The following is a 72,089-nucleotide window of genomic DNA, read 5'->3' on the forward strand; positions in this document are numbered from 1 at the left end:
ACAGGTGGACAGACACCAAGTCCTGGAAGGCCTTGCATTGTCAAGAGGTATGTTCCTGGTTAGAGACATGAACAGGATCCCACAGGCAGGGCCCCTTCAGGGAACACTCGAAGGATCATCTTTGCCAGTGTCCTTGCCGCCACGGTCTGGTTCAGGAGCAGGCACCAGTGTTTGTCTGTCCTGGGCAGAAGTCTATAGGCAGACCTGCTTCTCTGAGGGGACACGGCCTCCCTCTGTCCAGGTCCTGTCCTGCTTCCTTCCTCGCCTGCTAAAGGGGTGTGGGGAGGTCCTGGCTCTGTCACAGCCATGAGGAAGAAGCAATCCAACCAAAGCAAGAGAACTCCAGAGAGGCACGGAACCCCCAAATGAATAGTTTTTAATATCTTTATTCATTCCTTCGAAATTTTAATTTCTTCTTATGGCACCCAAGTTTTGTACTTGGCCTTAACACCTGTCTGGTGCTGCACCTGTATCCACATTAGCTATTTTGAACAAGAACAGAACTGGTTCAGACTGATTCAGGTTAAGAATAAATTTATCAGAAAAAAAGCTGAGAACTGGGCTCAGAAGATACACAAGAACAAACCGGGATGGACCAGCACCATCACAACCAAAATCAGGCCACAGAACCAACCAGGTCTAAGGGCTCCATTTCCACCACAGCCAAAAACGGCATAGTGTCTTCCTGGGTCGCAGCAAGGCTGCCCGCCTTGCCCACCCTAACCAAGGCTTCCCATTCCTGGGGGGAGCACCAGCGTATCATGGGACAAGACCTGACTGGCCAAGTCCAGGTCAGCCCAGGTCAGCTAAGGACAGGACATCTGTCTTTCAGATGGGCCTTTCCTCCAACCAAGACCCTTGTGGGGAAACTTCCTAATCGTGAATAAGTTTTTAATATCTACTATGCCTTCTTTTGGAAGGAAGCTGAAAACAAAAATAATAAAATTCGGTGATTGCCCGTCAGTAATTTAGATTATTATGCAACAGTGCCCCCTAGTGACATATTTTGGTAGGTTAAAGAAAAACAGGTAACTACAAGCCCCATTTAAAAATAATAATAATAATCTTAGTAAAATTCAATCCTACTTAATTTGGGTAGTTAATTAGACCACGTACAAAGCAAAAGAAGATTCCAAAATGAAACTGTAGTCCAGAGAGAGAGAGAGAGAGAGAGAGAACCGTGACTTATGATGGATAAAACGGCTCTGTGATTAGAGTGTCAGCAACATCATTTCTGCCGTGACCCCTGAGTGTATCTCTACCTGATCCTTTGAAGCCCTCACAACCCTGCACGCCCTCAGCTGAGCTGTGCCAAGGTTTCGCAGTGAGACTTGAAGTTCAGGACAGTGGAGCCTGAGCCACCCTGGGGTCTGGCTTGTGGAAGAGATGGCGAGGCCTGAGCCTTGAGAGCGCATTTCAGTAGAGCGCAGCAGCCCGAGCAATGGAGGAAAACACCAGCCAGGTGAGGTGGGGCAGGTTTGTAACTCCCAGTTTCAGTAAATAGCTTTTTTTAAAAAAAAAAAATTAAGTGAATAAAATATTTATTAATTTTCTTTACTTCCCTTAAAGTCAGTAATATGATGTCTCAACTGTTGTTAAAAATAAAAAGGCCTCAGGATGTGGCTTGGTGGTTAAGCACCCCTGGGTTCAATCCCAGGATGAAGGAGAAGCGGAATGCTACGTTTCCACCCCTTGCTGTGTATTCTTTGAACAAATTTTTCAAAGAAGCACTTCTCTGACCCCAGCACTGGGAACAGACATCTGCTGGACAATGCCGCAGTCTGGCTGGGCACAATTCAGGAGCCACTTGTCAAAAGAAACGAACTTTATTTTTAGAACCACACACGCCAAACAAAACAGCTCCTCAGGAAAAACCCTCAGAGCCCAACTGCCACCACTGGCTTCCCACAAGCCTCTCTCTCCACAACAAGCCTCTCCACCTCCCACAATCCTCCTGCTCTTGAGGCCGATTGGCTGGGTCGCATGGGCGGAGCCAAAGAAGTCCCCCAATGAGCATCACCACACAGGAGCCAATCAGCTAGATGTTGCTGGGGCCTCTGTGAGCCAATCATCAGCCGGCAGCTGGAAGTTTGCTGGCAGCTGGAAGTTTGCTGGCAGCTGGAAGTTTGCTGGGGCCCCTTCAGCTGTGGCTCTCAACAGGACAAGCCCCTGAGGAGGGATTTTAGCCTGGAGCTAAATGACAAGAAGGAGCCCTGTGCTTAAAGCAGCAGAGCCAGTTTTTCAGGCAGGGGGGTCAAGCAGTGTGGACACCCTGCTGATATGAGAAGCCTCTTCTGACACCCTTCCAGGGGCTGGAAGGGGGAGTGGCTGGAGGCACAGGCTGCAGCCTGACAGCCTCTTCTCATCTCCTGTGCAGCTCTGAATCGGGCTCTCGACCTCTCTGCACCTTCATTTCTTCATATGCACGATGGGGACAACCACAGCCCTCCTCACAGGACTGTCATGAACATCAACATGCTCAGGAGACTCCCTTGCAAAGGGACGTGTCCCACAGGCCAGCCTCACTGTAAGCTGGGATTTAGTATTATCCCTGTTTAGAATTATTGTTCTTAAAAGAAATACCCCAGAAACGTCTGTGTCAGAGGTGGGGATTTGGAAACTGAACTTTCCTCCTCCTGCTAAGCAGAGACCTTGTTGTGTCTTCAACAGCCAAGGCAGATTCTCTGGAATAATAACACTTTTTAGATATTTAGAAATAAAATATAAATCGACTCTTTAATAACAAAAACCCTAATAATGTGCCCTGAGAGCCATGTGCAGCTATTCTTATCTCCAATCGTGAGAAGAAAACATCTCAAGCCTCAGAGAAAGTTTTGATGGGGGTGAAAGGAGAGCACTGTAGGAGGGGAGGTTGGTTTGCTCCCACCAGACGTGGGGCACTGAGCAGAAGGATGAACTGGAACAGGGAGTTTCCTCAAAGCATGCCTTCTCTTCCCGTTCCCTCAGCGCTCAGTCAAGGAGGCCTTTAGAAGTTGCAACCACATGTCATCCGTTTGAAGGAATCCAGGAGACCCAGCAAAGAGAGTGTGTTTTAAAACAAGAGTGAAGAATGGAACACCAAATTCACACACAAAAAGAAAGAAGGAAGAGAGGGAGGGTGGGAGGGAAAGAAAGGAAAAGTGGAGAAGACTGTGGAAAGTCAGACGGTACTTCTGAAGATGTTGGATCCCATGATATAAAATGTATGCGGTTTTAGTCAACAGAAAATAGGGTGTGTGCTTGTGGCTCCATTCTCTTGCATCTCCCTTCCCCATTCTCTGGGAGGGAAGAAAGGGGCCTCCCACCAGCTCCTCCTTCAGGCACAGGTGCACCAGCCCAGAGGGTCATTGAGGTGTGGTAGAAAGACCAGAGCTTTACAGAGCTGCCATGGGAGACTGCAGATGGCCGCCAACGCTGCTGACACAGCCCCATCTCTATGCATGAATCAAGGTGTGACCATCCTTTGAGTCTTATCTCCTCCCACCCTGAATTCTACATTCCTTCCTCTACTTCTCCCAACCTACCAATATGTTTGCAAATTTCCAAATGTTATTATTTCTATTCATGTCTAGTAATGTCCGGAAGATACTTGCAAAAAACTGTGAAATACTTTTAATAAGGTTAAAAGTAGCAAGAAAACTGCTGCCACTGTTTGTTAATTTACCTGAAAAGAAAAATAAAATATTCGGATTAGGTAACTCTCTCATTTTAAAAATGATACATTTTACATTTTAGGGAAGAAGCATAATTACAATCAGGTCTGACTAATTTGTTAAATTGAATTAAATTAGTCCACGGCCTAATCTTATTGCATACCATCCCTACTGAACTCTAGGATATAGTTGATTATTTGCTATACATAATTCTCCTATAGGAGACAGGATTAAAAAATAAATCACGCATGTAGTAAAAACTTTAGAAAGGTAAATTTCCTTTTTATTGACTCATTGATTTTACTAAAAACTGCTTGATTTTAAAAAAATTGTTTTTATGAGATTTTTAAACTATGGGTATAAAGGACCAATCGATTGTATTAATAATATCATATACAATATAATATAAAATATAATATAATAACAAAAAACACATTTATAGGGGCTACTGACATCTTAATGCTTTCATATACATCATCTCAATTCTCCAAACAGCTTTTGTTACAATAGATAAAGCACTAAAAGATCAATGAACCTGACATGTTCAAGGTCACATAAATAGGAAGTTTAAAATCTGCCCATCTGCAACCTGATCTACTGGTATTTCCACCCCCATCTTTCCATAAATTAGATCCTACACTGAGCAGAATAGAGTAGATGTTATCTTAAGAATTTATTATTTTACAAGCCAATTTTGTTAGGTACCCATTCAAATATCTAAATATTCTTTATCATTTCCATGTATTTATATTCTTACCCATGTATTATATTAAAGAAATTTAAATAATTTCAGGGGGGAAAAAAGTGGGAAGGAAGTTTTAAAACTTCTCCCTGCTATGTTTCTCATGGTAGCTCAATAGCTCAACTAGTATAAGACTTTCAAAAGAAAACAAAACTCATGATACATCAATACCAAAATGAAGTTCTTCATTCTATTTTCTAAGATAAAATTTTAATCTAGAGAAGAGAGATCAAGAGAATGAGGAGGTACACTGATGCCTTAAAGACAGAAAACGTCCATTTAAAAGTCTTGTTTTTGTCCATTATCAACTGACCTGGCTTCTATTGTTTTTGGAGGTTAGGCCTGAGCTCATCTTTCTCTCAAGTTGGGTGTACTGAGTTTCCAGGACTTTAAAAGATCCAGCTCAGGCCTGGGGATGGAGCTCAGTGATAGAGTGCTTGCCTTGCATGGGCAAGGACCTGGGTTTGATATCCTGCACTGAAAAAAAAAATCAATATTTATACTCTTATGTAATATCCATCCTGGAAAATGAAGTTCATAGAGCCAAGTAACCCTGTAAATTAACTAAAATACAAAATCCCAGATTTTTTTTAGACATGTGCACAAACCTTAACACAAATAACCCAGCACATAAGCAATGGAGAGCTTTTCCCTTGGAATTTATAATTGCAATTCACAATATACCCAGTCTCCATCCGAAAGTTGTGAATACTTACTACAAGTTTGTGTGGCAAGTGTGTGCCTCGATTGTGAGAGAAGCTCTTGGAGGAGCAGGTTTGGATATCAACATCTTTCTAACAGCTGATAGAATGGGTTTATCATCATTGCAAAATCATAACCACTTTGGGGGCTTGATGGTCACAGAATGTGTATGTACCAGATATATGACATCTTATTCAAACACAGTGTTCAATGAATATTTGTGGAGTGAACATATAAATGAATGATGTGTATCATAAAGGACTTTGAGGATTAAAAAATGGCCAGAAACAACAAAGTTCTGCTCCAGTGACCCAGCCAATCCAATCTTCCCACCTTGCTCCATGGAGATCTCAAATTATCCAATAATCCTATGTCTTCCTTGGTTTGTTTAAAAAAAAACAAGCAGCTGGCCTCTTCAGAGTAGGGCAAAAACAAATGATACTCCAAAGACCAGGAAAACTTTAGCATCTAGCATTAATTTTTAACCTGATTTTTCTAACTTCCAGGGTTTCTGCTCATTAAAGAGGGGGGGGTGGGGAATGTTGCTTGTATTTTTCAAAATACTTTGCATATTCACTCATTCCAGATGCAAATAACTTTAAAGGCAAAATCACAAGAGGGTATGTGGTGAACAAGGGCCTAGTTACCAAAGGAGGTCACATAAAAATTAAAAAGCACTAAAGAATAAATAGTCCATGCTGTCCAGGGAGATGAGCTATGTAACCCAAGAAAAAAATTAAAACCAAATTACATACACTAATCAGCTTTGCATAACATTTCCGATTCATTTGCCTACAATGCAGTTATCCTGATAAATGCTGAACTCAACACAGGCAGCTGGGTCAGTGAGCCTCCAGGGATCATGAGCATCCAGCTATCTCCCTGTCCTTGTCTGTGTTCCTTTATGACTGGGACAGCAAACCAACAATCACTCCTGAAACCTGCAGAAGCTGAACATTTGAAATGAAAGCAATACAGATCTGTATGTGGATAGCATGCAGGTGCCCTCAGATGAACAAGAAACAAGACGATTCTGGGTCAGTGATCCATTTCTAGAACGTTCTATCTGATTTTGTATTTTTAAACAACACATTCGTTTTATGCTATATAAAGAATTCTTCTTCTTTTTCTCCTCCTTGGACTGGCAGATGAAGGGAACATCTTGAGATTATCTTCTTTGTACCAGAGTCCCCTTGGCTAGCAAGTGACAAGGGATGGATTCTTTCCCTAAGAATGCCCTTGTTTTTAGAGGTAGCCCCCTCTAAAGAAGAGTCTGGCAAGCAGGATGATGGCTGGGTAATCCACAAATCCCTTGGAAATCTGCTCAGAAAAGATGGCCTCGGCTCAGCATTGATGATGGTGAAGCCCGTGTCAACATTGGTCTCGGCCTCCAGCTTCTGAAGGCTGTTTTCCCGGGGGACCTTCATTCTGACCCTGGGCTCAAGTGGAGGATGCAGCTGGGTGCTTGGGACAGAGCTGCCGGCTGGGGATGACCAACCAGGGCTTTTCCATGAAGTGGCGCTAGAGCTGTCTGATGCCCCAGTGGGCTCAGGGAACTCCAGAGAACGCACCTTGAACCTCCTGCCCCGGATCCTCCGGCTCCTTGGTTCTAGGGTTCTCTGTGCAGGGACAGGGGTCAGCCTGGAGCTCTGATGGAGCAAGCCAGAACCCAAGGTGCCATTCAGAAAAGAAAGTTCTCGGTTCCTAACACCAGGTTCTGGATTCAACTGGACCTGTGGGACAAGGCAAGAAGGAACAAATGAAACAAGTTTTCCACTGCCTAAGTGCCAAGAGCGCCCCGCCTTATTTACCCATTGCCACGCCATGACTACAGCAGACTTTCGGTAAAGGTGATGGAGCAGAAGTCGTAGGTAAACATCATCATGAGGTGCAGGATCAGCATCAGCCAGAAACATGACTTTTCTCTTGCTCTTCTTTTTTCCTTTCTCCCCAGCCCCCACGCTAACTTTTTGACAAGGACCACATTATGAAACAAAAGGCCACTTGATGAAAACACACACTTCTGGTAGATTCAGTTGTTTAAACTACATAAAAATATTCAAAGATGTTGTTCAGCTTGGATGACACAAATGATGTATTTCCAACCATGCAAAAAAGAAAAAAGCTCCCAAAACATGAGGTGACAGCCCAGATAGGGACTAGGATAAGAATACATATATGAACACATGAACTGGTGTGAACATACTTTATATGCAAACAGAGATATGAAAAATTGTGCTCTATATGTGTAACAAGAATTGTAGTGCAATCCACTGTCATGTATTTAAAAATCAAAATTAATTAAATATTTTTTTAAATTCCATTTTCCAAGGTTGTGGTCCTTGTTTTAAACAGGGCTAATAATTATGTATCTCTTGGGCTATTCCAAGACATGTGGATACTCCAGGGAGGGTAATAATAATTTGGCACCTTTTATAAACAAATATTCCTTACATTCTTCAGGTACTAGAGCAATGGCTACTATTATGTGGGAAAACAGAAAGGGGGAGCTGCTATGCAGACACTGTGCTTTCTTCCGTGGCAATTCCACTCTAGTTCCAATCCTACTGGCAGAACCCCTGCCCTGCAGGGAGCTGAGTGCTCCAAGTGGAGTTCATGAGCATCTTCTATCCTTGGACTCTCGGGGGCCTCACATCCTACCCCTGACACAGTGCTCTCCCCAAGAGGATTTCTGGACAAGACCGTTTTCTCCATCTTGTTAGCAGCCCTTAGAAATGGATATTCAGGACCTATCCCTGCCTAGCCCAGTCCTTAATCAGACGCCAAAAAGGATGATAGGGGAGAACTCTGAATGCCTACTGCCAATTGAAAGAAGCCAATCTTTAAAGGCTACATACTGTAACTATATAGAATTTTTGAAAGAGGTGAAATTATGGAGAGAGTAAAAAGATCAAGAAGTGACAGGTATTAGAGGAAAGTAGGATAAACAGGCAGACACAGAAGACGTTGGGGGCAGGGCACCTCTTCCGGATGATATCATAATGGAATGCACATCATTGTGTATTGGCCCAAACCTATGGGATGTACAACTTAATGCGAACTCTCCACTTTGGGTGACAATGACTTGCCAATGAAGGCTCCTTCCTGTAACACAGGTGCCATCTGGTGGGAGGTGTTGTCAGTGGGGAACACTGTGTGTCTGTGGGATCAGGGGAGATGTGGAATCTCTGTACTTTCTGCTTAAATTTGCTAATTTAATGCTGCTCTAAAAAATAGTCTATTTAAAGGGGGGAAAGAGAATGGTACACATTCACCTCCCAAGTCAATAAGGAGAAAGTCAGGATAGTGAAAAAGCAGATCTAAAATGAGTAGACACACACACACACACACACACACACACACACACACACACACACACAGGGGAACTTCCATTGCTTCTTTTACAAGTGGAAAACATTTTCCATGAAGGGCCACATAGTAAATATCTAAGGTTTTGCTGGCCGTATAGACCTTAACCCAGCTGCTCAGCTCAGCTGCAAAGCAGCCATTGACAAGGCGTAAATAAATGGTGTGGCTGTGCTTCAATAAAACTCTATTTATGGATGCTGAAATTTGAATCTCATATAATTTTCATCTCATAATTTTTTTCCCAATCATTTAAAAGTAAAAAAAAAAAAAAAATTATTCTAAGTGCCAGGGCCATAATTGGCCAATCCTGCTCTCTCCACATCAGTGCTTCTCATTCCCTCAGTATCTGCCTCTCTCTCTATCCCCACACACACCACCCTTGCCTTACTGGAAGCCCAATATCTGAAGCAGTCTAACTAGAGCAGTTTGGGACAGGGTAGACCCAGCTCATTGGGACTCCCTTAGTTCTGCCCACGTCCCCTCCCGTTGTGACTGCTGACCCCCTCACCAGGTCAATTGGCTTCTCAGGACCAAGTTTGAAAACGATTATTCTAGAATCATTAAATTCTACCCCTTGACCAAACCAGTTCCCCCAGAGAGCCGTGTTTGCCTGAATCCCGCCTCACCCATCAGATTTTCAGAGCCCATGCGATTTAGCCCAGAGTCCAAATTGCACTGAAGAGAGCTCCTGCCAGCATCAGAAACACTCTCGAGAGGAATAAGGCAATAAGGAGAAAGTCGGGACAGTGAAAAAGCAGGTCTAAAATGAGTACACACACACACACACACACACACACACACACACACCGGGGAACTTTGCTTGTTAAAGAGATGTCCCCTGTACCTTCATATGTGCCCTTTGATAAACCCACAAGAGAAATTTCTGTCCCCAGAAAATGTGTGTGTGTGTGTGTGTGTGTGTGTGTGTGTGTGTGTGTGTGTACTCATTTTAGATCTGCTTTTTCACAATGGAACCACCTAGGGATCACCAAACACCACTGCTGCTTGCGCCTGCCCCAAGCACTCTGATTTCACCAGACCAGGGTGCAATCCAGGCATCAGGAAGTGTCCCATCTCCCTAGGTGCTTCTAATGCACAGCCAAGGTTGGGAAACACTGCACACATCCAGGACCTGTGCCTGGGGTCATTCTCCTGGGGCCGGCTGAGTCTTCCTAACTGCCCGCAGCTCACCCCCTGCTCTCACGGCTCTCATTCCTCCACCTCATTTCCTGTTGCTCTCTCGCCCTGCACTTCCCTTTGCTCTGGTTTTCCCCGCCTTTCCTTCCCCCCACCCCCTCGCCCCGCCCTCCCTTCCTGTCTTTTCTTTTCATCTATTAGTTTTTAATAAAAATATCTTATTACAGGTCAAGAATTTCTTATACAAATTGCTTGGGACAAGAAGAGTTTCAGATTTTTTTCATGTTTCAGAATATCTGCACTTATGCAAAGAGATATCATGAAGGATGGAGCCAAAGTCTAAACACAAATTTTATTTGTTTCACATACACCTTATACATATAGCCCCAAAATAATTTCATACAATATTTTTAAAGCACCTGAATTTTAACTGTGACCTATTACTCAACTAGTATAAAAGTGGTCATTGTTAACTATAAAAATAATTTAATTGAGTCTGGGGCTGTGGCTCAGTGGTAGAGTGCTTGCCCAGCAAGTGTGAGGCACAGGGTTCGATTCTCAGCACCACATATAAGTAAATAAATAAAATAAATGTCCATTGACAACTAAAATATAAATAAATAAATGATTTTATTGTACAAATGTATAAAGTAAAAAGTAAAGACTTGCCCACCCCCCACTTCAAAGAACTCCAAGTTCTCACTCTTTAAAAAATATCTTGCTTATTAACCCTGGTCTAATTAGAGGGGGAAAAAATACTATCAGCCATCTATAAACAGGGATCTCCCTTTCACTGGAAAACAAGCTCCCTCCATTTTTCAAAGGGCTCAACTGCCATCTTTGTCTCTTGTGAAATCACTGGACATTGTATTGTATCTTCTTATTTGACCCAGTGAAGTTTTTTCCTTCTAAGAATGGAAACTGGCATGGGTTTGTTTGTCGTTGTTGTTTTTCATATTCAGAAAATCATTCAAGGTTAATATTAGACTACCCAGAATAGAGAAAGAAAGCCTTAAGTTTGACTCTGGGGCTCCTATTTCATTTTCTAACAACTATAATCAGAAGAGAAGCCTGAGGAAGTTCTCTTACTCCCAAGTCAATCTCAGATCAGAATGAAGGTTTTCCTGAAGCCACGTCCAGGGCAAGACAGGTGCAGCCAGGAAGAACTCTCCTGGACCTCCAAAGTCCGTGGACCCCTCTGAGCCAGCCTAGTGCACCCTCCCCTCAGCTCTGGTCCCCGGTCCCGGGGCACCTCACTGGATCTTGTCTCCCTTAAGGTGCTCCGTCTCTGAAAGCCAGCAGGCCACCAGCTCCAAAACTCAGTTCTCCCATTACATCTGCTGTTCAAACCAGCACCATCTCCTACTTGCTCCTTCTCAATCGTCCCCGTCCCCGTCCCCCACCGTCTTCACTTCTTTCCGTGGCTCATTGGAGTTCCAAGACTATCACTTCACCCGTTTCCTTGCCGAGACCTCCAACTCTCCTGCACTGGTCCTTTTCTGCCACAATATCCTTCAAAATCTCCCCTCCCTGGATGGGAGTGAGGGTTGGAGTTACTCACCCAAGTTCTCTGAGCTTGCACCCAGGATCCTGTGGGAACACACACACAGCCATGAAGGTTGGCGTCACAAGGAAGACGTGGTGTCCAGCTTCACGCAGGCTGCCCTCCAGCCCTCCTGTTCCCACAGTTGCTCTCTCTACTCATCACAGCAGTGGTTTCAAACCCTCTGAACTGTCACACTCTCCCTCACTCTCCCACCAGCTGGATCACCATTTACATGACAGAGAAAGCAAAAGCCACCATTACTTAGCAACCTTCTCCTTTCCTAGCACCAGGCTCACCTGTGACTTCACTCCTCCTCTGCACAAGGAAAGGGACCATGCAACCTGTGCTGTGAGTTCCATCACCTCCTGCCCTTCCCATGACCGCAGCCTAATAATTACTCATTTCTCCCACTTTAGTATCTTGTATGTTCAATCTCAATTTCTCTCTCCATCTTTCTCCTTCCCCTTTCCAACAGCAATTAAACTTTCTCAAGTAGCCTTCTACTCTCTGTCCCCTAAAGTTTTCTTCTACTTCCCATTCACATTCAAAATGTTTTATAGAATCTGTCTATATTTTTTCCTACTAACCTCCCCCCCCATGTACTTTGCCCACAGCGTTGGATTGCCCTCCAACCCCTTATGAAATTGCTCTTACCAAGGTCATCTACATTGATTTACTTTTACACTCAATTTCCTGGTCATGAATTTTCTTGAGCACTTAGTGGAATCCTACTTTGAAGTTTTTACCTTTACCTTTGTAGTTGTCTTCTCCTTAGCTTTTATGCTCATCTATTGTTTTGGATTTTCTCCTTCCTTCCTCTTACCTCTTTTCAGTTTTGATTAAAGGTGCCTCTTTTCATATTGGTTCATCTAATGTAGTAATTACCTAGAGCTGACCTGGGTCCTCTTCTCCACACATACTCCCTTAAGCACTCTGAGACACCAAATACCTTCAATTACCATCAAAATGATAAAGGCTCCCCAAAGTACAACTACAGCTCAGATCTGTCTTCTAAACTTCACCTTTACCTGTCCAGCTGCCTTATATGCACCAGCATCTCAACATACCCAGAATCATCTGGATTGAATTCACCTCCCTCTTCACAACAGAACCATTCTGCTTCCTCATTTCTATCTCAGAAGTTAGCACATTGTTTGTGCCCAGGTTTCTCAAAAAAGAGTCCTTCTGTATATCCAATGTGTACCCTGGCACCCATTCCCTAAAGATTCTGCCTCCTAAAGAGCAGCAGTTCCTCCTCTTTCTCCAGTCTCACCACCATTAACCCCAAAGTGACTGCACCAGCCATTTACCTCCCTGTGGACCCTTATTTCCCACTGTTCCAGTCTCCACTCCAAGAGGAAATTTGAAAGCAGATGTGATGGTGTCAGCATCCTGCTTCCCGGGCTTCCTACTCTTCTTAAAATGAAATCCAAGCAACCTTCTCCTTTCCTACCACCAAACTCACCTGTGACTCACTTTACCCCTCACAGTTGGCCCCCATTACTCCAATCTGATAATTCTCTCTCGATCCCCACATGCTGAAATTTAACTTTTTTCAGTTCCTTAAAGATGATTTGTTCTTTCTTAATGCCAGTGTATGTGTAGGTTATTTCTTCTATCTGGGATGGACCTCCTCTAATCCTTCTGCCTGAAAACTCTACTCATGTCAATTCCCAGTTTATGATCATTTCACTTTGGGTGAAATTCGAGTTAGAAGCTGCTGAATATTGACTCACATGTACCAGCTATGGGACTTTGAATTGTTACTAAGTATTTCTATGCCTCAGTTTCCTTATCTGTAAAAGAAAATAATAACAAGTGCCAACATCACAGGATTGTGGTGGGAGGTAAATAATAACAATGCCTGGGACACAGCAAAGCTCTACATGGATTGGTTCAATCATCATCATTAATGTTATCAGCAGCTCTCACAGCAGCTAATTCCCATGTCTCAGTACTTACCAAATTGTTTGTCCTTGGCTATTTATCCCTCTGTATTTTCCCCCTAGATTTTGCCATCCAGAACAGCAGGGATTGTGTACAATCTCTTCATCATTATATCTCTGGTACCTAGCACAGTGCCTAATTAATAATAAATAATAACTAAATATCTGTAAAGTAAGGCTTAACATTTTGAAGAGATGAAAAAGTATAAATTTTTGCACAAAGAAATGAATGAAAAGGGAGCACCCTATAAATTTGGCTCCTGGTTATTATTAAGTAGCTATAAAGTCTTCTTAAGAAAATTGAGGGATATAGCTCAGCGTGGAACATGTGCTGGACATGTGCAAAGGCTGGTTTAATCCTCAGCTAAAAAAAGGAAATAAGAAAAAATTCAAAGTGACTTGATATTATAGACGGACGTTTAAGAGAGGAAAATGTCAACTTTTTTTTTAAAAAAAAAAAAGAAGTCTAAGATTCATAGACCATATGGCAAAATTGAGTGCAACAGTATTAACATAGAAATGCAGTTGCATGCAGATGGAATGGATTTCCAGGAGAAACATAATGCTAAGTGATTGAGACGAATCTCTTGAGAAATAAAGCTCCTCTTGCCAAAAAAAAAAAAAAAAACAAATTGAAGTGCCCTTGTAGGAATTCTAGCTATTTAGAGCTCTTCTTTCTAAGAAATGTTTGTGAAATGTTATAAATTGAGGGTAGGGTTTTCCAAGTTCAGGGAACATTTTCAACTATCATGAGGAACAGGGAAATAATTTTCACCCATTTATGACTCTTACCTCCTCAAAAAACAAGATAAAATGCATCAGAAAAAATGATTAAACATGAAAATGATTTCAAGAGAACAGCCAAAGAGGATTCTTCCAACACTGGGGGAAATGATTGCATGGAAAAGAATTATGTAGATGATAAGAAACCCCCAAATACTGCCAGATTTATTTCAGAGTTGAAATGAGTCTTTTCCAATTAACTGATGTTTTAGAAAGTACTAGATCAACTAGCCAAAACCACTGATATCAACCTGCTATTATGATTTAGATCTGAGGTGTCCCCCACAAGCTCAATTTTGAAACAATTCAATGTTCCGAGGTGAAATGATTGGATTATGAGAGCTGTGACATTATTAGTGAATGAACCCGCTTGAATGAATTAACTGAGTGGTAAAGGTGGGCAGGAAGAAGTAGGTCAGTGGGAATGTGATTTTCGGGTTTATATTTTGTCCGTGGCTCTAGCTCATTTCTCTCTCCCTCTTGTGAGTGCTTCCTCTCTTTTTCTCCTTCTCTCTCCTTCTCTCACCCCTTCTTGGTTGCCATGTCCTGAGCTGCTTCCCTTGGCCACACCCTTCCATCATGATGTTCTGCCTCACCTTTGACCCAGAAATATGGAGTCAGCTGACCATGGACTGAACCTCGGAAACTATGAGCCCCAATAAACTTTTCCTCCTCTAAGTTGTTCTTATCAGGTTTTTGGTCACAGTGAGGAAAAGGTGACAAAAGCAGAAATTGGTACCAAGAACTGGGATTACTGATATGCCTAACATGACCATGTGGTTTCGAAGCATTTGGTTTGTAGGAGTTGTTTGAAAAAAGTTAGGGGATGAAAACTGGAGAAGACTTACAATGTAAGCAGAGCTTCATGAGTGATTCTGGTGGGAGATCAGAAGACCAAAATGCTAACAGAATTGTGGACAGTAAAAACTGGGCTCATGAGGATTCAGAGAAGGAGGACTCTATTGGAAACTGGATTCGAGGCTACTCATGTTACATTCTGGAAAAGAAGTTGTCAACATTTACCCATGTCCTTAGACTTTCTATGAGGCTAAATTGAAAGGTGGTGGACTAATTTCTGGTGGAGGAAATTTCAAGGCAGCACAGCATTCAGGTGATAGAATGATGGTGGTGGCTTTTAACCACAATCACTGTAATAATCAGAAGTGAAATACAGAGCAGAAAGATTCAAAAAACTTGCAATTTGGCCACAAAAAAATATGTGTCTAAAACTGGGGCCAAGAAAGTAATGGTTGTTGAAGAGATTGCAGCCACTAAAGAGATTCTAAGTATTTTACACAGAGGCAACAGGAAAGATGGCTCAAGAGCATTGCAGGCATTAACAAGGCCACATCTATCTCAGGCTCAAAGTTGTAAAAGTTAAAATTCCTTTGAGAAGGGACTTTGGGGCATCCTGCTTGCACAGGCGGGAGGGCAGAGGATAGAAAGTTGTTTCACCATCCTCTGGCACTCAGAGGTCACTGCAGCCATGTTTCCAAGAAGCCTGGCTACTGCTTGAGAACGCAGCAGACCTTGGCATTGTCCACGTGGCACTTGTTCTTCAGGAATTCGGATGGTAAAGTTAAGGGGTCATGGAGGCTTCCACCAAGATTTCAAAGGAAAGCCTAGGGAACCAGGCAGTGTCCTACAGGGTGAGACTCCCTAAAAACAGCAGCAGGGAGGAGAATGCATGAAGAAGTGAGAAAGGAGCTGAAACCACAGTGGAGATTCCCAAGATTAAGAGGTGTCAGCGATGTGGGAATTTTCCCAAAGAAAGCTGCAGGATTCAAGTTGAGACAAGCCAAGAGAGAGTTATTTATGCTGCAACCAACAAGGACATGTGGGCAGAACTACACGGCCCTTTAGAGAGAACATCACAATGCCATGTTCCCCAGATGCTGGACATGGCACTACTGGACTTGTTTGTCCAGCTGGATTTCAGTCTTGCTTTGGTTCCATCCCTTCCTTTTATGCCCCTATTTCTCCATCTGGAATGGAATTTTTGCTCTGTGCATAAGCATGCATGCATTTCACATCATCTCATCAACAGATGCTTAACTATGTTCACCTTTATGTACTTGATTAGTTGTTTGAAATAAAAGAATATAAACATTTCATAAAATACTGAAAAAAGAGAGAGTCATAAAGTTCTACATTATAAGTATATGACGTAAAAATGGGAAAATACATAATCAGTTATGTACTACAAAGATTTAGTGTGAAACATTCTAGTTAGGAACAGGAATTAATAGCCCTTGAGCTTCACAGAAGGTTTCAGTGAGGAGCATAATTTGGTCAGAGCCTTAATGGTAGATAATTGAAGAGGAAATGCAAGACTTCCTTGGATACCATATAGATCAGGCAATACACAGATACAGGTATACATACAATGGAATATTAGTCATAAAAAGGGATGGGCTTATGATAATGGCTACAACACTTTGAAAAATTATGGTAAATGAAATAAACCAGACATAAAAACATGTAAGCTGCAGACATAACCACATGATTCTGCTTTATATGAATCATCTAGTGTAGACAAATTCACAGAGGCAAAACAGAATTTTTGAGGCTCCCAGAAACTAGAAGGAGAAGGGAGTGGTGAGTTTGGTTTCATGGATATAGAGTATGTGTTTGAGATAATGAAAAATTCTGGAAATGGATAATGGTGATGGTGTTATAATATTGCAAATGTACTTAACAATATTGAATTGTATATTTTAAAAATTGGTGTTTGTTTTTTGTTTTGTTGTGTTTGTTTTGGGTATTGGGGATTGACACAGGGGTACTTTACCACTGAGCTACATGCCCAGTCCTTTTTATTTTTTGAGACAAGATCTCATCAAGTTACTTAGGGCCTTGCTAAAGGTTGCTGAGGCTAGCCTCGAACTCATGATCCTCCTGCCTCAGCTTCCTGAATTGCTTGGATTACAAGCATGTGTTACCTTGCCCAGTTAAGTTTTGTTTTTGTTCCTGTTTTGCAGTAACAGCGATTGAACCCAGGGGTACTTTACCACTGAGCTACATCTCCAGCCCTTTTCTATTTTATTTTACTGTGTATTTTGAGACAGGGTCCAAGTTGCCATGGCTGACCTCAAACTTACAGTTCTGCTTCAGCCTTTCCCGTGGCCAGTTGCTGAGATTCCAGGTGTGTGCTGCTGCATCCCACTTCTAACAAGGTAAATTTAATGTTACATGTATTTCACCAAAATTTTTTATAAGAATTTTTTAAAAGAAAAGAGGTTTTGTAAAAATTTTTAAAGATCAAAAATAGTGAAGTTTTCTTATATATATATATATATATATATATATATATATATATATATATATATATTGCCATAATTAAAAAAATAATTAAAAACAAACACATGTGTTCAGTGAGTCTAGAATTCTGGAAAGAGGGGAAAGAAAGACAGTGGTGGACCAAGAAAGAGGCTGCAAAGGGAGACGTCAGGTGGCCCTGAATATGAAGGCTGTTGGAAGCTGAGCCAGGGGTCTTTGATATTATTTGTTTACCTTCTTTTTACTGAACTGAGAAGGAGCTTAACGCAGACAGTAATTTACAAAGGTTTTGTGACAATAGCGTGCAGGATAACACAGCAGCCTGGAGCCAGAGCAGAGAGTTAAAATGCCATGATCATAGTGCACATTGGAAGCCATGGGGGCCTAAAGCAGGAAGGTGGGAAGAAGAAAGGACTTCAGAAGAAAATCAGAATGGTGGGTGACTGACTAGATGTGGGGTTTCTGCAAAAAAAACAAAGAAAGAAAGAAAAAGAAAGAAAGAAAGAAAGAAAGAAAGAAAGAAAGAAAGAAAGAAAGGCTTTATAAATAACTAGTGTTTCAAAACCTAGGAAATCTGACTTTCAGAGTTAGAATAAAACAGCCATCCTCGGCACTAGAGAGGTATATATCTTGTGCTCTTAAAAAAATAATACTACATATTGCTTAACCCACCTACCATTTTCAGTAAAATTGATGTTAAATCTCTCAATTATTTTTCAAAAATGGAATTTCACACTCAAGAGATGAAACTATATCCTTGCAGAAGCTTCAGGTTTCAAGAGACCTTACAAATAACCCAGAACAGTGCTGTCTAACTCAAGAGTCACAGACCACCTGAGGCTCTTTAAATTTAAAGTGTTAAAATTAAATAAAAGTAATAATTCTGCTCTTTAACCTGACTGATCACATTTCTAGTACCTAGGAGCTGCATGGGGCCAGCAGCCACCATATTGAACAGTGCAAACATAGAATATTTTCATCATCACAGAGAATTTTGCAAGGCAGCCTAAGCCTAGGAACGAGTCTCAATTGCAGAGGGAAAAGAGGAATGCATGTGTGAAATGGGATCTTCTTCAAAGACACATGACATCTCCGCTCCCTGACTGTGTCCTGGAAGCTCCTGTGGACTCTGACTCAGGCTGACGGCAGGGGACCCAGAGGTGAGGTGAAGGGCTGCTAAAGGATGCAGAGTCTTGAGCTCATCTGGAAGAATGAGTCTGGCAAATCCACTGGAATGGACGGCTGACCACCACCACCACTTGTCGAGACTGGAAACCCCAGACTGTAATGATGCAGGGCTCACAGGCTGAGGGAATGGATCTCTCCCACCCAGGGTCCCAGGCACAAGAAACCAACCCTGGGCATGGGAGGTGAGGGAGATGCGAACTTTCCCATTTCAACCAACTTAGCAAGGACATACCCTAGCAAAAAAAAAAAAAAAAAAAAGGCCTGGAAGGTGAATATCAAGGGTGGGAGTGGGGGGGACGCATCCTCCTTCCTACTCTATGAGTTTGGCCTGAACCTGCTTTAGTGGAGGAAACATGGGGAACATCTGTAAAGGACCTAACAGTCACATCTTGGCCTGGGAGGAGACTCTGAGAATGTGGACATCTACTGGTCTTTGCCAGTTATTCTTCTTGTACAGAATTTGTCTTTTTCTGCTTTATCCTCAAATCTTCAGAAAGATCTTATTAAAATGATACCCCGGTCCCAGGAGGATGGTAGAAACCTTCCCATAGTCCCAGGGGGTGGGGGTGGCAGTTACCATTGGAGGCAGGGCCTGCCGCAGGTGGTGATCTCTCGAGGGTGAGGTCAACACAACAAGAGACGGGTGGCCTGGTGAGGCAGCCAGATGGAAGAACCTGAGAGACGTGGCTCAGCATACCTAAGAGGCCACATCTGTGGACTGCAGGACACCTGCTGACAGGCTGGCTTCTGTGGCGTCATGATTTTATTCCCCTGATGGCTCCTTCTCAGTTTCTCTCCCTGGTTCTTTCTCCTCGCCCCATCTTGAAGTAGAAGGCATTTTCTAAGTCCTGTTTCATCTCTTTCCACTTTATAATCTCTTTATTGATAATGTCACTCCTTCCCAAGGCTTCGGTCACCACTTGCGATCCTCAGTGGCCACTGAGTGTGGAATGTCCTCACCTGAATCACCTGCAAACACCTCAGACCCAATGTGGCAGGACTCGTCATCACTTCTCTCTTCTTCACCCTCTTTGTCTAATTCCCTCCTATCCACGCAGCTGCTATTTAGCCCCACTATGAATTTCCTATTTCAAAACTTTGCTGACTCTTCAATGGTCAATTAAAGTTACCTCAAACGTTCAGTCTGTTCTCCACCCAATCTTATTTGATGGTACCGGAGTTACTGTCCTAAGTTACATATTACAGACATGATCGGGTCTGCCTCCTCTCTAGAATCCTGAACAAATGACGTTCTTCAAATTCTACTTGATATCCTTCTGCACCCATTCTCAGTGGACCAAAAATTGTTCTCCTAAATTCATTTGAACTCTCCACCCCACACTCAGCTATAATCTTTTTTTTTTTTGAAAGAGTGAGAGAGAGAGAGAAAGAGAGAGAGAGAATTTTTTAATATTTATGTTTCAGTTCTCGGCGGACACAACATCTTTGTTTGTATGTGGTGCTGAGGATCGAACCCGGGCCACCCGCATGCCAGGCCGCCCGCATGCCGATTGAGCCACATCTCCAGCCCACTCAGCTATAATCAATTCAATCATCCTCCAAGTCACATGTCCTCCATTTCCCATATGCCCCTCGTCATTTTAGGCTTGCCTTTCCCTACTCAGATTCATCACAGGTCACCTGGTACTACAGGCACAGATGGGGAGATGGATCCACACCTCACTAGACTGGAAGGGCAGTGTGGCATCACACAGAACATTGAACCAAAGAGTAACAAAATGTCTAGTCAGCTTTCCCTGCTGTAACAAATACCTGAGATATCAACTTATAACAAGTAAGGTTTACTTTGGCTCACAGTTTTGAAAGTTTCAATCCATGATCAGTTAGCTAACTCTGATGCATTTGGACCTGTGACAAGGCAGCACTTCCTGTCAGGGAACTATGGTAGTGGAGCATAGCTCCACCTCATGGCTTAGAAGTGACAGAGGGGAAAGTGCTGGAGACCCACTCTCTCCCTCAAGGTCATGCCTCCAAGGATCTGAAGACCTCCCGGTAGGCTCTATTTCCTAACGTTTCTGCCACCGCCCAACAGCACCAAGCCAGAGACCAAGGCTTTAAGACATGTGCCTTTGTGGAACATTTAAGATCCAAACCATAGAACAACAGCATGGCAGCCTCATCTCCCACATGGTCAAAACCGGTAGACTTTGCTGGAACTTTTCAAGTAGCTTCCAGGAAGGTTTTATCCTTTTCATTTCTGAAGTTTCCCCAGTAAATAACAAACAGAATAAGTCATCTATCCTAACTCAGCGACCTGGAAACCTGAGTCTGCAGAAGCTCCATGGAGTCCACACTGGGATTGCCCAAGGAAGAAGTGGGTGACAGCAGGTAAACAGGGCAGAGGGACCATACATATGCAAATTTGGGGAGGGAAACTACAAGAAGTACCATGAATGCAACTTTGGAGCATGGGGCTCAGCTGTGGAAAGCTGAGAACCAGCAGCGCTGACCTACAGATTCTGTGTGTGGTTCATTCTTAAACAGCTTATTTGATTGAGGGCAGGTTTAACTTGCAGGAAGTTTAAGAATGTGGGGGGCATCATTGCCCATTCTACTTTCCCTTAACACACACAGGCATCATTGCTTCCACCAGTGACAAAAACACAGGGAAATGTGGCTGTGTCACTATAGTGTGCTGTTTTAAGTCCTTTGGGGATCCCTGGGTCAAATGGTGGTTCTGTTCCAAGTTTTCCAAGGAATCTCCATATTACTTTCTTTATTGGCTGCACCAATTGCAGTCCCATCAGCAATGTATGAGTGTGCCTTTTCCCCACATCCTCACCAACACTTATTGCTCTTTGTATTCTTAATAGCTGCCATTCTGACTGGAGTGAGATGAAATCTTAAGAATAGTTTTGATTTATGTTTCTCTAATTGCTAAAGATGTTGAACATTTTTTCATACATTTGTTGATTGATTGTATATCATCTTCTAAGAAGTGTCTGTTCAGTTCCTTGGCCCATTTACTGATTGGGTTATTTGTTTGTTTGTTTGTTTTTGGTGTTAAGTCTTTTGAGTTCTTTATATATCCCATGAAGCCACATCAATGTTTATAGCAGCACAATTCACAAAAGTAAATTGTAGAACCAACCTAGGTGCCCTTCAGTAGATGAATGGATAAAGAAACTGTGGTATACATACATAATGGAATATTATCCAGCATTAAAAGAGAATAAAATCATGGCATTTGCAGGTAAATGGATGGAGTTGGAGAATATTATGCTACGCGAAGTAACCAATTCCAAAACATCAAAGGCCGAAGGTTTTTCTCTGATATGTGGATGCTGATCCATAATGGAGATGGGGGACAAGCGTGGGAGAAATGGAGAAATTTTAGATAAAGCAAAGGGGAGGGAGGGGAAGGCTGTGGGCATGAGGATAGGAAAGATGGCGAAATGAGATGGACATCATTACCCTAAGTACATGTATGAAGACACGAATGGTATGACTCTACTTTGTGAGCAACCAGAGATATGAAAAATTGTGCTCTATATGAGTACTATGAATTGAAATGTGTTCTGCTGTTATGTATAACAAATTAGAATAAATAAATAAATTTTTAAAAAACACACAGGGAGAAAGAAAAGGGACTGAAAAATGGGAAGAGAGAAGAGGAAATCCTCTCTATATGTACATCCACTAAGAGTTGAAGCTGCAGGATTAAAACAGCCCAAATGAGAACAGGGTTCAGAACAGGGTCTGGCCCAGGGAAGGCACTCAATAAATATTTGGGGAATAAAGAAGCATGATTCTGAGAAACATCGGACAATCTGCAGTGATGAAAGATCATGTGGACTGGATGGATTCTGCAAGACAGCTTGTAGCCTTCTGACAAGCACAGGTGACACCTGCATTGCTTTTGCACGGTCTCTGGCAATTTCTACTTTACCAAACACCTCCACATATGTTCTCTCATTTGAGCTACATAACAGACTATACATGACAGTACCATTTGTAGGATCCATCAGTGACCACTCATTACACTAAGGTTATAATTGAACTAACTTATCAAGGAACCCATTCATTCATACAAGAATATATTTGCCCACCACATGCCACACATTGGTCTAGGTCTCAGCTTCATGGGAGAAAACTAGAAAAGATTCTGATATCCCATGGCAGACCATGCTCCTAATGATTTGGCCTCTGGCCACCTGCTTATCATCCCCCCAGCCCCTGACTCCTGCCTTCACTGTAGCCACACAGCTCTCCAGGCACTTTGCTGGATGTGCCCTGCTATGGAAGTGCCCTGCTGGCCCTCTGTTGGGAATGCCCTTCCTCCTTTCTGCAGCTGGCTACTTCCTTCTGTCCATCTAGCTCATGCAGGTCAGCCATTGCTCCTTAGGAAAGCTTCTCCATGGCCCCTGGGTCTAGCACACACTCAGGCCCCTGGGCTCACATGCCTACATCCTGGCCCCAAGGAGGGATTACCTGTGGGAGGGTTAATCTGAGGTTGTGGTTTTCCCTTGAATAGATTTTATTTACTGGACATCAGTCATTTGGAGGCTCTAAGTATTTGTCTCTTCTGCTCTGATCTTCACTGGAGAAACGGTCTCTTCCCTGAGAGTCCCGGAGGCCAGTTTGACTGCAGTTTAGGGTAGAAAGTAGGGCCTTCACCTCAGGACTAAAGGAATCCACACGGTCCCATTCTCCTGAGTGTAGTTACTGATTTAGAGAAGAGAATCAGGTCCAACTGGGTCTGATTAGAGTGGATCCAGGAATTTGGTTGGACTATTGTGGGCACTCAGAGCCTGTTTTTGTCAGCTTTTCCACCACTGTAACCAAAAGATCCAACAAGAACAATTAGAGAAGGAAAAGTGTATTTTGGATCACAGTTTTAGAGGTTATCAGTCCCTAGACGGCCGACTCGGTAGCTCTGGACCCAAGGTGAGATGGCACATCATTGCTGAAGGGTGTGGAGGAGGAAAGAAGCTCAGTAAATAAAAACCAGGAAACAGAGAGAGAAAGTCCCCTCACCAGGGACAAAACATAGCCCTCCAAAGGCACACCCTGGTGACCTAACTCCACACCCTGCCTGCCTTACAGTTACCACGCAATTAATCCATATCAGTGGATCAATGTACCAATTAGGTGAAGGCTCTCACTACCCAGTCATTTCAACTCTGAAAATTCGTGCCTTATCTCTCATATAAGCTTTCGGGGGACACTTCATATCCACACCAAAACAGAGCCATGTGAAGAATGTAGTCCCTGGGGCTGTTGGCAGTCCGCTGGCTGAGGGCAAAACCAAGAGGAAGGTGGCAGAGCTGAGAGTCGGATCCCAAGCATGCTGTTTAGGACCTGGACTACTTACAAAGCCAAAATTTTCACCCCCTCCCCATTCCCTTTCCTCCATTCCCAGAAAGCTTGGCCTGGACTTTGTAGTCTGAAAAATTCACTCCACTGTAAGAGTCAAGGGGAAACTACAGTCTGCTGTCTTTTGTGGTGTACTACAACCAAGCCTTTGTGCACTTTCCTCCAGCACTTTTATGACAAGAAGCCAGGGCAGAATTTTCCAGAAGACACTCCCTCATTTTGTTTGCATGTCATGGAGGTGGTGGGACCAAGCAAGGCTAGTGTTTTGGAGTGGAAAAGCGGAAATACAGGAAGCTGGGAGAACTCTGGATAAGACCAGGAAGGAGCTAGTGTCTCCAGGTGGGCTCTGAGAATAAAGGACCAACGGCAGACTCCTAAACAATCCCAAGTGGACAGGGGGCTAGTTCCATATTCTTCATGGTTTTTCACTTTTCCAAAAAAAACCCTTCTACTCTCTCCAACTCTGATTCAACTTTCCACAGTAACTAATTGTATAAGCTGTGGTTTCAAAGAAAACACCAGTTAGCCTTTAAAACAGGCATGAGTAAGAAGGCGTCTCCTGCCCCACTCAGGCATGTTCAGCTTTTGTTTGCCAGTGAGGCTGACTTTAAGTTCTGGAGATTAAAACTGAAAGAGAAATTTCAGGTGCCTTAGAAATTAGACAGTCTTTAAAAGAAAGTGCCTTGCCATAGTTTGTAAACAAGAAGGTAAATAATTCAGAAAGCATTTAATGTAGAATCAGTATGATTCATGTTTTATTAACTAAGAAGTCAAAGCAATGTCAAAAAAAATTAACTAAAAGGAAAAACAAGTCCTACTGTAGTCTGTCATTACTTTATCCAATAGGACTTACAGCGATTTCTGATCATTTCTCAAAGACAGATGCCATGGAATATTTTGTTCTAACCATCGCATAGGTCCCTGTGCCTGCACACTTACACACCCGTACACACTCAGAGCTCTGAGATGCAGCAGGTAACCACATGGACTTTGAAGTCTGATAGACACTTACTAAGCTTTATCTTGGGAAAGTAACTGAACTCAGTTTTTCGATCTGCAAAATGGGAAAAAGCAACTTCCTAGATGGTTATGAGTATTAAAAAATTATCAATTTAAAAACTTTAGGGCAACATAGAAACAACAATAGATAAAATAAAGTTTTGAGCACTATCTCAAGGATGTGGTCGGTAAGTATTAGGGCATTCTGTGCAGATGAGAACCTTTGTTGCAGGCGGATGGCAATATCCTTCACTGAGGTAATTAAGAAACTGAGACCCAAGATCATATAGCTACTAAGTGGCAAAGCTCAGCTGCCACATTGAACACGTAAGAGACAACAGTGATATACACTAGCTGTGTTTGATTTCAATAGGATGGTTAGGAAAGGAGGTTTTAATTTTAAGATTTGAAGAGATCCTAACCATCTAACTTGATTTGTAGTAAAATTTGACAGTGATTTAAGATACTTAAAAATTAAGTCAATAGTATTGCAAATTTCTCATCAAGTCTGGCTTTCTTACCTGTCACATGAGCATACTTAATTAGATCAGTGCATATTAGAATTGTCCAAAGAGCTTTGTTTAAAAAAAAAAACAAAGTCCCTGAGTACCCAGAGATTCTGGTCTAACTGGTCTAGAGTGTCTGGGAATTTTTTGAAAACTCCCAAGGGCTTCTAATATGCAACCAAGGTTGAGAACCATTAGACTAAATCAACACTCATACCTGCTGAGATGTGAAACTACCCAGTTCCATGTCATGTACAAGACCACAAAGGTAGAGGAGAAATACCTGCAGCAGAATCTTGTTACCATCATAGTCCTGCGTCTGCCACCTGGTGCTGCTGATGGGAACACACGGGTTGGGTAGAAGAGGCACCAGCTGGCCGATCTCTTGAACCTTGAACTGCAGCACGCAAGACTCTTTGGGGTCCACCGAAGTTCCCAGGGGCAGCTGCTTCAGGGAGAGCTGCAGAGCCAAGTTCTCAGTGGTGTAGAGCACAAAGAAGCAGAAGTGGCTCTTTTGCAAAGTGGCCTCTCTCTGCAGGATCATCTCATAGAGTCTGATGGCATCCTCGTAGTTGTCAAAACTGCAGTACAGCGTCACCCTCAGGATCTCGGTGCCACAGTGCACCTGCCTGACGCCCCAGACAGGCATCTGGTTGTCCAAGCTGTAGAACTCCTGATTTGCAAGGAGGTAGGGACGAAGTCTCCCCTGCACATCCTGCGTAGGGTAGCACTGCCAGGGTGGACGCTGCAGGGAGTCCAGAACGCGGAGCAGGCGCTGCTCTCCACGGCTTTCATGCAGGAAGAGCAGCACAGACATCCCCGGGAACCGGGACCGCCTCGGGTGGTACCTCTCGTAGTATTTCACTGGTCGGACCCGCTCTGACACCAGGAAGAGGCGCATCCCTGGGCAGATGCCATCCAGGAGCTGGTCCAGAGCCTGCTGCAGAAGCGAGCCATGCCCAGAGTCAGCCAGGAGGTGTACGGTCATGGCTAGCGGCTCCTGGGTCTCATCCATGGTGGAGCGAAGCAAAGCAAGCGTGCAGGCCGCTGCTCAGACTTCTGAGGTCACTGAAGGAGCCGGTGAGGCCACCCTGGGGTCTCACACAGAGCCTTTGCCCACCACAAAACCTTCAGCTCCAACAGTTCCTTCAGAACTCGGCCCCCAGGCAGAGCTCACGCTCGGCTGCCTGTGGATGCCCAGGGAGGGAATGTCACATGGTTATGGACTCAGGAGCCTCCGCTACACACTACATCAGTGGCTGCGCGTCACCCGGCCTGCGCAGCCCGCAACTGCTCATTTGGCTCTTTCAGGCATTCCCCAGGGTTTCTGTGTGACCTAAAAACCTATAATCCTGAGAACCACCCGAATGGGTGGTTCTTGCAGACACTAAGGAAATGACCAGGCAGAAAGGAACGGGAGTCAGCCCTGGTAGCCTGATAGCCATCTGTTTAGTTGAAAAGACATCCACTTGATTGAGCCACAATGGGCTCTGACTTCCTACTCACATCTCCTGGTGTTTACAGTAGCCTGCCAGGCCACCTGAATACAATGACTTCTTTAAAACAATTCTCAAAACTTGAACCCTTGCCAGTTCCCCCCATCCCACCCCTTTGTCTTTTTTATTTTGTTTTTGAACTTTTAATGCTAGGACTCGGAGAGAAAAATATTTTATCTGAATACAAAAATAAGTGTTTGCTCTACAGAAGAGTCTGGATGTACTAAGAAGATATCAAACAACAAAATAACCCTTGATTCATACAAATTCCTTGGAAAGAGATTTACAAATCAACAATAGTAATTGCTTCTATCTCTTGAGGATCTACTAAGTGCAGTCATAAACTGTTCAAACCCTTTGTATCAATTGATTTAATCACCCTACAAACTTAAAAAGAAGGGAACATGAGTCCCCAGTTGTTGATGAAGAAATTGGGACATAGAGAAACTGAGTAACTGGCTTATAATCTCTCAGCTAAGAAGTGGCCATAGGAAGAGTTGAATCCAGGAACCTAGAGGTCCACATCCTGCACTGCCCCTCTGGGGCCCAGAAGGTCCAGCCCAGATTTTCTTCCTACTGGTAGGGAAAGGATGTCTCAGCAATTTCTAGTTGACACATTTGTGGGAGACTGTGAGCTGCGAATCTAAAATTGAATGGTCCTCCATCCGGAGTGTTGTCAAGCTTCGGACACAATCTGCTAATGTGTCCTAAATAGTAATTCAAAAATCATTTGCTATTCTAATAGCTGTGCTTCTTAAAAGGTGTGGACAGGCACATTTTTCTAAATGTAATTCTTTTTAAAAAGCAATTTATTAACACCATAATGGAACACAGTGTGACTTTGCTTTTTAAAAATTAAGAAACTTTTCAGATTAAAACTGTAACTTGTTCCAACTTTGATTTTATATAGGTGGATTCCTTTAGTAGTACAATAACCAATTTTAAAGTGAAAAATTTTCATCCAAGGACAGAAATAATTTCTATTCAGGTTTGCTTTTAAATCTATATACGATGTTAATCATTTGAATTTCATAATTCTCATGCTTTCTTCATTGGAAAAATATACAAATATAGCTTACAACAGATAAATTGCTTCTTAATTACCATGAACAACTCAGTAAATAACTTCACTTTGCTTCAAATTTCAAAAAAAAATCATTAGAGTATTTTTTTAAGGTGTTATAGTTCTTGAGATTTTTTTAAACTCTTAATTCATGTCATATGCTGGCATTTAAATATAATAACCTTCTCATCTCTGGATATAAACCCCTCTTCTTTCCACTGTCCTTCTGCTTACAGAGCTGACTATGTTGGGTCACTTTAGATAAAACCATGATTTTTTAAAACAGTTTTTGAAATTTTGGAAATAATAGAAATAATTCTAGAGATTAGAGGAGAAACTTTATACCCCTGAGACAAAACATGTCGTATAAGGCAAATATTTGAGCTCTTACGTAGGAAAGTTTTATCCTGTGCCAAAAAACATTTTTATCCCTCTTGGGGTTATCATTTGGTCAGGATTTAAAATTTCATTAATTTGTTGGCATCAAAAATGTTAAGAACTTGCAGGGGTTGGGGGCAGGCTGTCTCTGCAGTGAATTCTCCAGGAACAGAACATGAAATATGGACTCTCACGTCATTGTCACCCCCACTGCCCACTGCAAATGCCAGATTCTCAGCTGTGCTCCACCATGATCTTAAATTTTGCACGAAGCTTCTGTGGAAGGCCCAGACAAAAAGACTCAGGGGAACCATCCACTTTGGTCCTCAGCATTTAGGCAGCTAACACGTGATTCTCCTCCTTTCTTTCCCTAAATTTGGTAATGACGCCCAGGTTTCACCAGGCGTCCGTTCCAGGTGGCCCACTCTTCACAGCAGAGTGGGGATGCTGGTGACAAGTAGTCAAAAGAAATCGAAGAAACCAGAGAGTTATAAGGATTTGTTGAAACCCATGGAAGTCATTGGAAATTTGTCCCTTCTGCAAGTCTCATAAATACAGTGGAATATGTTAAAACCCTGATAGTCCCAACCCTAGCCCCCAAGATAACTTTGAGAAACTTTCTTTTCATTTTTAATGTATAGCTTATGTCTGTTTATCCCACATCTTGAAAGCCAGGCTCTGTGCAGACATTGCACTTTGGAGAAGCACCAAAAACAATGTCATCAGTGCTGTGATTGAGGGCACTGCAGCGTGCCATGGAGCCACCTAGATGAGAGCCACTAGGCAGCCTGGAGGAAAAGAGATGCTGCTTAAGTCCTGACAAGTGTATGGCATCAGGCAGACAGGGAAGGTGCTCAGGTTGGCACCAGGGAGAGAGGAGGCTGATGGGAACAGGAGGAGGAGCTGCAAGCAGCTCAAGATGGCTGGAGGGGGGCACAGAGGGGGGCAGGCGGGAGAGGCTGGAAAGCAGCCAGTGGGCTGGTCAGGAAGGGCCTCCCATGCCACCAGGAAGGGCTGGGGCTTTATTGTAACATGAACAGAACCACAGGGGACTCGGCTTGGAAAAAGAGGCAGTGCTCTGAGGAACCATGGACAGGAGGGACAAGGGAAGCCAATGGGCGGGCTTGTTCCCTGGGGGGAACGTGGGTAGAATGTGTCCAGGAGGCCTCCCGGAGTGGTACCTATGAGAGTCTGGGTGAGGATGAGGGCTGCAGTGTAGACCTGGTCAGTGGATGTCAGGGACGCCAGGATGAAGACTGCCAGCAGCTCTTCCCCACACAATGTCTGGGGGAGCAGCAGATCCGAGATATGGGCTGGGGAGGCCCTGGCCTTGAAGTGGCCATGGGAACCAACTGGTTACCCAGGAAGAAAATACCCAGTGGGAGTAGGAAGGAAGAGGATGGGACACCAGGAGGACTCTGGGGACAAGTGACATTGAAGAGGTACCTAGGGTATTAACCCTGTGTGGGAGCTTGTGTCTTAGGCTCAAGGATTTGAGGCCATGGCTCTGGCTGGGCAGACGTGGTCACTTTGTCACTCAGTGTTTCAGGATAACATCTGGGACTTACTATACTTTCTCAACTAGGCTAACTCAAAAGAAGCAGCTGTCACTAAGCAGACCTCAGAGCAAGGAAGCCTCACTTTTTCTTGTTCCCAAGAGAACTTTAACTCTGATTCTCCATTTCTGTGCAGGAGCGATCAGGCACCATAGAGCTGAGGCAGAACTGGAGTAAGACTGGGAGGGGCTCATTTTTCAGTTCCTGACACCCGACAGCAGCCTGTAACCCGCGCTGCAGAGTAGGCCCCAAATGGCTCTGTCGTGGATGGGGACCCTGGGCATCTCCTCAGCAGTAAGAATCCCAGGGAGGATGCGGGACTTTCCCAACACCACGTGGCTGGCTGCTGGCACAGCTTGGATTTCTGAGTTGGGGACCATGTTCCCCACCACTCCTAAGGAAAACAAGACCCTGCATCTGTAGCTATTGAGGCAAGAGCTTTTGAGGTTCATGACACAGAAAAGAAAAAAAAAAAGGAAGACAAGGACATGAGAGTTATTCCCAAGGCCTAGACGCATGCCTCATGGGCTAGGCCCCTCTGGTTAACCTGTGTTTCACCATCCCAGCTACTCCACCATCCCAACCCTCCTTCCCCCAGCTTGCACACACACACACACACACACACACACACACACACACCCCAAAGGTGCTTGGGCACAGCCCCTGGGGCGTTTGGGCAGGCTGACAGTGGAGGCCCCTGCGCATTCTTCTCCAGCTCCAAGCTCCTAGGGCCAAGGTGGGGAGGGAGGAAGTAGCGCAGAAAGCACCTTCTCTAAGCTGCTGTGATTCTTAGCTGAAACTTCTCTCCCAGCTCCCAGAGGACACTCCCTGCTCAGTCCCAAACAATGCTCTCTGGTTCCTATGAAGTTGCCATCTGTTTCCCCTTTTCCAGGACAATGCAGCCCAGGAGCTGATACTGGGGTTTTTACAGGTGCAGACAAAGGGAGCATGTTTCCTCGGGCCTCTCTGTTGTGGCCTACCGCTGGGACTCAGTTCCCAGGCTCTGGCGGGTTTTGTGAGCTGGGGGCCTGAGCCCTTTGCCTGCCTCTGCTGAGCATCCACTGAGGACTAGAGGTTCCTAATCCCTGTTCCACCATCCACTGAGGATAAACTTCCCTGCAGCTCCATGGGAAGGGGCCACTGAGTCCCAGTACTGCAGAGGGCCTCCCAGCCCTCCCGTGCCCTACCGCTGTGGTCATCTGACAAGAGAGAGGTGACATTTCATATTGTTTAAGCCCCCCAGATAAATCCAGTATATGCAGTAGGGAACAGATAAATAAATCCGTGTACGTCATCTTTATGGACTACTGTGAAATACATGAATGTATGGTATTTTTATGAGATACCATGTAGGCAAAAAATAAAAAAGAACTTCAGGAACTAGAGTTGGCCATGTCTAAGGACATGGGCGTTTCCTGCCCTCCAGCCCTTGCCCTCCCAAGTAGGAGAAATCTTCTCCCCTGTGTGCAGAAGGCAGATGCAAGAGTGTTTATAGCTGCATTGATTGAAATAGCCAAAAAAGGAGAAGGAGGAATGGCTACCCAAATGCACAACAATAGACTGGATTGTTAATTATAGCGAGAGGGAAATGAACTTGCCCGGGCTACGAGTTTCAGTTTGAATGAATCTCACAAAATGTTGAGTACGAATATCAGGAGGCAGAAAATACATGCAGACCACTGATATAAAATTTAGAAATATGCAAAGACTATTCAGTGGTTATAGATGTAAACCTCAGTGGTCAAAGAATGAAGACATACATTAGAATAAAAAAGCACCAAATTCAAGGTAGTGGTTACCCCAGATGGAGGGGAATTTGCTATCTTTTTTAAGTTGGGTGGTAAGTTCAAGAGTACTCACTTTATTTTCCTTAGACCTTTCTGAAGTATTTCATTATCACTTGAATAATCATAAGACACTGTGCAGAGACCTACAAAGACAGTTCCACTAAAATGGTAAATAAAACATACAAACAAAAATATACATATGATCCTGTTTTCCTGTAGGAACTATATAAGTGCATACGAGTACTAAATATAGAGGGAGAAAAAACTTTGGAAGAATGTAAGCCAAGCTTGTGTTAATAGTGTGTCAATAGTGGATACTCTGGGAGAGGAGATTATAGGGTTTAAATTCTTACTTCATATATTTCTACATTATTACCATCTATTACAAATACTTTGTATCACTTTTGTAATTAAACTATAAACAATAAGTGAACCACTCCACACAACACATGGGCTACAACCTTCTAATCTGTTCTTTCAACTAATGTTTATTCAGGGACACAACTGTGTTCTAGGGATAACATGATGTTAAAAAAAAAAAACGAATAGCGCCTCAGTTCTCAGGAGCTTATACACTGGTGGAAGAGGTAGACATTAATCAAAAAAATAATCACATGATTAAATGTAAAATGGCACAATGTGCTAAGTGCTAGACGGGGGTGCATAGGGTTTGACTGTTCAGGGGAGTCCAACAGGCCATCTCTGCAGAAGGAGGCTTAAGCTGTGTGGTCCTTGATAAAGAGCAGGAGTTAACTGGGAGAAGCAAGAAGAACATCCTAGCAAAAGGAACAGTGTATGCAAAGACCCTGTGGCAGGTGGGAGGCCAGTGGAGTAAGCTAGTGTACGTTACTGGTGGTACCCTGGGCCAAGATAGAAAATTCTGAAAGAAGAGCAAGTTTGCCTGGAGTGGTGACAGGAAGGTTTTTGATACATGAACCTCTGAAAAAATGCCACATGATTCAATAATGCTCCTAACTACTCAGAGATTCAGCAAAGCAAGACAATTACTAGACAATCAAGAATAGTTGCTAGTACTTACGGAGCACTTAGACTGAGCCACGCACTGTTCTAAACACTGGCACATATGGAAAACATGGGAGGGTAGAAGTCTGAGTCATGTGCTCTCTGGATATTTAAAGCCAAAGCAACCTTTAATTATTGTAATAGAAAAAGTATATATAAGTGTATTTTTTTTCCTACAAAATATTTGGAGTTCGCTGAACAGGCAAAAGAGCTGTGCATTCCTGCAGAAGCTGAGGTCACATCTGCATCCAACCATTGTTATGCCAGGGTGGCTGTCAGTTCGTGTACACTTCCTCAGTGCTTGCTATAGTGAGCAGAGAGCAAAATAAGGGGAGAGTTTTCTACTTGGTGCACGCATATGACTTCTAGTTCCCTGATAGAAAAACGTTAGAGTGAATAATTTGAGTTGTAAGCCAACTATTACTAACGATCAATCGTGATCTTCCCTCCTGAGAAGTTTAAGAAACAGCCCCTCCGAAAACAAAGGAAGAGAATAGAAAGAAAACTTGGCCAGGGTGGGCCAAAGGCATCACAAATGTCATCATAAATGCTCACCTTGCTTTTAGACTAGCACCTTTCCAAGGTGAGGACTTATAGTCACGAACTGACCCACCTACAGATTGGCAAGGATGATGCCCATCAACCGACATGAAACCATAAATGATTTTTTAAAAAACATTTTACTAATACGTAATGTGCACCTTGAAAAATAAGCTGGAAGTGGGCATATCACGTAATTGTACATTTCAGAATGCTGCCGAAGCTGATGCTCCAACAAAAAGTCTGGTTTTAATTACCACGTAGATTACAAATAGAGATGGATCGTCTCATGGCAAGAAACCCTGCTTCCTATGCCAACCCTTAAATCATTAAAGCCGGCTCAGCATAAAGCCGACAAGTCAATCAGACCGAAACCAACGTGCCCGGGCTGGTCGGGCCGCCCTGCAGAGCGGAGCGTTGCTGTGCTTCGTCAGCTGTTCCCTTGGCTAATGGGCCTCCATTCCCACTTTATATTTATATCCCAGCTGCTTCCAAAGGCCACGGCTGTGCCGACCAGACAGCAAAAATAGAAAGAAGAGAGGCGAAAACTAACCATCGGCATTCATAACCAATCTTTTTAAAATACAAAGCAGGAATTTTGGTCTCTTCGGCTTTATAAAAGAACTTTCATAAGACACAAATGGAGGCTGTGGATTCTCTGACTGCCTGGTACGAATGTCCTGTGGCAGGATCTTTCTCCAAATGCGAATCATTCTGAAGGGCTTTCTAAATGTGTCGGTGGTATCCATTCTGTAGGATCACACAGGAGAAAAATGGGGACAGCTCTTGGATTACACATAGCATAAATATAAACAATGATATTGCTCAAATATACAGCGTGGAAAGCTGAGTTGGAACACTGCAAAGAGAATTGGCCTGAGAGGGAAGACCTGAGTTGGAATCCTAGCTGGAATGTGCAAGGTCCACCTCCCCTACTTGTTCTTGAGTAGGCAGGTCAGCTTCTTCCTTTGGTCACTGTATCATTAGTGAAATGAGCCTGTGCTGTGTGTGCCTGCCCCAGGGTGTAGACACAAGGATGCATTTCTTTTTTAGGGTAGGCAACGTGTGCTGAATTTCAGCTATTCCACTCAGTGCTTCCATATTTGTTTGTTCTCATTTTTTTTTTAATCCAACCAATTCTAAGCAGCCTCAGAACACATTGTTTCAAGCACATTTTAACATAAATGTATTTGGAATCTTAAGCAGGAAGGCGAGTCATTTCTATATGTGGGGAAACCCACACCATGTGGACCATGACTGGAAATCCCCTGTTCAGCAAAGTGAGACTCAAAGATTAAGAACAAGGACCTCTTGACTCCTGGCTCCCTGACCATCACAGAGCCTCCCCATTCACAGGAAGACAAGAGCCTACTTGGAGAGGTCCCTAATGGGAGGAGGGGAGCCACAAAATGGGAAAGTTGGAGCTGCCATTAACTTGATGAAGTCATCCAACTCAGCAGCTGGGTGGGGCCTTATCACTGGAGCCTGACTGTTTAGATTGAGAATATGAGACTGAGGAAGGTGGATGGGTTCCCTCAGGTCACCAGTGAATGATTCAATGGGAACTAGAATGCAATCATATCGGACTTTGTCCACAGATGCAGTCCAGAGCACTTAATTGCTGGGTACCATTTTCTAAATATCTCAGGTAAGAGCCATGATTTTTAAATGGTAACTGCCTTTGCTGTGAATTAAGACCTATCACCACATCCCCATGCACGTGTACTGTAAGATTTAAGGTTACTAGAGAAAAGGCTGGTACCAACTGCTATTCTGTAGTGGGATCATTCATTTCATCTGAGAACAGAATAGAGAAAAAGATCAGAGAGAACCAAGTGGAAGTAAAATTTCATTACCATCTTTCCACCTAGGGTAGTCTCCTTACCAGGGAGGCACTTCACAGAGCTGGAGCAGGTGCCATACCTTATAAAGGCAACCCATGTGGAAAGGTGGTCGGCTGTCTGCAAACTGGATGGAGAGCCACAGAGACCCAGAAGGACATCACTCTGGGCATCTGCTCTGGAAAACAGTATGGAGATTCCTCAGAAAACTCGGAATGAAACCACCATTTGACCAGCTATGCCAGTTGCATACTACAGCAACACAGTAATATCAGTGTTAATAGTAGCTCAATTCACAATAGCCAAACTATGGAACCAACCTAGGTGCCCTTCAACAGATAAATGGATAAAAAAGTGTGGTATATATACACAATGGAATATTACTCAGCCTTAAAGAAGACTGAAAGTATGGCATTTGCCTGTAAATACATGGAGTTGGAGAATATCATGCTAAGTGAAATAAGTCAATCCCCCCAAAAAATCAAAGGCTGAATGATTTCTCTGATATGCAGATGTTAATCACAATAAGGGGAGGGTGACTAGGGAAGAATAGTGGTACTTTGGATTGGCTGGAAGGAGTATAGAATAGGAAGGGGGTATCGGTAGGAAAAATAGCAGAATGAATTGGACATTATTACCCTATGTGCATATATGATTACATGAGCATTGAGATTCTACATCATGTACCACCAAAAGAATAAGTTATGCTCCATGTCTGTATGATGTGTTAAAATGCATTTTACTGTCATGTATAAGTAATTAGGACAAATAAAAATAAAGAAAAACTAAATAAAAAGAAGCTATAGTTTTCAAGTGTTAATCACATGATCAACAAATGCCCTGCTAGCCTCCTCCTCTCCACTCATGGGTTAGGCCAGCTCTGTGGTTTGGAAAGTGCATCTTTATGCCAGGTCTCACCAAGGGACCTTTACTGAGAGCTTGTGGTATGGTGTGAGCCGGGCCTAGAGCAAGCTACTGACTGCTGGACAGAAGGCATGTTTGCAACCGGCACCACCAAGGGCTTCCTGCAGGCACTCAGAACACCCTGCCCCTCCTGCCTGCTGGGAGCCACACATGCCCCCTCTGTCCCCATCGGAAGGATCCGCTTTAGCAGTCCACACCTGGCATTGTAAGTCAAGCCATGGCTGGCTCATGAAGCATAATTTGAGTTCTCTGCTAAGAAGAAAGTCATCATGCTGCAGGATGGTAATCATAAGTCATCTCCACGAGAGTCCCCACAGGAGGAGGTGGGTTTGGGCTGAACCATTTTCTCCCATTAACCTGGATTCTCTCATGACAGACAGGCTCCAGCTTGAGATTGCTGGTGAAGATGAGTTGGATGATCTGTTCGGTAACAGTTGTTTTTCTGGTCTTCCTGGGTCATGCCCACCCTCTTAGGACCTTGTTCTCACCTAAAGAGCTTCCCCTGGCTGCTGCTCCCCTCTGCCATCCCTACTCATTTTATCTCTGCGTTTACAGAAAGATACTCAGAAAAGTGCTCTAAAGATTCCTATAAATAGCCTAATTATACTATCAACAAACGTGCTGTTAAAAAAAAAAAAAAAAAAAAAAACCTCTTAGAAGTAATAGTCCTTTTGCCTAATAATTAGTTAACACCCAGGCCACCTTCAAAGGCCAGCCCAGATTGGGATCTCTGTCAGCTGTGCAAGCCCTGGAACAACAGGAAACACAGGGAGCTGCTGCTCTGCAGATAGGCATGTTTATGCAGAGTCTAGCTGCTCTGGGGTGACCAGGTCTCCTCACCAGTGACCACGCAGGCTCTGAGGAGGCCCACGAGGGAACTTGCAACCTAGGTGTACTGATTGGATTCCCTGTCCACAGAATAAATAATTCTGCACTAACATTCCCTACACACACAAACACACACACACACACACACACACACACACACACACACGACATTGTTTCCTTGTTAATTCACTGTCTGGCTCCACAGTCAAACCTGTGAACAATTCCTCACTGTGTTCAGTCAAGAGGATTTTGGAATTAAATACTCAAAACACAGATGGACAAGCCAAAAATATCCACTGGGCTCAGAGGAGTCATCTCCTACCCCATTAAGAACAAAAATGACGGTTTTTCCAGAAAACTTGTCAGACTGTTGGAATTCCAATTTTTCTCTTGTTGTCACATTAAAAAAAAAAAAATCTTCCTGAAATGTCAGCGCTGGCTTCCACGTGTCGTTTTTCCAGTGGCCCGAATGTGACAGGGAGCACAGCTGCGACTAGGCCGGTCACAAAGCTTGAAATCCGTTTTCAGGCTCACCACACTAGATTTTCTAGGTCTTTTGACACTGTTTCCTTTCATCTCTTTGAATCATGCCCTAAATTCTTCAAGCACCATGGGGCCAGCCAAAATACGGGTATCTATTCAAAAATTGTAATTTTCCACTGATATGAAGAAATGCTCTGGGAATTTAAACGAACCAGCCCCCTCTACTTTTCTCTCCCACTCATACATAGCTCAAGAAAACAGACCTGAATACTAACACCTCTCCCTAAAATAAAGAAGAAATAGATGTGCAGGAGACTTAAGGGGTAGCCATTCTTCAGGGTCATTTTTTGATGCAAGACCACCCCAGAGTGAGGCCATTCCTGTACTTTAGTAAGATATCTCTTGGAACAAATCCAAGACGGGCCTGACTCACACAGATTTCAGTCTAGAGGAAGGCGGAATGCCAAAGAAGCTCTGTAATATAGAGGCAGAGAGGGAGATGCATTTGTTTTTCTGGAAAACAATCGGACCGGACCATATGTTATCAAGTGCTGTAATAATGTTAATATCGTTTGATTCGGTAATTCCCCTTCTAGGAAGCTATTCTAAGCAAATAAGAGAAGCACTTGTGGACAGAGATATTTGTTAGTTGCAAATTTGTAAAAGCTAGAAAAAAGTAGCATACATTTCAAGGAAAATAATAATAAATTGGAATGTATCCACACTCTGGGAGAATGGTAAAATAAATTCTGGCACCTATTCCTTCAAAACTGGTTTCAAATAACACCTACGAATGTAAAATTGCTTGTTTATGCTCAATTTTAAAGTGAGGATATAATATTTCATATAGAGTATGTTTCTAAATTTAATAAGGAAATATTTGTAGAAAATGTCCTTTATATGATAATACAAATGTGAAAAATGAGATAACTAGGTTGTTTCTTTTTGTTTTTATCTTTATGTATTTTTCAAATTTTTTAAAATTGAGAATTTACATATTTAATAAGAATAAAACAGTAAGTATTTTAGATAAACTAGCCTAAATGCAGCACCTCATCTCCCTCCTTTATTCTACATGAAAATATCAAAATTAGTCCAAATAATTTCAAAGGTTATTGGTGGGAATTTAAAAAGACTTAGACCATGCTTTAGCTTCTGCAATTGGTTTTATAACAGATGGCGGAATTTCAAAGTAGACGAAACATGAAATAAAACTGTACATATCCATGAGATATATTTCTATTTTGAAGACAGAATCCTAATTGTGCAAACATATAGACATGCATGCACACCCCAACATTTTACCAATACCTTTTGTTAATTCAAGTTTTAACAGGCCTTCAAATGAAACATACTTAAAGCTATTTTGACAGTGGTGTCCCCATTTTCTGGGACCCCAAAGCATATTCACTTGTTTGCACTATATATATATTTAGTTATACATGGACACATTTTTGTTTAGTCATTTTTATGTGGTGCTAAGGATTGAACCCTGGCACATGCCTCACATGTGCCAGGAAAACACTCTGCCACTGAGCCCCAAACCCCAGCCCTGTACTGTATTTGTGAACAAGAATACATTCATAAATAAATAGATAAAATTTGTCCACTTTCTCTTGCTCTCATTAGAATATAAGTACCAATGAATACTAAAACACCTCCTACAGACCACAAGCAGTTCTATTAAGAGCCCAGTTGGGTCCCAGAATGTGTCAGTTGTCAGGAGACTTCTGTGAAGAACGAGGAAGACCTGTCCCTGGGAATCGCCCTCCAGGCAGATGGAACAGCATATACAAATGTCCTGGAGCAGAAAGGCATTTGTGATGTTTTAGGAACTGCCAGGCATCCAGTGTAGCTGGGGAAGAGAAAGTGGGATATGCAAACGACACTGGGTAGGACTGGAAATGAGGCTGGCAGGACTCACAGTAAAGGATAATTTCTGCAGGCCGTGGTAAGGAGTTGGATTTGCTGTCATGGGAAGTTAATGAAGGGGTTTCTTTCTATTCAATCAGCTGTTTTAAAAACGGTTTTTTTTTTTTTAACTAAGTATAGACTCCTATGAAATCACAAAATTAGTACATAGATTTCTATCACATAGATTTCCATCATTTCCCCCAGAGGTCACACCTTATGTAAGTGTAGTACAATATCAACAGAGGAGACTACCCTCCGTATTACACGGTTAACGAGCTACAGACATAACTCAGATTTGACCAGTTCTCACATGCATTCGCACATCTCCACCTGTGAGTGCTTTTACCCCAGGTGAGGACAATGGTGAAAGATTTTAAATGAGTAATAGAGGGGAGTTTATGTTTCCGACGCCAGCTGCTGAGAAGAGAACAGATTGGCCAGGAGACCAGTTAGAAGGCTGCTAGTGCCATGCAGTGAGAGATAGTCATGGTTTGAGGAAGAGTGAGAGAACAATGGAGATCAGCTGTTAGCAGAAGAAAAGAGAGAAAGAGAATCAAGGGAAGCAGATAAGTGAGAGAAAAAAAAATATATATATATATATATATAAAGTAAAAATTTTAAAAATTAAAAATAAAAGAATACAAAACAAAGTCAAAAATATACTAATCAAACATCCTAGTCCCCAAAATACTGATCCATAAAAAATAACTGACTTCAAAAACGCTACACATGACGGGGGAAAACAAATATGAATATGTGTAAGTGTCCATGAACCATTCAGGTCACAATTAAACAGAGAAAAGAAAAACTAAAAATTAATTAATTAATTAAGAATTTTTTTTAAAAAAAAAATCTCAATAAAAAATTGAAGAATTGCTTCCGTTTGTAGTTCAAAAGATTCTCAGCTTCCCTTCTCAGCAGTGTCTGATGGGGCTGCTGGAGTCTGAGGGGAAATCCTGCAGGCGGAGCTCCTGGAGGCCGGGCTTCGGCTTAGGTATGCTCCCGTTTCTTGATTGAATGGTGATTGGTCTGGAGACTTTAAATCTTCACACCTCCAGGGCCCAGCAGTTGGCTGTCTGCTCAGGAAGACTGCACCCCAGGAATCTCCCCTGGGTTCCAATTCTTAGTCCCCTCCATCACCCGAGGACCCCATATAATCTCCAAACTTAATCATATGGGTCCTTTCCCTTTTCAAATTCCCAGCCCGGGGAGTCTCTCCCAGTCGGTTCTGCAAGCAGCCAGATGGGAGAGGGAGTGGGGGAGCCAGGTGGGTTTCCATGACCATTATTTTTCTGTGTAAACCCTTCTCCACGTTTGATTTTCTCCTGGTCACTTAGGCACACCATATGTCGTGCCATGTAGGTTTGCCAGGTCTGTGTTTTGGGCCAAACTCGGGCTTGCTGGCCATCAGCTCCCTCAGCTGCTGGTACCTGCAGTGCGGCTGCAAAATGCTTCCTTCCTCCATTCTCCCTGGCAGCCAGGAGAGAGGTGGCTTCTTTCCTGCCCAAGGATGTTGTGCAGCGGACTTTTCAGTTTAGTTGAGCAGGGTCTTTGATCTCTGATCTCTCCGTACCCAGATAGGCCTCAGGCTGCCTAAAAATGGGAGTTCCTTTCATTCCCTCATCCCTCCACTTTGCTCATGGAGGGACCGTCTGGCTGGTGCCTCTGACAGTAGAACTGGGGATTTCTTCTTATTTTATCATATCCAACCTCCTGAGTCCCTGATCTGCTTTGAATGTCCAGTATTAAATCCCAGCAGAGCTCCCCATTTTTTCACCCCCCTTGCTGAGAAGCTGCCTGCATGCTCTCTTGATTTCCTGCCATGGAGCAGCCAGGAATGTAATCTTCTTGAAAGAGGAAGGTCACCTTCTTCTGCCATCTTGAAACTCCAACAGTAGTGATTCCAACCAGTGTGGAGACAGGTGAGATTGTTCCGGAGGTTAAAGAAGTGCAGCCTATAAGATTTGGGATAAGTTGCATATGGGAGGTAAAAGAAAGGGAGAAATTAAAATGCTCTCAGGTTTCTGGCCTGGAGAGCCTGAGGGGTGGTGACAGGAAGGCAGTGCTTGGTCCTGGAGGTGAGAGACTGCAAACGTGCAAATTTGGGAAGCACGTGGGAAGACTCCAGGTAGAAGACATGCATTGGAGAATCCACAGCATAAAGACTTTATATGAAGCTATTAAAAAGCCTTCGCTGACATCGCCACCAAGAGAGTGAGTGCAAAGAGGGAAGACAGCCCAGGGCAGCGCAGCTCCACTCATGAACAGCACAGGCTCGTTCCACTCCACCATCTACAGCGCTTTCACTAGTACTGATACCTCCTCAGAGAGGCCACAAACCAGAGAGCAGCAGAGATTCTACCTCCAAATGACGCTCAGCGTGGCTGTGCACACCTTACGAATGCTTCATGAATTCAGTTCGGTAACGTTGACTAATTGGCACCTATCGCACTGGAAAGAACAAAGAGGAACATGGGTTAATTGGTTCCAGAGTCACTCTCAACTTCCATCTGTATTAAAATAATGGTATGAATGAAGTCAGAGTAGACATTTTCCTCTCCACTGACACTGACTTGGCCGTACAAAAAAAGAGGCCAATTTGAAATAAAGTGTTCGTGTTTTCTTCTGTGCTGGCCCCAGCCACCTTTCACAATATTTTAAGGTATTAATTTCCTATAGTTATCATATGCCAAAATAACAGTTGTTTATGGAATTACTTTTAAGTGTTTTGGGAAACTATTAAATACACGTTGCTGTGGCTACACCACAATTCCTAAATGGTAATGGAAGGACAGCTTAATTAGTTGAATATTTCAAATACTATAGAAACAATTTCTAGTATATTGGGTTTCAAATATCATCATGGTGAAAAACCACCACATACACCAAAAATAAGAAAAAATATATTTTTTTATTCCATTAGAATGTCCTTTAACTCTTCCACCTAATACAATGAGCTTTGAGCCCAGCTGAATGCTTAGATTAAAACTGACCAGAAAAAAAGGAACAAGGGTGTTCTGAAAGGCTCTGTGCTTTGAATCTGCAAACCCTTTTGTGGGATGGCCTGGAAACTTATCACTCTTCAGAAAACTCAGAATTTCCTCCCTTTAAAAAATACTAGTAATTGGATCCCCTCCTCCTCCTCCTCCTCCTCCTCCTCCTCCTCCTCCTCCTCCTCCCCCTCCTCCCCCTCCTCCTCCCCCTCCTCCCCCTCCTCCCCCTTCCCCTTCTCCTCCTCCCCCTCCTCCCCCTCCTCCTCCTTCTCCTCCTCCCCCTCCTCCTCCTTCCCCTTCTCCTTCTGCTTCTCTTTCTTCTGCTTCTTCTTTTTTCTTAACTTAAAAATCCATACCTTCATTCCTTCCTTTATTCAGTGACTATTTATTGGGTCCAACTGTGCGCCAGGTATTATTCTAAAGATAAAATAGACAAAAATTTGGCTTTCCCCCATCCTAATGGGGTACTCAGAAAGCAAACAACATAACATCTCACAAAGCAATTCAGGAATGAGATCTGAACACAGAAGAGATAAAGTCTCAATGATGTTGAAAAACAGATTCAAAGAATACAGCACATTTTTGGGGAGCCAGTATTCAACCAGTTTGGTTAGTGTTGTGGACTGTCTGTGTGTGCCTCACCCCAGAAATTCCTATGGCAAAGCCCGAACTTCCAATGTGGCTGTATTTGGAGGTGAAGCCTCCAAGGAAGTAATCATAGTTCAGTAAGGTCCTAAAGGTTGGGGCCCTGATCCAGTAGGATTTGTCTCCTTGTAAGAAACGCCAGCCCCTCTCTCACTCTCTTTGCCACATAAGGACACAGATGTCAGCAAGCTGGGAAGAGACTTTGGCCACTAAGGAGATTCTGGAGGCTGGAGGCTGCAAAGGTAGGAAATTATGCCTCAGATTCCCTGGAGTCTGCCGGGTCATGTCAGGCTGGCCACCTCCGAAGACCACGGCTCTGTCACCACCCCTTCTAGGATCCCACCCTTGCCCTCTCCCCTTACCCACCAGGCCTGAAAGCTACCATAGTGCCTCTTGGTTTCTTGCCCCTTGCCCCTTGTCCTGTCTTTTGGCTCCCCTTTACCCTGTTCACACCTTTAAAAATAGTCCCTTTATTAAACTCACCTCAAATTACTCAACTTGAACATGCTTCATTTCCTGAAGAAACATTGACCCATATGGTCAAGAGAACAACCTCAGCTTCCCGAGGTGGCCACATCCAGATTCTTTACAGCCTATTGCTGCCAGCTGGTTACGTGGAACTGGGCAGGTCATCCCTTTCCAACTGGTTCTTCATTGGTAAAAAGTGGATAACAATAGTGCCCACTTCTGAACGTTGCTGCGAGGATTCACACGTCAATCTGAGAGGCTTGGCACCTTCTGGGACGCACAGGAAGTGCTCGATAAACAGCAGTCACTGAGAAGCAGCTGCATCCAGCTCCCTTGTCCCCATTGCTGTTCACCATCAAGCCAACGCCGATGATCAGCTAGTCACCACTTGGCCAATGCCCCCTCCTGCCTAGGAACATTTCTACAGCGGCTCTGTCAACTTCTGCGACGGTGGGGTTGAGGTCACACTGCCTCAGACTACACTTAAGATGAACAAGTGTGAGGAAACATCAGAAACAGAAAGGTCTCCCCTGAAGCAGGTCATAAGGCCCTCACTGAGAGGAGCCCTCCCAACACCCAAAGGAAGGGAATATCATCATCTCTAATGACAAAGGAGCACAGAGGAATCTGAGCACACGAGGGGGGGGGCGGGGGCTCACCAAGTTTCCCAGTTTAGCACCGTTAGATGATTCTCTTTGCCTCTTCTCTCTCTCCACATCTTATTAAAACACTCAGCTTTAACTGTTTCTTCAGGGCTCCTGTGTTGTGTAACTTAGATTAAGTAAAGGTATTTTCTTCTTTAGTTAACAGATGCTCGTTGTAGAAGCCCGAGACTCAAACCCATGACGGGAGGAAAGACCGTCTCCCCCCCATCATCCCTATCCACCTTTCCGTCACCTTCAGGTTCTTTCTTCCTTCCTGACCCCAGTCGTCATTTTCCCTTCCAGCCTGCTGGCCTCCTGGTGGATCAGTCCAACGCAAGAACAGCTTCCCGCTCCTTCCAAAGTCAGCATCTCCCCGGGAGAGGGAGGTCCAGATTCTGAGACCTGGATCTCCGCAGGTTCCCGCTTGGCCTTCGTGGGCTTCCTTTCTGCACCAGCTGGTCCACTCCCATGGCTTCTCCTACAACTCAGATCCTCACGAGTCTAAATCCTTATTCCTGGGGCTGGTCCACCGATCCACCCAGCCATTTCCACTTGGGTGTCCCCAGACACCCCAGATTCATCATGTCAAACTGAGCTCACGACTCCCCACCTCTTAGGGTTTGGCCATGTGGTGTCCCCCAAAAGCTCATCATTAGGTTATGGGAGCTGTAATATAATCAGCGAATTAGTCCATTTAATACGTGGAGGATTTGAAAGTACTGGTGTACTGAGTGAAGACTTTTGGCAGGTACGGTGTGGCTGGTCACAGGGGTATGACTTTGAGGTTTTACATTGTCCCTGTCACCTTTCTCTGCTTCCTGGATGCCGCCAGCTGGGCAGCTTTCCTCTGCCACGCCCTCGCTCCATGATGCTCCGCTCACCTCAGACCAGAGTGGTGGTCAGCCAGCGAGGACCGAGACCTCTGAAACCATGAGCCAAAACAAACTTTTCCTCCTCGAAATTGTACTTGTCAGGAATATTGGTCACAGTGACAAAATGCTGACCGACACCCCACCCCTTCCTTCCTCCTCTTCTCCCCTTGTTACTATACCTCACTTCCTCAAACCCCCAAGCCAACAACCTGGGGCATTATCACCCTTGACTGATTCCTCTCTCTCCTCACCTCCTATCTGTTCATCCTATCCTTCAAGTCCTAAAGAGTTAAACTGCCAAAGATCTTTTGAATCAGTCCTTTGATTTCACCACTGACCCAAAGCTCCATCATCTGGTGAACTTCAAACACCTTCTCATGGGCCCCTCTTCCTAAACCTTTCTCTACTGGACCATGAGAGCAAGCTCTGTGAGTTCATATTTGATGGTGTCACCAACTTCTGGACACAGAGCCAGATGCTTTACATGTGTTAAATCATTGAAGTATCCCAACAATTTCATAAAATAGATCCTATGGCCATCTCCCTGTTAAGATGAGGAAATGGAAGCCCAGAGCAGTTAGTTGGTCTTGTTTCAAGGAGACACAACTAACAGGGAACAGCTCAACCCAGAGAGTGCCTCCCAGGCTCTGGTAGGGGCCTTTGCCTCCTGTCTTATTTGCCTCTCTGTTTCTGCTTCAACACACTCTCACCTTAACCTTCCTCCTCATTGTCACCATCCTTGTAATTAAACATGCTTAACACCCTTTGAGGGTCCCACTGTCTACCCTGCAGAAAAGAGCCCTAACTCCTGGGTGTGACAACCATCCTCAGGAGAATGGGCCTTCAGCTTTGCCCACCTGTTGGCAGTTTCCCCAACAGGCTGCATCTTTCTGCCTCTTCATGAGGAATCCCCTATTCCATGCCCTTGTCTGGCCCTCACCCCTGTTTTGAATCTGGTGTCTCAGAGCTTCAACTCTTTCCTAGAGATTGGACACATGCCCTCTAAAGCCCTCCCCAGGCCTCTGTGGGCCTCGGGGTGTTCACCACTGGTTACCACTACCCTAAAATGTCTGTCTTCAGAGGGGAAGGGCCACAGAGCTATTCGTTTTCAGATCTCTGGCCTGTGCCTGCCACATACTTGGTCTTTCAAAGCATGGGAAGTAAATGCATGAATGAGTGGAAGGAACTGTGAAGAGCAAACACAAGAGGCAACTGACACAGCTGCGGACACGATTTGATGAAACGCCCACACTGTCTACACTAAGTTGTTGTTGTTGTTGCTTTAACCACAGAAAGGTTTCTAGCTTTTATAACTGCACAGCATCTTTAGTTATCACACTTTCTGAGTGTACATTTAAGTTGGACCAGGCATGTGCCTCATATCGGATTAGACAAATAACGCCACTATATTGGAGCGGTATTCTTTTGAAAATAAATATCATCAAATAACTCTTTTTCAAAGTTAAACTTTGTCCAATCAAATACAAATGCCACCCAGCCCTAGAACTGTTTTTATGGTTATGTATGTAAATCTGATCTTTGTGCGGGTTTCAAAAGTCTAGTGGGGAAATTTGTGAGAGAGAGACAATTGAACTGAAATGGAAACTCAAAACAAAATGTGTGTGGACAGACATGCCTACTTGTTATAACCAGAACCCAATAAAAGTTCACCTCCTCTATTGTTCAGGAACTTCCTCTGAGGAAGGGCTGGCAGTGTGTGCTATGGAGACCAATCACATATTAATCAGTTATTTCCTCTTGAACCAGACAAAAGGAGGTAAAATGCACCACAATTACAATGACAAAATAGTTTCCCTTCACATGGTTGAAAGAATTTGCTAAAGTTCATAGTAAAATCACCAGGTAGATAGTACACTTTGAAAAGAGAGTCTGCCTTTAATTTTATCCAAAAAAAAAAAAAGGAAAGTTATACTAAAACTACAACTTTGTCAACAAAGCTACCTCCCAATATCTGCACACTCAGCTTTGGCAATCAGTCATACCAGAAATGCCTGAGAAAATACCAGTCAGGAAGCCGACATACATTGGAGGGATGTTCACTTGTGAAACAAAATTCAAACATGTTTCATCTATTATAGTTACAAAAGCCAGAAATTAACATATTTTCTGAGATTTTTCCAACAAGGGCTAAAATACTTACTCCTAAATATTCAGTTTACCAGAAAAGTTCAAGCTCCAAGAACCCACTGCTGAGAAATCTGATGGTTCAAAGCCTTCCAGAGTGTTTCTCAGCAGAGAACCTATAAACTACAAAATGAGGAAGGTGCAACTCAGTAAAAGTCCTTTCTTGAATAATTCATCCAATGAATTCAGGCAGAAAAGAACTAAAATAGTTGGGAAGAGGCATATTCAAATGAGTGAGAGATAAGGAGGAAAAGTCATTTGGAGCTATAAGCACTGTCGTTTTGTGTGAGATTGGTCCATCAAGTATCCAAGGGTTTGCACTGTGAATCTTTGTGACATTTTTCTCTATCCCCTGGGACCAACCCAGTGCAAAACCACTTTATAGCAGAAAAGGGTATATAAATGCCCTTTAACACTGAAGTCTTTTACCAGAACCACCATGGCCAATTGTTAAAAATAGTCCATGGTATAGCTGTAGGAATGTTTAAGGAGTCTAAACTCAGATTATCACCCTAGATCTAGAAGCATATTTCAGCTAAATATGAAACAAACAAACCTAACAAGTAAAAAATGCCCCCAAAATGGCTGGGCTGTTATTGGAAATTTGAGACAATTTCAAGCATGGATGTTTGTGTGTCCAACTCTGTCTGGACCAGCTGTAATGAGCACATCTTTGGGCAGATGGTCTACAAAGACAGAGGGCAACATTCCAACCATCCTAAGGGAGAGTTCATTTCTCCTCCCCATGAATATGAGCTGACCTTATGGCTTGCTTCTGCCCATGACTGCAGAAGTAGCCCTATGTGATTAGTACATGTGGGGATTTTTTTTTTTTTTTAAACAGGTTCTCATTAAACTGCCCAGGCTGACCTTGAATTTACCATCCTCCTGCCTTAGCCTCCTGAGTAACTGGGATTTCAGATGTGCACCACTGAGGAAGTTTTTAACCTTTTATTTTTCCTCTGAAGATGTGATCATCTTTGTGTATGAAGTAAACTAACACTAGATTAACAGGAAAAAAACCCAAACATAACAAATTTTATTCTGTGCCATGGAAGCCACACATACAATATGAGACTCAAAGGTGGGCTAGATAGTTGCAGCTGTAGCATTTTAAGCTGCTGAAAGAAATAGGGATGTGCACCTGCTGGGAGGTGGGGGTGGGAAGAATCTACGGGAGCTGAAGGGAAGCTTGCAAAGTGCGCAAAAGGTGTCTCCCAGGTAACAGTCATCAGAGGACCCTCATCTCTGCCTGGACAAGGTGTCAGACCCCAATTTCTTCTTCCTGTGAAAATATCATTCCTGGGCAGAGAGGGAGACATCAAAGAGAAAAGTGTTAGCCTGCATCTGTATTTAACATGGACAGATGTAAATTTCTTTTCACAAACAAAAAGCTTTTCAGAGCCATTCCTACATCTGCAGAGGACTGCGGTTCCTTTGAATAACCAATTCAAAATATGCCAAAGAAATACATTTGTGGTGGGATATTTTGATCTCCCTCTCAAGAAAGTCCTGTATTTGCCCTCTTAGAAGACAGCCGCCATGTAAAGAAGGTTGGGCTAAACTCCTGAAGGATGAGAGGCCCTGGGGAGAAAGAGTAAAAGGAGAACAGGGACAAGAGAGACGCTTCCCAGGAGAAACCCAGAACCCCAGACGATGGCCATTACTGAGGTCCCAACCTGTGAGTGAGGCCATTTTGGATCCTCCAGCCCCCGATAGCTTCTCCAGTGGACATCACAAGAGAGACAGTCAGATGCCTGTCACTAAGGACCTGTGGGGCCCTATGTGCATCCCTGACCCACAGGATCTGAAAAAAATAAAACAGTGGTGGTTTTAAGCCCACTGAAGCTTTGGGCTAGTGTGTCTCACAAGAATAGATGATTCATCTGTAAACTGCGTGCTTCACCTCACCCGTGAGGAGTTGTGAAAATGGGGGATTCTGCAGAGAAAGTGTGTAATGCTATGCCAGTACCTGCGAGGTAATAAACCCTGGGTTATCACTGCAATTATTGTATTCAAACGGAGGCTGGACTGACCAGCCAGAGAGGCTAAAAACGGAGGCTGTCCTTGCAGGTGGACAATGTTCCTCACAACCTCTGGGGCAGTTTTCTAGCCACATACTCAGGAGTTGCTGAACATTGAGCACACTTCCTGGTCCTCCTTGCTCCTGCTCTGAGCTCATTCTCAGAGTAGAAAACAGTGTCTTGGGTGGGGAAGTCCCAACTCCTTCTATGGAGGTTCCTCCTACAGGACTCTGCTGTAGGAGCAGCTCCAGAGAATTTGTTGTTGCCCTGCTCGGGATGAAACCCAGGGCTCACACCTGCTAGGGAAGTGCTCTGCCTCTGAGCTCTGCCCTAGCCTATCCTGGACAGTTCTTAGTACCGTCTTCCAGAGTGACTCCCCTGCCATCTGTGAGGGACAAGGCTCCTAATTTGACCTCTTGGCTAAATTGGAGCAGTAGGCATTTTAAAGGGATATGAATGGGCCACACAGAGACCAGGAGGGAAGATGGCAGCAGAGGACACAGGGTGCTCCTAATAGCAGTGACTGGAGCAGAACAGAGGCTCCAGGTTCCCCCCAGGAAGACACATAGGATGACTGCTCTGCCCACCGATCAGGATTCTTTTATGGCGCCTGTGGAGGATGCTGGGTTTCTGTGGAAAGTAACGAGTCCTTCTACTAAAACTCCATTGCTTTGCAATTAATATCTGGTTAATTTTATGTGTGTCAACTTGCCTGGGACGCAGGATGCCCAGGTATCTGGTTAAACAATATTTCTGGGTGTGTCTCCTGAGTGTGGGTGAGCATCATCAAACCATTGAGGGACTGAATAAAACAAAAAGAAGGAAGCGCCAGTCACGGTGGCCCACACCTATAGTTCCAGGCCTTAGGGAGGCTAAGGTGAGAGGATCAATTGAACCCAAGAGTTCAAGATCAGCCTAAGCAACAACAGAGATGCTGTCTGGAAAAAACAAAAAATCGAGACGTCTTCTTCTTTATCCTCTCTCTCCCCACCCCCAACACTGAAGCTGATCTTGCATGGCCCTTGGACTGAGGTCTATATCATTGGTACTCCTGGTTCTCAGGCCTCCCTACCATGTGAACCATTCCTTATAAGAAATCTCATTATAAGTAATCTCACTATATATACTTGCATATATATACATATACATACATACATATATATATGCTATATATCCTATATCTACTTACATCTGTTTTTCTGGAGAACCTAATTCATAGTTACTCTTTCTCCTTCCTCTCCTCTTCCTTGTCTCAGTTTAAAGGATCTAAATAATCCAAGCAGTTGGGAGGGGGACTGCAGACACCCCATCTCCTTAATCAACCACCACCCACTCCAAATCAATGTGCAATCTACACGAAACCAAGATGTATGCCCTGCAAATGAGCTTCCAGGCCAATGCTCTTAGAGCTGGCTGCCCCAGATCACTGCATACACTGGAAATTCTGCAGCTCTCCACAAAAGACACACTGAGATTCTTTTGAACTTTGTCATTCTTTTTTCTTATTGGTCCCTTGCGTCACACTAAATTCCCACCCAGGGTCCAATGGCTCATTCATAGTAGCCCATTCCTTTTCTCTCCTAACCTCTTCAGCATGCTAAGGGCTCTGCCCTTTAGGGATTCAGGAACTGATTCCTATCCAGCCCAAGATCTTCCACATCCCATCTCTTTATCATCACTAGGACAGTCACAGTGATGCAACAGCCACTGTGTTGGTGACCACAGCACACTGCCCCCCACTCTCACTCATGTGAGAGCTTTTTTGTCCATGGTCCCTCCCAGCTGCACCCCTCCCCCACACACTACCACTGCAGGTCCTTTGAGATGTGCTCCAAACATCTGTCATATCCCAGTGCACTCCGTGGGTTATGTAATTGGAAAACCTTATAAATAGCATTTAGTGAGCACAGGCAAGTCTGAGCAGGTCTTTGCCCAAGAGGATTTAGTTATAAAATACCTAAAGGACTTCTTTATCATGTAAATTCAACCTTTGTCATGTAAATCCCATTATATGGTCCCTGAGAGTGGAATGAGAGCAATACTAACTTACTTACTATTTAATTATTCTCCCTTTTCACCATTGACCCCTGGGATGTAAGGATTTCTGGACCACAAAAAAAATAGCTTTTACTTTATTTCTGACATTCCAAAGCACCTTTGCACCCTAGGAGGACTAGATGCTGAACTTGAGAATGACAATACAAATATGAAAACATCCTAAACCAGAATAGATTTAAAAGGACAAGGAGTTCTCTGTGCAGTCCTACTAAGATCCCTATTCTCAGTCTTTTGTTTTGTTTTAATCCATTATAAATTTGATTACAGATGGTAACCAACTTCTTTATAAGGCAGCATGTAAATTTTTCTATTTTTCTTAAATGGAACAGATCAGAACAAAGAAAATGCTAATATTTGAATTTGTGAATTACTGTCAATCCGATGAAACAGAAAGTGTGACTACAAGACTTAAACACTATTATTTATGAAGTAGGATCTTTTCTCTATTATAAAAAATATTATTGAGTGCCTATTCAACCAGCAGCATAATTGCTACACAAACATTGTCATGAATAATAATTTTAGTGGTGACAATTATATTTAGAATAGCTGCTCCCAGTGTACACAGGACTTTATAATCATCTAATTTGCCCAACGATCCTGTTTAGCAGATGAAAGCAGAATCTCTGAGTCTTCCCCTTGGGGTCACAAAGCATTAAGTCACACAGGATCTGAACTGATTTCTTTTGACCCCAACTTCCATGTTCTCCTACAGTTGCATTGAAAGGAGAGAAGATGAAATATCCTCAGTTTACAAAACACTTTGTAGGGTTCGTCATTTAAGTCACATACATTTCCCATCTTTGGCTTGCAAGCAATTATGCAATCCATTAAAGTGATCACTGTTGGAAAGGAGTTATTCACAATTTCCTTTCTTCACTTCTTAGTTCAAATGTGTTTCAGAATCCTCCCCCGCCCCATAATCTCCAGCTTACAGCTGTGAGGTAATGACTCCTCTACATGGTGTTTGCTTGTAGAGGACCTGCTCTGCGTGACATTTCTAGCTACCTAACCCACTCACTTGAACTTGAATTCTGTTGATTCGCAGCAAGATGTAAAGGGATAAGCTCTTCCCCACGGATTACTTCCTACTCCTCAGAGTTGTTGAGGTTACTGGGGCAGATGCCCCCACCCCCAGTACCTCGAACCATTATTCTCTAAGGTATTAATATGGCGAGTAAATGGCAGATGTACCATTTGAATTGTTTTCACTCTGTCGCGGGTCAGCACTTCAGAGGGAGTGACCAATGTGGCCCCGGTAACGCGCGACCTGATCCAACGCAGGTTAGAAAGGGGGAGGATGCCGACTCGTCCTGTCCGTGTCGCTGCAGGCTCGCCATCACCTACCTGTGGCTTCACCGGCCACAGAGACTCTCGGCCCCTCCGACCTTTTCCTCTAACGTTGAAGGTGAGCTGGCATCTCCGCTCACCTCTTAACACACAGGAGAAAAGAAAGTCACCCCTAAGCGGAAGATCAGCGAGGAGACCTAAGAGCGGAGTCCCGCAAACGGGGTCCGAGGAGATGACGGGGCTCGGCGACAGCTCGTGGGGCGGGGGGGACGGCCTGCCCGCGCCGGGAGAACCGGGTCAGCACCCGGGTCTCGTCCCCCGCCAGTCTCTCCGCGCTGGCCGGGAGGGCGCGGGGTCCGGCCGGGGGTGGTGGGGCGTGAGAGGATGCAGTTCCCGTGACTTTGCCTGTGGCGCAAAGTGGCGGCTGAGCTGGGGAAATGCGGAGAAGCGGCTTCGGGCTCAGGGAAGGCGGATTTGGGGAAATTAAAAATGCGAAGCCGAAGGCCGTGGGCGCTGAGTCAGGAACCCGACGACAGCGGGCCAGGAGACCCCGCCAGGGACCCGGGACCCGGGCGGCGACGAGAACGCGGCCGGCGAGCCCAGCGCGCCGCCCTGCAGCTCACGGACGCCGCGCCCGCACCTGCAGACGGACGCTGGCACCTGCAGACGGACGGACGCTGGCACCTGCAGACGGACGGACGCTGGCACCTGCAGACGGACGGACGCTGGCACCTGCGCGCCGCTTCCCTTCCCGAAGGAACGCAGCCACTGAGGCCTGGGGACACCAGACTGGCCCGAGTGCCCCTGGGAGGAGGCAGCCGCCGCAGACGCTCTGGGATGCCCTCGGTTCCCTCGGGTCTGGAATCCGCGCCACTTCCACCGCGCTCAGGTCACTGCCGCCCCGCCGCGGTCCCCACCTGTGGCCAAGCCCCTGGCTCGACTGCGGAAGCCACGTCCCCTAACAGCCAAGAGCGTGCTGAGCCGAGGCCGCCTGAGGTCCAGCCAGGCCTACCTGGGGCCTTTGGGGAAGGGGCGCTCTCCTGGAAGGCTTCCAGGAGGACCGCAGCACAAATCACGGAACTAAGACCCCCGCTGGTCCAAATTGAGCATTTAATTGTGGCCTCCTTTGTCCTTTCCACAATGATCCTTTTCTGACGATTCACGTGTAACTCCCCCTCTGCCATCTCATTAAGCGACACCGCTTTGGCTGTGACCCTCCTCGTCCCTAGAGCAACCTGTGACTCCTCCTGAAGGACACAGCTAGGTCCAAAGCTATCGCATCTCGCACAGGTGACCTTTCTTTCAGGCTGGTCTTTCCAGCCCCTGCACCAGCCCTCAGAACTGCCGACCGCCCAGATTCCTCAAGGCCGCCTGAACCCAGCAGGTAGCTTGAAGACCTCAGAGAAGTCGGTGGCTGCCTGGTGTTCGCTACCCCTCCTGCTGCAAACCCAGCCGGCTCGGCTCGCCTATTTTGCAGCTCACAGAATCTCCCTCCCCACTAAAAACCAAAAAGAGAATAAAAACATTTAAGAGTTCCAGTTTCATTTTAATGTTTTTCTATTCTTCTCTTGCTCTCCCGGCATCACGCTGCACAAATTCTTACCCGAGGCCTTCGCGGGGTCTGGCTTGTGTGCAAGTGTCCTGTTAGGCTGGTCCCTTCTTCTGTTCTCCCTCTCCACTGCAGTAGGATCTGCTCAGTGGATCATATCAGCTCCTGCTCCCCTCCCACCCAGGACAGGAAAGGACACATGCTGGTTTTCCTTAGCAGTGGAGGCAGACTGTGGTCTTCCAAAAGGATTTTGACTCTGGAAAACCATTTAAGAAAAAAATGTGAAACTTTCTTTTAAAAGTTAATCCTGGAATTTCCTTCCTCCATCTGCTCTCCTGCCAGGTGCAAGTATGACTCCAAGAAGCCCTCTAATCCTTGGGTTGCTTTCTTCTTCAACAAAGCCTTTTCTCTGAGGGGTCTCAGCTAGAGCCTGGTAGGCATCATTTCTGTGAGATGATCTCCAGTCAAATGTGCGCCAAAGTGGAGACGCCTAGCTTTAAGAGTTACCTGTTTTATAAAGATAAGCCTTTGATATCTTCAATCTATGGAAGGCACAGCTAGGCTCCTCAGGGTTATAAATTTTCTTAGAGTGACATCATGTGGTGAGGTAAGGACCACCCCACTTGTCTTTCAAGAGCCCATGTATTTTGAAAAAGACGAAGGAGGTGGGAGGTGGGAAGGGAGATGTCAAAAGCATGAACCCAAGTCAGAATTATGCATTTCTTTCTGGCTGTACCTCTCATGTAGTTCAGAAGCCCCTGAGAAGGCTTATCCCAGCCGCTTGGGAGCTTGTGACAAGTTGGGGAGGCTCTGCCTTTCTGAGAGAGGAGCCACTCACACAAGAAAGGGCGCCAGATCACTAGGGCTTTCACTGCTGGCCCTTGAGAAACAAATCAGATGTTCCATTACAGATCCAATGCTTGTAAAGTTCAAGACAAATATGCATTTACAAAGGGTTGTCTGATCTCTAAGGTGCTATGTACACCAGGTTCTTAATTACTCTCTTGGACTAAAGCCAGAAAGCAACCTTTTCCAAAGTACAGCTTAAGAATCAGTAGATGTTAGGTGATTCCAAGGGTTCCATGGTCAAACAGATAACAGATTAATCTTGGGATTTAGAAAACATTAACGAAGTGCCATGAGGGCCCCCTATGGTGTTAGAATGCTCGCACTCCTTAACTGTATCAAAGTCAATATCCTGCCTGATATTGCAGTATGGCTTTGCAAGATGGTATTACTGCAAGAAACTGGGTAAAGGGTAAATGAAATGACTTATTATTACTTAAATTATATATAATGCACATGTATGTATTCTATATATAGCATTTTATTCATATGTGAATCTAATTATCTTAAAACTTTAAAAAATTTTATTTTTTTAAATTAAAAAGTTTAAATTTAAAAGTTTTATTTATTTTTTAAAATTAAACAATTTATAGTATTTCTTTTTGTGTGTGTTTGTTTTTTTTGGGGGGGGGGATACCAACGGTTGAACCTAGGGGTGCTTAAACAATGAGTCACTTCCCCAGCCCTTTTTTTTTTTTTTTTTTTTTTTTTTGAGACAGGATCTTGCTAAGTTGCTTACAGCTTCACTAAATTGCTGAGGCTGGCTTTGAACTTATGATCCTCCTGCCCCAAGTCTCTGGGATTACAGGCATGTGCCACCACATCCAGTTTCCAGTAGCATTTTTTAAAGAAGCTAGTAAACTGCAGATTTTTAATTTCCAAGAGGGAGAATGTTACAGTGGTTGGAGCCAGCCTCCAGGGTAACGCAGATGGTCTTTTCCTCCTGCTCGTATAGGCAACTCTCCACTGAATCAGGAATAACCAGTGTGACTAAGAGAAAACAGCGGCATCTGACCCCTGAGGACAGGTGAAAAAGATACTAAGGCAGCCATGTGGGCCTCTTGAAGATATATGCCGCTGTGGGCGAGTATTTCAACTGGAGTTTTCACCTAGATCATTCATGTAACTCGTCTATGACTTTTTCTTTTCATATTGTCCTGTCTTGGTCCCAACATTGTATTAGCCTTATAAACTTGGCTGGGCAACCTCCCCTTTCTTTTATATTCCAAAATGCTTTCAAATAAGATAACTGCTCTTGAAAGTTTTATAAGACCCTCTCTGTAAAATCATCTGACCTGATATCTCTTTTGAAGGGCTAAGGAATATGCCAGACTATACTGATTAATACTTGAATTTCTGTCATGGTTATTGATTTTTTAAAATTTAATTAATTTTTTATTTATATATGACAGTGAAAGCATTACAATTCTTATTACACATATAGAGCACAATTTTTCATATCTCTGGTTGTATATAAAGTATATTCACACCAATTCGTGTCTTCATACGTGTACTTTGGATAATAATATCCATCACATTCCACCATCATTTCTAATTCCATGCCCCCTCCCTTCCCTTCCCACCCCTCTGCCCGATCTAGAGTTTGTCTATTCCTCCCACGTTCCCACTCCCTACCCCACTATGAATCAGCCTCCTTATATCATTCAGCATTTGTTTTTTGGGGATGGGCTAACTTCACTTGGCATTATCTTCTCCAATGTCACCCATTTACCTGAAAATGCCATGATTTTACTCTTTTATTGCTGAGTAATATTCCACTGTGTATATATGCCACATTTTTTAATCCTTTCATCTATTGAAGAGCATCTAGGTTGGTTCCACAGTTTAGCTATTGTGAATTGTGCTGCTAAAAACATTGCTGTGGCTGTGTCCCTGTAGTATGCTGTTTTTAAGTCCTTTGGGGATAGTCCAAGGAGAAGGATAGCTGGGTCAAATGGTGGCTCCATTCCTAATTTTCCAAGAAATCTTCATACTGTTTTCCATATTGGCTGCACCAATTAAAATAAAGTTGATTACACAGTGAAGATAGTAAGAAACCATGAACAGGAAATACAAGAATTATGGTTATTGATTTTATTAGAATTTCTTTGACGTTTTGGATCAGTTATGAAGTTAATTTTTTATGAAAAAAATAAATACATTTAATCAAAGTTTAAAATGTTTACAGGTGGTTTTAAAAATCCCTACTTCATAATCAGGTGTTGTGGCTCCTAGTCGTAATCCCAGTGACTTGGGTACTGGGGAGACGAGGCAAGTAACTTAGTGACAGCCTGTCCCAAAATAAAAAATAAAGAGGGCTGGGGTTCAGTGGTTCAGTACTTGCCTAGCATGCCCAAGGCCCTGGGTTCAATCCCTGTATTACAAAGAAAATAAAACAAAAACCCATCAAATCTATAGTTATTCTACAGTTATTCTCTTTTTTGTTGCTGTTGTTCCAAATATTTTTCATGCGTGAATGTCTCTATTCTCTTATTATTTTCATATCTTAGCCCCAAACCCCTCCTATTCTTTTTAAATTACTTTCTTCTGCCTTTTATTAAAGTTTTATTCTTTTGGTAACTTCTGAGTTGAATGCTTTATTTCCTATTTTTCAATATTCCTTCTTCAAAACACACATTTAAGCCTATAAAAGGCATTACTAAGCAATGTTTTTGCTGTGCCCTACAATTGATACACAATACATTTATTATCATTCTGTACTTGAATATGCTGTAATTCCTATTGTGATATCTGTTAAAATTAATCCATAAATTATTCAGGAGTCCATTTTAGAATTTCTAAAGGTGTGTGAATATTATTTGATTAGTCCTTAATGTGCTTTGCTATTTTTTCATTGTTGATTATTGAATTCTTATCTCATTTCAATGTGGCTAGAGAACAAATATGGTCTTTGTTATATTTGGTTTTTTGGCCTTTGATTTTTCATATTTTTTCTTTTTCTTTACACAGTTCTTTTTTTATTTAGACAGGCTCTCATAAAGTTGCCCAGGCTGACCTTAAATTTGTGATCACCCTGCCTGAGAAGTTGGGATGCATAGGCCACCATACATGGCTTTTCAGAGTTTCATCAATTTTTAAGTTTTTTTTTTAATATTTAGTTTTTAGCTGTACACAATAGTTTAATTTTGTTTATTTTATGTGGTGCTGAGGATCAAACCCAGGGCCTCAAATGTGCTAGGCAAGCGCTCTACCACTGAGTCACAATCCCAGCCCGAGGTTTTTTTTTTTTTTTTTTTAAATAATTGACATTATCTGTTAATTTTATTTCTTTATATACTTTTTTTAAAAAATCAGTATCTCGTTGAGTGTCTCCCCAGATGATTATAGGATGTATAGATATATTTTCCCTACGTAATTTTTGTCTTCTAGATTTTAAGGCTATTTTTTGGTACATAGAAGTTCATTCGTGCTAAATGTTCTTACCATTAAGTTTTTTCTTTACTGATTTAATGTTTTTTCTATAAATTGTAAAATTTTATTTTGTCTGAAACAGATGTTACTATTCTAGCTTTTTAGGATTATTATTTAATTATTATTTGCAAGGTAGGAGTTCTTCTAACCCTTTAGTTTCAATTTATCTTGATGGTTTCATTTTATATGTATCTTCTGTAAGAAGACTGTCTCCCCCCATATTCACAAGCTGTAAATTCATCAGTGCTGTGATGGTATTAGGAGGTGGGGCCCTTTGGAAGGTGATCAGGTCATGAAGGTGTAATTTCTGTCCTTAGAAAAAGAGGCCCCCCCAAATATGCCTTAGTCCGTGAGGACCCAGCCAGAAGGCTTTATCTAGAAATCAGCAAGTGGTCCTCACACAATCTTCTGGTGTCTTGCCTTGGACTTTGCATCCTTGAAAACCATAAAAAATAAATATGCATTGCTCATAAACTTCCAGTACTTTGTTATACTAAGCTGAATGCACTAGAACATTTTGTCAAGATTTCTGTCCTTTAAAATTTGATCATACAGTCTCTCCTTTTTTTTAAAGTTCAATTTATTCTATTTTAAAAATTTGAATTCCTTGTTAATTGAAAATAACTTCTCCCTCTTGGTTTTGACCTTCCACTTACCTTCATTTATTTTTGCTGCTTTTTCTCTCCTTTTCCTATAGTCTATTGACTTTCTATCTCGACCCTTTTTGTTTTAGAAGCTATTTAATAGGGTTTGTATTTTTCAACTATTTTACCTTTCGTTATTTCATATACAGATCATATGCTTTTCTAAATACCTAGAATGCTCTATAATTTTATTTTTGTCCTGAATGACAACAGGGCCGTTAACATACTTTAACTGGGCATTCACGCGTCCTCCATCGTTTATTGTTATCTAGAGTTTGTTTTGTTCTTGAAGCAAACCAGAAATGGAGATTTCTTTTTACAGCCAACAGTTTATAAACATTAGTTTTACACTCTATCACTTTCTGTGCTTCCCCTTTTTGCCTCCCTTTAGGCTCTGTTTTCATTCCAGCAAAGTATATTCTTTCACCCTTGCTTTAGTGAGGGTCTTTGTTTGGAGCTCGATTTGTAACATTGCATTTTCGATCAATTTGTGGTCCATGAAATAATTTACTTTCTTTTTGAACCAGACTCTACTTTAACAGTTGACCTTTTTTTAATGGCCAGTCTTTGCTGTGGGTTTCAGGTGAGGGGGATGAATTAAAAGGTTAACTGATGAAGTCACCGTGGGTAGAAATCAGAACTGACTGACAAGTTCCTGATCCTCAAAGGGAAGGACCAAAACAGTGTAAAGGAAATTTGCCTGAAAGGGGGTTTTCTTTTAAGCTATGTGCATATGCAAATTTCAGAAAGTCTTTGGCTCTTTTAAGCTTTCTTAATATTTTTTTATTGGTTCAACTCACAGCCATATTGGGGTGATAATGCTTGTGTGCTGACCCCTGGTGGATTCAGCAAGTGCCTATTTATGACCATTTTTAGCGGTGGGATAGATCTTATTCCAGGAGTCACAGACTCAAATGCCTCCAGAGGCCAGGCAGGTTCTTTCAATGAGTCAGGTAACCCTGGACATGATAACAAGTCATGATCTCAAGTATGGCAGCACTGGAGAACATGGGCTCTGACAAAGCCATTTAAAAAAAAAAAAAAAAAAAAGCAAGCAAGAAAGAAAAATGTTGGTCACACACTTAAACATAGGTGAAATGAAGAGTCAGAGCCTCATTGAACCAATCAGTTTGACTCAAATTACCTTATTTAAGCTATACACAGAAAGATTAGGCTCTGACAAGGTCATACTCATAGCTTGGTTTGTAAATTAAGAAAGAGTGCTCTTCCCATGATCTGTTCTTACTTTCCAAAAATGGGACAAAAACTCATCAGTGGATCGTTTACCAATTATACCCAATGGGGGGAAATATTTTTTAACATCAATTCATGTATTATTTCTGAATCTTAAGTAAAAAAAAATTGTGCTATTTGTTTTTTAAATGCTTTTTTTAGTTGCAAGTGGACACAATAACTTTATTTTATTTACTTATTTTTATGTAGTGCTGAGGATCAAACCCAGTGCCTCACATGTGCTAGGCAAGCACTCTACCTACTAAACTGAACCACAACCCTAGCCCCCATTTATGTTTTTTATTATTTGGGATTTTGTATAGCAAAATTATTTACTTTAAAAGGAACTTTTATTTTAAAAATTTTGTTCGCTTTTTCATGTAGTCAAAGTTGAAATATTTGAAACCAGAAACAAATCCAGATATTCTATATTTTTAGCTGACAAGCATAATTAAAGTGGATCACATAGAAAAAGCAAGAGCAGTGGTATTCTGAAATCAATCAAATCCTTTATTTTTTTCAGTTCTCAAAAAAAATCTGAATTATATTGTTAATTAATTTTAATTATAATTTTTGAAAGACATTTATCTTCCCTCTCCCAATTTATCCCCCAAGTTTAAACTTACCTATCCAGTTCTTTTTCCAATACCTGTCTGATGTCTTACATCAATACTTCAGTGGGTTCTTATTATCTACCATGTTAAATCTCAAATTTTCCCAACAGGTCTCCACTATCCTTCTCCATATTTTAAACACCACCATATTTCTGGTCTGCACTGTACTACTTAAGAAAATCTGTCTGCTCTTCTCTCATGTGAAGCATTGCCTGCTCCTGACCTTTGGCCTTCCTCTTGATCCACATGAGCATAAGGAAGTGAGGTAAGCATCTCATCCAACCTTCAGTCCTGTGAAAATGGGGTTCTCAGATCTGTTTTCCCCTCATTCACCACCAAACTTCATTATGTGGTCCCAATCACAACTATTCAAGTTCCTGACAAAGATTTATGGTAGCACAGCATAAGAAACTTGAGGAATCCTTTTTTTCCTTTCTTTCTTTGCCTTTTCTTTTTTCTTTTCCTTTCTTTCTTTCTTTCCTTCTTCTTCTCCCTGCCCCAAAATGGTATTGGGGATTGAACCACTGAGATATATCCCCAGTCCTTGGATTTTGAGATCCTCTTGCCTTAGACTCCGAAGTAGCTGGGATTACAGGCATGTGCCACCATGCTGAAATCAGGAATCTTTTTTTAAAAAATATATATATATGTGCATATATATGCACATATATATGCACATCATATATTTTTGATGGCTTGAAATAATTAAGAGGAATTACAAAATTTCAAATACAGTAAAGAAATTCTTATATAGTTCAATATTCAAAAGTATTTCCATTTAAAAAAATAACATGAACATACGAACTTTCACCTGTACCAATGCCAGCTACCACCACATTTACATACAAATTTTAACTGATTTCTAAGACAGTATTTTTAAATTTTAGTGTGAAATAGGAAACTGTGTGTCTACTGTTAATTGAAAATTACCAGGCCCACCCTATAGAGATTCTTATTCAGTAGTATGGGGAGAAGTCCACACATTATGGTTTATTTTATCAAGTAGGGCTGATTTCTGTGCTATAAGAAAATACCTGAAGCTGAGTAATTATTTAAATAAAGAGGTTTATTTAGCTCACAGTTTTGGAAGCTGAAAGATGTGCAGCCCCATCTATTACCTCTGGAAAGGACACCATTGACTGAATCATAACATGGTGAAGGCTTCAGAAAGGGATCAGCTGTTTGCAGCAGACCAAGTCAATGGGTGGACTTGCTCTCTTAAGAGCTACACTAATGTCATCTGAGGGTGATGCCCCAATGACATGATTACCTCCCAGTAGGCCATACCTAGGAACCAACTTTCCAGCACATGCACCACTGGGGGAAATATTAACCCATATCCAAACCACAGTAGCAAGCATCATATAGACAATTCCAAGAAAAGCAATTCAGGGATGACCCTTTGATAAACAGTACTGTGAAGAATATTTTTTTCTCCAAATAATATACCCCCTTTCCTAGTCCATTATTAATGATGTGCTTATTCCATAACTAAAATTATGAAAATATAAATACAAAAATCTTGAATCTTACCAAAAGAAAAAAAAAATTCTGAGACAGGGTCTGACATGTTGCCCAGGCTCATGGGCTCAAGTGCCTCAGCCTCCCAAATAGCTGGTACTACAGGTACATGACACCATGCCCAGCTTGAATCTTACCAATTTTTTAATTTTTAAAATATGTTTTCAGTTTTAGTTTATTTTAATTTTAGATGTCAATTACAATTCTCTAATAGGTTTTCTTTACAGTAGACTTATCACAGCAGGCTGAGCAAAGCTGACCTCTGGAAAAGTGGAAAGAGGTTGGAAGTCATGAATTACTGGGACTGTACTGTACTGCTTTGAGCCTAACTGACTCTGAGTGAGGCCACTATAAACATGGTTTCTTTATGCTATTGGAATGGAAGAGTTTGGAGATAGTGTTTGCAAAACACAGGTTAGCTATTGGAAAGTATGAAATGTAGGGCTGTAAGATTGTACAAATCTAAGCCATCTTAAGCCCACTGCCTTCATTTTACATATTAGGCAAACAAAGCAAAACTCTAGGAACCCCAAGTTCTCTCTGTGTATGTATATATGTGCACACATGAGGATCAAACCCAAGGTCTCATGCATGACCAAGCGTTCCACCACTGAGTTACTTCTCCAGCCCCTTAAGTTTTATTCTGAAACAGGGTCTTGCTAAATAGCTCAGACCGGCCTGGAATATGCTATCCTCCTGATTCAGGTCCTGTTGAGGTTTGGATATGAGTTGTTCCCCAAATCTGTTAGTATAGTCATGTTGGAGGTGAAATGATTGGATTTCGAGAGCTGTAACCTAACTGGTCCATCCTAGTTTGAATGGGCTAAATGGGCAGTAACCCCAGACAGGTGGGGTGTGGCTGCAGGAGTCAGCTCACTGGGGTAGTGCCCTGGAAGGATGCATCTTCCCTGTGGCCTCCCCCTTTCGGCCTCTGAACCACCATGAGGTAAGCCCATTCCTTCATCTCAAATTTCTGCCATGAATTTCAGTCTCATCTTGAGCCTAGAGTTGTGATATTAATGGACCATGGTCTAAACCTCTGAAACTGGGAGCCAAAATGAACTTTTCCTCCTCCTAAGTTGTTCATGTGAGTTATTTTGGTCTCAGTGAGGAAAGCTGACTAACAAAGGTCCCAAGTAGCTGGGATTATAGGTGTGCACTTGTTGAAACCTAAGATCTTATTGAGTCCTATTTATCATCACAAGCCTATGCCCAATGCTTGAAACATAAGTATTAAATAAATAAATCAGATTTGTATGAATAGTAAAAATTAAGTACCAGATTTTCTAACTCCCGGATCCAATATCAGACACGGAATAACACAACCTGACCCTGCATGACCTTTAAACTTCCTGTGGCTAAGTGGGGATAATACTATATTTTAGTTGTTACAACTGGACACTGTTTTCCTCTGTCTTTACCAACACGGACTCTCAATTTCTGTAATTGTTTCCATTTTATGGTCATTGCGATTCTAATTGTTCCTTTTGATTAATGACATTGAGAAATGTTTCTCATATTTATTGGGGAATCATCTTTCTTCCTTTAATTTGGACTATAACTCCTACTGTATTCTAGCTCCCAAGGTTGCTGTCAAGATGTACATGTCATTCTGATTTTTTTTTATATGAAATTCCTGCTCTGTCTGGAAACTTGTAGGCCCTTTCTTAGTTCCTTGAAGGGTGAGTTGGAAGAGGTGGGTCACTGGGGGTGTGCCCTGGACTACCCTGAACTGGAGCATTCATGATGATGAACTTTGTGTTGGATCTGTTTGTTGAGCACTTACCAGATCCAATCTGTGTGAAAATTCATTTAGTAATGACATTTTAAAATTATTTCCTTGATAATAACCTTCCTCCCACCTCTGCTCCTTTTCTCCCATCCTGGAATTCCCTTTATGTATATATACAATCTCCCAAAGCAGTCCTCCATCCTCTTTCTCCCCACTTTCCAGAAAATTTCTCAACTTTCTAAGAACTCTTCTTTATTCTTGAAATATCCTTTCTGTAGAGCATCCTGTTCTTGCTTCATTTATATCTTGGTCTTAGTCCTCTGAAGATACTGACAGTTGTTTTGAAATTTCCTTCTCTTCTCTGTGTACCTTCCAAGTAACTTCTCCTTGTCTTGGTTTCTCATATGAAAGTTATCAGGATCAAAATGGAGTCACTTGTGTCAACCCTAACAAAATAAATAAATAAAGCCAGAGGTTATGAAAAAAGGGCTCTCATGCATGATTGCTTGGTATCAGTAACTATTACAAAAGACTCTGCCAGAACCACAACTGTGCACAAACACACACACACACACACACACACACACAAATACTTCCACAAAGACATCTGCCCAACAACTGTTTAATCTTGGATGGATGCCACCCTTATTATTAACCCTTGCAGCCAAGGAATATTGTTTCAAAATATTTTATGTAATCCTCATCTTTCCTTTACAGACTTCCCTTACCTAAACCTCCTTCAATATGTACAAAGTGTACTGTGTTATATGTATTCCCATTCTAATGCTGTGCTGTTTCCAGAGAAGCTTAGTTGACCTTTAGAGATGTCCTCTTTGTGTTATTTAGGTTAATGCTCAGATGCTCTCCTCTTTGTTAAGATATATAACCAAGGCGCAGATTCCATTCTGGAAGCTCTGTTGGGAAGAGGACAATAAGCTTCATTTTAATGTATTGACTTCCATTTATCTCCTTTTTCAGCGGAATATCTCACCCTCAACTTGTTTTGAACCCAGTTTTATTCTCTCCAAGAAAGTCCATAACTCCAGTTCAGTTTGGGGGGTGAGAAGGAGCCAAGTGAAAGGCTGTGTGGGTCTATGAAGGGGTTGTTGAAATTCTCTCTTCTCAAAATGACTGGCAACCAACTTCTCTGGTCTTCAACTTCACCTTTTTATCCCCCTTTAAAAAAATCTATTTATTCCAATTTGTTACACATAACAGCAGAATGCATTTCAATTTATAGTACACATAGAGAGCACAAGTTTTCAATTCTCTGGTTGTACACAAAGTAGAGTCACACCATTCACGTCTTCATGAATGTACTTAGGGTAATGATGTCCATCTCATTCCACCATCTTTTCTCCCTCCTACCCCCTCTCTTCCTCTCCCTCCCCTTTGCCCTATCCAAAGTTTCTCCATTCCTCCCATGCTCCTGCCTCGTCCACTTTCATCAGTACCCGACACACTGATGGGTTCTGAGGTCCCATGTGTAGCTGCTGCTTATCTTTCTCCACTGCCAGCTGAGAAGCTGAGTCTAGGAACTGCTTTGCCAATAGCAGCTTTGGCTACTGTTCTCCCACCATCTCTGTCCTTGAGGGTTACTTCAAAAGCACTCAAGCAAAAATTCCTTTATTTTTATTTTTGTAGGATTTTGTCATGTGTCCAATCAGACAACTTTAAAAACAACGGTCTCTATTTAATCTTTCAGATGAACTTCAGCTACACATGTGTCTGTAATCCTATCCACCTCCACCAAAGCCCAGAATCTTGGTTTTATCCATCTCTTCCACTTTTGCTTACTTATAATAATGAATAACACTGTCTTGATTTGCTTTGTGGCTTTTTTTTTTTGAGGCTTGGATTGAATGCTTAATTTTCTTCAGCATATAGTTATAACCAATTCTACAGTTTTCTAAATTTCCATTGTCATTCAATGCTAAAGAGGTAGTGGTTTCGATTTTGATTTCTTTTCTGATAGGAGTTAGTTTTTCTTTTTGTTTTGTTTTGTTTTAGAAGAGCAGTCTTTAAGTTTCCTAATGGAACTAGTTTTTATTATCTTTTTATCTATTAATGTATACCTTGTTTCATTTCCCAACAAGAGAAAGTAGGCCTATGAGAACTTTATTAAAATGTTTTTTATATTATTCCACTTTTATTATGAAAATTTACCACCTGTCAACTTTCTAGATAACCTGATGGAAATCATTTAGACTTCACTGTAAAATTTAAGTAACATAGCACAATGTTTTTTAAAAACATTGATATGCTTTTCTCTTCTGCCTTTCCACAAGAATCCAAGGTGTTCATCTGCCATCAAAGAGATGTTGGAAAATGAGATTCCTTTGTAGAAAAGAAACATAATGATGAACAAAGAGCTTTCAGTTTCTGACATTTAAATGGCATTTTACAGTAGGACAATAGGCGAATAAGCTTGAAAGTCAGTTGGAAACAAAGAAATGCCTCAATTCCTTTGCTTCTACTCAGTATAGCAAGTGCTGGGCTTGAATCAAAAGGATGTAGAATTCCTGCCAGAATCGTAGTAAAGAATCTTGTCTGCCATAAGGGTTCAGCCAGAAAGGCTGGAATCCAGAGAGGCAGAGGATATCCAGCAGAGGAGCACAGGAAAAGTTTGTCCCTTTTGGTCCTGTGGAGGTGATTGGAAGAGCAAGAGAAAGAGGCGGGACATAGGAGTAAGAAGTCAAATGGGTGTCTGTTTCTCTAGGAGACTTGACCTGGTGAGGCAAACTTGTGTTCAACTAATGGCAGCGAAGCCTCTACTTAGCTGGGATCTGAAGGTGCCTGAGGGCAGCCCTATTCTAACAAGGAAGGCCCCAGTGCAACCAACATCATGGGCAGTGAGTGTAGTCACATACCACTAAATTTGTGGCCCCATCTTTGTGCAAATCTAAGAGGTAGGAATGTTAGACTGACAAGCTGCAGTAGGTTAGGGCGTGGACTACATGAGTGGCAACAGAAGGAAGCTGTGGCTGGGGCTCTGCAGGTTGAGCACCTTCAGTAAGAATGCAGGGGAGGCAGACTGAGCACTGATAGAGCCTAGAAAAATGATCTTTTTTTTTTTTATTGATTGTTCAAAACATTACAGAGCTCATGATATATCATCTTTCATACATTTGACTCAATTGGGTTTTGAACTCCCATTTTTACCCCAAATACAGATTGCAGAATCACATCTGTTACACAGTCACATTTTTACATAATGGCATATTAGTGACTGTTGTATTCTGCTACCTTTCCTATCCCCTACTATCTTCCCTCTCTACCTCCTCTGCTGTTGTTCAATTCTCTCCCCTTTTTTTCCCCTCCCCCTTGCCCCTCACAACCTCTTATAATTTTGTGTATCATTGAAGGTCTCCTACCATTTCCATATGCTTTCCCTTCTCTCTCCCTTTCTCTCCCCCCATTTGTCTTTGTTTACTGTTAGTCTTTTCCTCATGCTCTTCCTTCCTGTTCTGTTCTTAGTTGCTCTCTTTATATCAAAGAAGACATTTGGCATTTGTTTTTTAGTGCTTGGCTAGCTTCACTTAGCATAATATGCTCTAATGCCATCCATTTCCTTGCAAATTCTATGATTGTGTCATTTCTTAGTGCTGCATAATACTCCATTGTGTATAGATGCCACATTTTTTTTTTATCCATTCATCTATTGAAGGGCATCTAGGTTGGTTCCACAGTCTAGCTATTGTGAATTGTGCTGCTATAATCATTGATGTGGCCGTATCCCTATAGTGCGCTCTTTTAAGGTCCTCAGGGATAGCTGGGTCAAATGGTGGATCCATTCCCAGCTTTCCCAGGAATCTCCATACTGCTTTCCAAATTGGCCTACCAATTTGCAGTCCTACCAGCAGTGTACAAGTGTACCCTTTTCCCCACATCCTCGCCAACACTTATTGTTGTTTGACTTCATAATGGCTGCCAATCTTACTGGAGTGAGATGGTATCTTATCCCTTTATCCCTTCCAGAGGCCAGATGCAGACATCAGGAGGATGCCAGAATAGACTGGACCATGGTCGTTCAGCAGATTCCAGCCATTTTATACCCAAGGACCAACTTGAGATCAACACATTCCTTTTACTCCCAAATGACCCAAGACTCTGTGGACCTCATTACCATGTGCCAGCTGTCATGCTGGTCAGAACAAGGGAGGTGGAACGAAACCCCAGGATGACACAGTCATGTCCCATAAGCTAAGTCTAGAGACTATATAAGTTATTGTTTTAAATCAAATTGGCATAAAACTAACAAGAGAAAAAATTTTAAAATTTCCCACAACTCAGCAGATAGGAGTTTTACATGAGTTCAGAATTAAAAACAGAACTTCTCACATAGGAATCTTGTTAAAGATTCTGATTCAGTAGTTCTGGGATGAAGCACGAGTTTCCTTGCTCATTATCACTGTGATATTTTGTCTTTCACTTGCTCACATTTTTAAAATTCAAATTTGGATTCAAATTTGTCTCTGGATGGAGAACTTCAGTCATACTTTTTAGAAAGTTATATGGCTGGTATGAAGACATCTTTTTTTTCTTTTGTCTTTGGCCATGACCCATAGTTTGTCTGGTATAGAATTCTTAGAAAACACTTTTTCTTCCTCAGAATTTTGCCATCATTGCTCTATGTTGCACTTGGTATTTGGTATTGCAAATGATAATTCTGATGTCAGCCCAATTCCCTCTCCTTTGTAGGAAGACTGTGCATTGTGCTTGCTAGTTTGCAAAACACTCATTCTATCCCAAGAAATCAAATGCATGATTTTCAATTTGTTTTTTTCAATAATCTTGCCAAACATTTGTGAGGCATTGTGAGTTGGAGTTCATGTCAGTCTTAAATTTGGGGAAGTTTTGTTTGTTGCTTGTCTTTCCTGGCACTGCTATTTCATAACTGTGGGGTCTCTGATTTATTTGTTGTGCTTCATCTTTTCTTTTATGAATTCTCTTTTATAGTTGTTTGGCTCTGCACTCTGGAAGAGTTCTTTACCCTTCAAAACTTTATTTTCATTTTGTGGAATGGTCTTCCCATTCAATGTGTCTAGTGAGTAAAGATTTTTTTTGACAAAAATTTTTTCATATTTTGTAGTTACAGCTCTCTCCTGACAATAACAGTTTATTGTTACAATACTCCCCAAATCAGAGTGGAGACACACATTTAAATATTATTAAATTATTTTCTGCTTTGTATGTTAATTCTGTCTTCCTGGGCCATTAACTGTATGTACTTTGGCACCATATTTTGAAGAGGCTGATCCTGCTCAGTCCATCCTTTCCTGTTTGGATAGCTTAATTTTATTGCTGTAGATGTGGGTTCCATCACTGTTCATGTTTGCGTGACTGCAGCCAGCCCCAGCTTATGTATTATTCCAGGCCAGAAAATATGTTGGAGCAGTTTAATCTTTTGTAATTTAGAGATGAGTTGTCCTGAGTTTAGGAAGCTGGTGGACCTATTCTTTACTCATGTTGGCCTGAGGTAAATTACTTGCTAAGTGAGCTTTCCTCTGCATAATAATGATGGCAAATATCAGTTTGATACCATTCCAGTTGATGTCTTGGCACCAGGTTTGTAGTTGGTATCCATCTTTAGTTTTTAGTAGTGAGAGAGCATTTTCTATCCACATTAGCTGAAATTCCTGGGTATGAAATGAAGAAAGGAATGGAAATGGAGATGGCATGTTCTTAGAATGCACTTATGGTCCCAGATGCCTGATAATTTATGATTGGGGGTAGGAGGGGTTTAAGCTTATACCTTCAGCATAAAAACCCACTTCATGCACATGATCATAGGTTACAAAGAGGATTACTTTGTTCTCTTTCTAGGTAATAATCCTTTCCTATTAAAGGCCACTTATAACAAATTGTTCCACCTGTGAATGAGTTGGAAAAAAGTCTCCTAGAATTTGGAACTATAACAAAATATAACAAGATGATATTCACTATGAAGAAAAAGTGGGGTTTTAAAAAAATATACCTTAGTTGTTGATGGACCTTTATTTATTTAAATGTGGCGCTGAGAATCAAACCCAGTACCTCACACATGCTAGGCAAGTGTTCTACCACTAAGCCACAACCCCAGCCCCTGTAGAAAAGGTTTTTAATGATCAGGAAAAACCTTCATCTAAACCTTCATTTTTCATGGGAAAGTAGAAAGAGTGTGTTGAAAATAAGATTTTCAAGTTATAGCCCTGACACTACTTGACTTCAAGACTTATTATAAAATTATAATAATCAAGACAGCATACTATGGATAAAGAATAGACAAATACATCAACAGGACACAATAACTCAGAAATACACTCACACAAATACACTCCATCTTTGACAAAGGAACAAAGAACAGTTCAATGGAAAGGGGGTGATCTTTTTAAGAAATGGTGTTTGAACTGGACTAACCACATGCAAAAAACAAGAAAGAAACAGAACCTAGTAGAAAGACCTTGCATCTTTCAAAAAAAATTAGCTCAAATGGATTATATGTGTAAGTTTAAAATGAAAAACTATAAAGCTTTTAGAAAATCATTTGGGAAAAAAAACTATGTGGCTTTGAGTTGGGCAATGAGTTTTTAGATTTAAAACCAAAACCATGGAGGGGCAAGCAGGAAAAATCCAAAGGACAGAGTGCCTGGGATCCCAATTGCCAACTGTGGGACCCCGGAGATCCAGGCCCACTGATTCGTGTGGCCTGCCCTGCGGTTACAGAAGGCGTGGCGCCCCAGGGAAGCGATTAATTAGCAAGCAGGGAGAGGCTCGGCTGCGATCAGGTGGAATCCCACCAGCCAAGCCCGCACTGACCCCCGGGCTGAGTGTGGGAGTTTAGACGGGGAAGGAAGCGGTACAGTCCCATCCCCCACAGCAGACACTCCACCAAGGCAATCAGCAGTCAGCATCTTGAACAGCTGAAATATCCACCGCCATTCTCCGACAGATCTCAACAACAAAACAGGTGTGTGGCACTCAGCCCATCCCCCATACATCGGGAACTCGCATAAATTCTCTCCTAGGCTTGCCGGGGGAGGGAGAATCAGAGTGAGCCTGCATAAAGACTAGGGGGGAACTAGAGGCACCTGACCTGCAACCCCCCCTACCCATCTGCAGCCAAAAGGAAACCTGTCTAGCTAGAGCTGGGGGAGGGGCAAGCAGGAAAAATCCTAAGGACAGAGTGCCTGGGATCCCAATTGCCAACTGTGGGACCCTGGAGATCCAGGCCGACTGATTCGTGCGGCCTGCCCTGCGGCTACAGAAGGCTAGCAGGAGAAACCAGGAGGCTAGAGGCAAGGCCCTCGAGACTGGGCAGCTGGAAATTGCAGGCCCGCCGGCGACAGTTCACCCACTGCCCGAATAGCTGGGCGGTAGGAGAACACCCGGCCGCAGGTGACCAATCACCCGCCCGCGGCCTGTGATACTGGGCGGCTGGAGACCGCCTGCCTGCCGCGACTGGGAGCTGAAATCAAACAGAGACAGTCCAGTCACACCACCTCATCAGGACACCCCGGCAAGGAACTGGGGCCGGTCATAGCAAAGTAGTGTCGTCACTGGAGCTCGGACGTCGGATCTTCCTTCACAGTGGAATCCACGTCAGCAGGCATAGTTTAACAACACTAAGGAGAGGCATCAGAGTAATACAGAACCAAAACAAATCTATAGAAGAGAGCAGAAACACGACAGTCAAATAGAGCTGGAAAGCAACGGGGACAACATGAGAAAACAAGGGGAAAAAAGGAGTACAAACAATGCAAGACAACTTAATTCTACAAGAGGACATAGAAACACCAGAAGCAGGGATAGGGAAAGAACTCAAGGCATACCTAACTCAAATGGAAAGGAATATTAGAGAAGACATGAGACAGCAAGTCCAAGCAATAAAAATATATTTTGAAAATGAATTAAACAAACAAATTCAAATGGCAAAGAACGAGCTCTACCAGGAGATAGAGATCTTAAAAAAGAATCAAACTATAATCCTAGAATTGCAGGAAACTATAAACCAAATTAAAAACTCAAACGAGAATATTACAAATAGACTTGATCAAGTAGAAGTCAGAACATCAGATAATGAAGACAAGGTTTATCAACTTGAAAAGAGTATAGTCAACACAGAAAAGATGCTTAAATCCCATGAGCAATCTATTCAAGAGATATGGGATGTCATTAAAAAACCAAATTTGAGAGTCATCAGGATAGAAGAAGGCACAGAGATTCAAACCAAAGGAATGGACAGCATATTAAATGAAATAATTGTAGAAAACTTCCCAGAGATGAAAGATGGAATGGATTGCCAAATCCTGGAAGCCTACAGGACCCCAAACATTCAAAACTATAATAGACCAACTCCAAGACACATAATTATGAAGAT

At 42.7% G+C, this 72,089-nt stretch overlaps 1 protein-coding gene and 1 long non-coding RNA gene across 2 annotated transcripts; both read right to left on the reverse strand.

Moving 5' to 3' along the window:
- Positions 1 to 3,934: 3,934 nt before the first annotated feature.
- On the reverse strand, positions 3,935 to 26,771 carry Fam124b (family with sequence similarity 124 member B). Its single transcript, XM_005330549.5, has 2 exons — positions 25,471 to 26,771; positions 3,935 to 6,830 (listed from the first exon to the last, which is right to left on the reverse strand). The coding sequence occupies exons 1-2, from the start codon at positions 26,200 to 26,202 to the stop codon at positions 6,201 to 6,203; spliced, it is 1,362 nt and encodes a 453-aa protein (XP_005330606.2). The 5' UTR covers positions 26,203 to 26,771; the 3' UTR covers positions 3,935 to 6,200.
- Positions 26,772 to 47,723: 20,952 nt separating this feature from the next.
- Positions 47,724 to 54,235, reverse strand: LOC144365645 (uncharacterized). The gene is made up of 2 exons (XR_013424338.1): positions 53,763 to 54,235; positions 47,724 to 48,089 (listed from the first exon to the last, which is right to left on the reverse strand). It is a non-coding gene; the product is annotated as an uncharacterized LOC144365645 (long non-coding RNA).
- Between the last annotated feature and the right edge of the window lie 17,854 nt (positions 54,236 to 72,089).

The sequence above is a fragment of the Ictidomys tridecemlineatus genome, chromosome 7, assembly GCF_052094955.1.
Source record: "Ictidomys tridecemlineatus isolate mIctTri1 chromosome 7, mIctTri1.hap1, whole genome shotgun sequence".
In the NCBI taxonomy this organism is placed as follows: domain Eukaryota; kingdom Metazoa; phylum Chordata; class Mammalia; order Rodentia; family Sciuridae; genus Ictidomys; species Ictidomys tridecemlineatus.

Bases quoted from the DNA above. Each gene is read 5' to 3' on its own strand.
- Fam124b (XM_005330549.5), bottom strand. From the start codon at position 26,202: ATGGATGAGACCCAGGAGCCGCTAGCCATGACCGTACACCTCCTGGCT. The intron at 6,831-25,470 runs GTATTTCTCCTC...CTTGTCCCACAG, and splicing joins GTAACAAGATTCTGCTGCAG to GTCCAGTTGAATCCAGAACC.